Source organism: Impatiens glandulifera, chromosome 6 (genome assembly GCF_907164915.1).
Source record: "Impatiens glandulifera chromosome 6, dImpGla2.1, whole genome shotgun sequence".
NCBI classification, from domain to species: Eukaryota; Viridiplantae; Streptophyta; class Magnoliopsida; order Ericales; family Balsaminaceae; genus Impatiens; species Impatiens glandulifera.
In genome coordinates this window covers 29282584-29354672 of record NC_061867.1, presented here as the reverse complement: position 1 = coordinate 29354672, position 72089 = coordinate 29282584, and the positions used below count along the sequence as shown (strand labels likewise).

General features: G+C 33.9%; 2 protein-coding genes and 1 non-coding gene across 3 annotated transcripts; 2 read left to right on the top strand and 1 right to left on the bottom strand.

The window, feature by feature from the left end:
• The first annotated feature begins 30397 nt into the window (after nt 1-30397).
• On the top strand, nt 30398-31428 carry LOC124941766 (GTP-binding protein SAR1A-like). The gene is made up of 3 exons (XM_047482119.1): nt 30398-30598; nt 30704-30835; nt 30905-31428. Exons 1-3 carry the CDS (start codon nt 30470-30472, stop codon nt 31223-31225), a joined length of 582 nt encoding a protein of 193 aa, XP_047338075.1. The 5' UTR covers nt 30398-30469; the 3' UTR covers nt 31226-31428.
• Nucleotides 31429-40841: 9413 nt separating this feature from the next.
• Nucleotides 40842-44026, top strand: LOC124941655 (acetate--CoA ligase CCL3-like). Its single transcript, XM_047481998.1, has 3 exons — nt 40842-41104; nt 42259-42849; nt 42955-44026. Exons 1-3 carry the CDS (start codon nt 40895-40897, stop codon nt 43849-43851), a joined length of 1698 nt encoding a protein of 565 aa, XP_047337954.1. The 5' UTR covers nt 40842-40894; the 3' UTR covers nt 43852-44026.
• Nucleotides 44027-64130: 20104 nt separating this feature from the next.
• TRNAI-UAU lies at nt 64131-64204 on the bottom strand. The gene has a single exon. It is a non-coding gene; the product is annotated as a tRNA-Ile (tRNA).
• Nucleotides 64205-72089: the final 7885 nt, after the last annotated feature.

The following is a 72089-nucleotide window of genomic DNA, read 5'->3' as shown; positions in this document are numbered from 1 at the left end:
GTTCGATGATTTTAATATTGGTTTGCGTATCAAGCATCGTTTTAAAATAAAACATTATTTTAAAATATTTTGATAATACTTGACATGTTTAGAAATTAATTATATTCAAATTTTAATAATATGGGATTTATGATAATCAAATGACAATTTAATTTTTATGAAATTCTGGTTTAAATTAATTAAACATAATTAATTAAAAAAAGATTATTTATTTGAAGATAGAGTCGCCAATTGATTTTCAAAAAATCAATAAAAAGGTGTACGTGTACAAACGTATTTTTCACTAGAATTTCGTTTTGGTTCGAAGTTTATTGATACTCGGGAATGAGGTTTCGCGCACCATCCTTTATACCCGTTTTAAAAACGGTATTATTTATAAACCTTCTTTTGAAAATTGATTATATAATTGTAAGCATGAAAATCTGACTTACCCTATTTTCAAATATTATTATTATTTATAATTATATTAAAATAATATTTAGATTTTTATCTTCAAAATAATTTAAATAAGGAATTAAAACCTAATTAAGGGTTAAATATTATGATAATTAAACCCTAATTAAATAAATTATTCAAAATTCTTAAAATAATTTGAGAATAAAATATTGTATTTATTTTACCAAAACTAGACCAAAGAAGATGTTAAAAATGTTTAATTGTGATTTATTCATGATTTATGTTTAATTCATGACTTAAAGTAATTAAATAAAATACCCAAAAATACACAAAAAAAAATAAAATATGATCATAATTGTTATTATGATTCCATTTTTTTTATAAAATTTCTAGTGAAAAATTGGATTTAAAAGGGATTAAAAATCGATTTTTAATAACCTTTTAAATAAAAATAAAATTTGATAATCTTAGGTAACTGAAATTATTTTTAATCTTTGCAACAGGATTCTGGACCAACAGATGAGCTCCTACAAACCAGACGCTCCCACACAACCGGATGTAACGAAGTCACGTGCACGCGCCTACATTTGATCAACCGAGGGGACTAACTAACTCCGTTAGTCAATCCACTGACTGCCAACGGAACACAGGACGTCGTTAGCCGAAATGAAGCAAGAGATTCATTGTTGTACTTTGATCACCTTTTATATTGAATTGTAGCAACGATCGAATCTTTTTCTTAGATACATGTCAGCTTTCCGTTAGATGTACACCAGGTGTACATGAACGTAGATAAGAATATATTCGTTGGATCGTGGCGTACCGGATTGTACTATGGAATATTCGGTAGAACACGGTGTACTGGAAAGTACAATGCGGGCTAGGGAATAATCGAGTACGTGGCAGTTAAGCCTATAAGGTTGACCTAGTAGACGAATTATAACGAACGTTGTTGTTCGCTATGCTGATGAGAAATATAGATAAGTGGACGCTTCTTTAGACGGCTGCTGAAGCAAGGCATTGTGCACTTCTTCAGACTACTACTGAAGCAAGGTGTCTTCTCGCGCACTTCTTCAAACCAGAGCGTCTATTGAAGTGAGACATCTGCTTGCGCACTTCTTCAGACCAGAGCGTTTATTGAAGTGAGACGTCTTCTCGTGCACTTCTTCATACTAGAGTGTTTATTGAAGTGACACATCTGCTCGCGGACTTCTTCAGATCAGAGCTTCAGTTGAAGTGAGACGTCTGCTCGTGCACTTCTTCAGATTAGAGCGTCTGTTGAAGTGAGATATTTTCTCGCGCACTTCTTCATACTAGAGTGTCTGTTGAAGTGAGATGTCTTCTCGCGCACCTCTTCACACCAGAGCATCTGTTTAAGTGTGACGTCTCTTTTTAAAATTCTAATAGTGTGAGAACTAAGACTTCTATTATTATTTTTTTATTTTTACCGTTCTTTTGTTGTTTTGTATGACTTAAATACGCTATTGGAGATAGTTTCTTTGCATTGCATAGATTTTTTGGATGGCTTTAAATGTGCTATTGGAGATAAACGTCTTTGTAACCCTAGGGAAACCTACACGGGCGTGTAGATTGTGTGGCGTGGGCCCGTAATTGCTTGAGGTTCGATGATTTTAATATTGGTTTGCGTATCAAGCATCGTTTTAAAATAAAACATTATTTTAAAATATTTTGATAATACTTGACATGTTTAAAAATTAATTATATTCAAATTTTAATAATATGGGATTTATGATAATCAAATGACAATTTAATTTTTATGAAATTCTGGTTTAAATTAATTAAACATAATTAATTAAAAAAAGATTATCTATTTGAAGATAGAGTCGCCAATTGATTTTCAAAAAATCAATAAAAAGGTGTACGTGTACAAACGTATTTTTCACTAGAATTTCGTTTTGGTTCGAAGTTTATTGATACTCGGGAATGAGGTTTCGCGCACCATCCTTTATACCCGTTTTAAAAACGGTATTATTTATAAACCTTCTTTTGAAAATTGATTATATAATTGTAAGCATGAAAATCTGACTTACCCTATTTTCAAATATTATTATTATTTATAATTATATTAAAATAATATTTAGATTTTTATCTTCAAAATAATTTAAATAAGGAATTAAAACCTAATTAAGGGTTAAATATTATGATAATTAAACCCTAATTAAATAAATTATTCAAAATTCTTAAAATAATTTGAGAATAAAATATTGTATTTATTTTACCAAAACTAGACCAAAGAAGATGTTAAAAATGTTTAATTGTGATTTATTCATGATTTATGTTTAATTCATGACTTAAAGTAATTAAATAAAATACCCAAAAATACACAAAAAAAAATAAAATATGATCATAATTGTTATTATGATTCCATTTTTTTTATAAAATTTCTAGTGAAAAATTGGATTTAAAAGGGATTAAAAATCGATTTTTAATAACCTTTTAAATAAAAATAAAATTTGATAATCTTAGGTAACTGAAATTATTTTTAATCTTTGCAACAGGATTCTGGACCAACAGATGAGCTCCTACAAACCAGACGCTCCCACACAACCGGATGTAACGAAGTCACGTGCACGCGCCTACATTTGATCAACCGAGGGGACTAACTAACTCCGTTAGTCAATCCACTGACTGCCAACGGAACACAGGACGTCGTTAGCCGAAATGAAGCAAGAGATTCATTGTTGTACTTTGATCACCTTTTATATTGAATTGTAGCAACGATCGAATCTTTTTCTTAGATACATGTCAGCTTTCCGTTAGATGTACACCAGGTGTACATGAACGTAGATAAGAATATATTCGTTGGATCGTGGCGTACCGGATTGTACTATGGAATATTCGGTAGAACACGGTGTACTGGAAAGTACAATGCGGGCTAGGGAATAATCGAGTACGTGGCAGTTAAGCCTATAAGGTTGACCTAGTAGACGAATTATAACGAACGTTGTTGTTCGCTATGCTGATGAGAAATATAGATAAGTGGACGCTTCTTTAGACGGCTGCTGAAGCAAGGCATTGTGCACTTCTTCAGACTACTACTGAAGCAAGGTGTCTTCTCGCGCACTTCTTCAAACCAGAGCGTCTATTGAAGTGAGACATCTGCTTGCGCACTTCTTCAGACCAGAGCGTTTATTGAAGTGAGACGTCTTCTCGTGCACTTCTTCATACTAGAGTGTTTATTGAAGTGACACATCTGCTCGCGGACTTCTTCAGATCAGAGCTTCAGTTGAAGTGAGACGTCTGCTCGTGCACTTCTTCAGATTAGAGCGTCTGTTGAAGTGAGATATTTTCTCGCGCACTTCTTCATACTAGAGTGTCTGTTGAAGTGAGATGTCTTCTCGCGCACCTCTTCACACCAGAGCATCTGTTTAAGTGTGACGTCTCTTTTTAAAATTCTAATAGTGTGAGAACTAAGACTTCTATTATTATTTTTTTATTTTTACCGTTCTTTTGTTGTTTTGTATGACTTAAATACGCTATTGGAGATAGTTTCTTTGCATTGCATAGATTTTTTGGATGGCTTTAAATGTGCTATTGGAGATAAACGTCTTTGTAACCCTAGGGAAACCTACACGGGCGTGTAGATTGTGTGGCGTGGGCCCGTAATTGCTTGAGGTTCGATGATTTTAATATTGGTTTGCGTATCAAGCATCGTTTTAAAATAAAACATTATTTTAAAATATTTTGATAATACTTGACATGTTTAAAAATTAATTATATTCAAATTTTAATAATATGGGATTTATGATAATCAAATGACAATTTAATTTTTATGAAATTCTGGTTTAAATTAATTAAACATAATTAATTAAAAAAAGATTATCTATTTGAAGATAGAGTCGCCAATTGATTTTCAAAAAATCAATAAAAAAGTGTACGTGTACAAACGTATTTTTCACTAGAATTTCGTTTTGGTTCGAAGTTTATTGATACTCGGGAATGAGGTTTCGCGCATCATCCTTTATACCCGTTTTTAAAACGGTATTATTTATAAACCTTCTTTTGAAAATTGATTATATAATTGTAAGCATGAAAATCTGACTTACCCTATTTTCAAATATTATTATTATTTATAATTATATTAAAATAATATTTAGATTTTTATCTTCAAAATAATTAAAATAAGGAATTAAAACCTAATTAAGGGTTAAATATTATGATAATTAAACCCTAATTAAATAAATTATTCAAAATTCTTAAAATAATTTGAGAATAAAATATTGTATTTATTTTACCCAAACTAGACCAGAGAAGAAGTTAAAAATATTTAATTGTGATTTATTCATGATTTATGTTTAATTCATGACTTAAAGTAATTAAATAAAATACCCAAAAATACCCAAAAAAAATAAAATATGATCATAATTGTTATTATGATTCCAATTTTTTTTATAAAATTTCTAGTGAAAAAATGGATTTAAAAGGGATTAAAAATCGATTTTTAATAACCTTTTAAATAAAAATAAAATTTGATAATCTAAGGTAACTGAAATTATTTTTAATCTTTGCAACAGGATTCTTGACCAACAGATGAGCTCCTACAAACCAGACGCTCCCACACAGCCGGATGTAACGAAGTCACGTGCACACGCCCGCATTTGATCAACCGAGGGGACTAACTAACTCCGTTAGTCAATCCACTGACCGCCAACGGAACGCAGGACGTCGTTAGCCGAAATGAAGCAAGAGATTCATTGTTGTACTTTGATCACCTTTTATATTGAATTGTAGCAACGGTCGAGTCTTTTTCTTAGATACATGTCAGCTTTCCGTTAGATGTACACCAGGTGTACATGAACGTAGATAAGAATATATTCGTTGGATCGTGGCGTACCGGATTGTACTATGGAATATTCGGTAGAACGTGGTGTACTGGAAAGTACAATGCATGCTAGGGAATAATCGAGTACATGGCAGTTAAGCCTATAAGGTTGACCTAGTAGACGAATTATAATGAACGTTGTTGTTCGCTATGCTGATGAGAAATATAGATAAGTGGACGCTTCTTTAGACGGCTGCTGAAGCAAGGCGTTGCGCACTTCTTCAGACTACTACTGAAGCAAGGCGTCTTCTCGCTCACTTCTTCAAACCAGAGCGTCTATTGAAGTGAGACATCTGCTCGCGCACTTCTTCAGACCAGAGCGTCTGTTGAAGTGAGACGTCTTCTCGTGCACTTCTTCATACTAGAGTGTTTATTGAAGTCACAAATCTGTCCACGAACTTCTTCAGATCAGAGCTTCAGTTGAAGTGAGACGTCTGCTCGTGCACTTCTTCAGATTAGAGCGTCTGTTGAAGTGAGATATTTTCTCGCGCACTTCTTCATATTAGAGTGTCTGTTGAAGTGAGACGTCTTCTCGCGCACCTCTTCACACTAGAGCATCTGTTTAAGTGTGACGTCTCCTCGCGCATTTCTTCAGACCATAACATCTGTTTGAAGTGAGACTTCTGCTCGCGCACTTCTTCAGACCAGAGCGTCTGTTGAAGTGAGACGTCTGCTCGCACACCTCTCCAGACCAAAGCATCTATTGAAGTGAGATATATTCTTGCGCTTCTTTAGACTAACACGTCTGTTGAAGCAAGTCGTCTTCTCGTGCTTTTTTCAGAACAACACGTCTATTGAAGAAAGACGTCTTCTCATACTTCTTCAGACATACCTACGCATAGACAATTTACACAACTTAGTTTTGTTCACGAACACATCATTAGAACTATGTCGTATTGATTAAACTTATTCACCTAAGTTTATTTTAATCAATTAATTATTTCTCGTTTAATTAATTTTACTTTTTCTTTATTTAACTTAATCTAACAGTTTTTTAGATTTAACGTTGGAGAGTGGATCTCTTGGCTTAAAATTTATTTAGGAAGGCTATTTATAGCCTCTTGAAGTCGATTGATCCTTCAAAGTGGATTGAATCATCCAAAAACCATTATTGGTGTTTTGGCTATTCATCAACTAAGTGGCCATAAACTGGATGATTCATCCTTATTCTTGTAGGGAAAATGATCATTGTGGTAGGTAATCATTTCACCTTTCGAATCAGCCACAAAATGGACTTCGTCCATATCTTCTACGGCATCGCGATAAATAAGACAGTGGCGATCAAAACGATACTGTTTGGAGTGTAAACTCGGACACTAAGCATTCTGTACGCGTTCAGTCCATTTTGTCCATTCCGTTGTGTTCTAGATGATGGAACTAACGTATGCGTTAGCGGGTTCGCTGTTTCACAGGCACACGGTCCTTCGGTTACAACAGGCTACGTGGACGCTTGGGGGCGTTGAATGTAAATCCAGCACTCATCCAACGGACGCGATTTCGGCTGTAGGATACCTTATGGATTTCTGCTACACCTGATTAATAATTTTATTTATATTTTAAAACCTTAAGGTTTTTGAAATTGATTTTTTCTTTCACCCTTGTGGATTTAGTTTTGATCTTTTTAAATACACAAAATATTAAAATAAATATGGAAAATATTTTACCAATTTATTTTAATTTATTTTTGTATATTTTAGATTTAAATAAATAATTTTTAGATGTGAAATGGGTACCATATTTCATTCTAAATTATTCATTTTTGTCCCCTAGATTTTTCTAAAATTATTTGAATTAGTACAACATTTATCTCAAATAATATTTTTTTTTGTTTTGGCCTTTACCCCTAATTAATTAGATTAATTATCACAATAATTAATCCTAAGTAATTGTTATAATTGAGTTTTTGGCCATGGGTTAATTATTATGATTTTATATATTAGAAAATAAATCAAAATAATTATTTTAATATTATAAGTTAGGATGTAGATTTTTAGTTCTTATAGAGTGTCACCCTTAAATCGAGTTTGAATACAACAAACTTAGTTTTGAAAATGCTGATTTGAGGATGATATTTAACCCTAAGTTATCTTGTCCAATTTATAAGGAGGGAATAAGGAAAGAAGGAACCTATAGCATGCTATAGTTGGAGTGACATGTTGATGTTATATGTCTAATAGTTGTCGAGGTGCTTCCAAGTGTTGCATTAGGGATATTTATTTGGTGGTTATCCTAACAAGGATAACTTTTGGAGAATCCTGTTTTATAAATCTTAACAAAGTACACGTAAAATCCATGAGATAATGATAATCATAGATATAGAAATACCAACTCATATTGGGCATGATTATTCATGTTTTAGTCATATAAAAATGATTAAGATCATTTTTAAGAGATGTGCAGGGAACACGAAAATTTTAGCAACGTTTCATGTAGGTTAATAACAAGTAACATCTTTAGGGTGATCATAATATGATCACGAGACTATCAATAGATGAGTCTTGGTGACAACTAATAATCTTGCCTATAGGTTTTACTAACAAGTAATTCCTAGGGTGATCATGTATAAATGATTAGAGTACCATTGACGTATATGTTTGTTGTGGGAGTTAGAAAACTTTCCACGGGGTTACCAACAGGTAATGTATAAATATGATCGTGTATAAGTGATCATGATACTATCAATAGATAAATTTTTGTAAATTAGAAGGAGAATACCTATTGAAAAATAAGATTTTGTCATAATACCTATCGAGAGATAGGGTTTGCTTGAGTACCTATCAAGAGATAGGGTTTGGTTACCTATCGAGTGATAGGGTATTGTTTGAGGACCTATCGAGGGAAAGGGTTTTATAGGGATCGTGTACAAATAATTTTTGTGCTCGTTAATAAATAAGGTTTGGATACCTATCGAGAGATAGGGTTTACTTGAGTACCTATCAAGAGATAGGTTTTGGTTACCTATCGAGTGATGGGGTTTTGTTTGAGGACTTATCGAAGGAAAGGGTTTTGTAGGGATTATGTACGAATGATCGTTGTGCTCGTTAATAAATAAGGCTTGGATACCTATCGAGAAATAGGGTTTTGTGATACATATTTAAATAACAGGGTTTTGGTAGGGATATCTATCCAGGGGTAGGATTTAGTCATGGAGTCCTGTACAAACAATGTCTTGACCTATCAACAAATATGATTTAGCCACGAAGTCGTATACAAACGACGTCTCAACCTATCGACAGATAGGATTTTGTCACAGAGTCGTGTACGAACGACATCTCGACCTATCAACAGATATGGTTTAGTCACGGTGTCATATACGAACAACATCTCGACCCAACAACAAATAAGATTTAGTCACGGGATCATATACGAACGACGTCTCGACCTATCAAAATATAGAAATTTTTCACGGAGTCGTATACGAACGACGTCTCGATCTATCAACAAATAGGATTTAGTCATGGAGTCATTGATGAATGACATCTCGACATATCGACAAATAGGATTTAGTCACGGAGTCTTATACGAACGACGGTCTCGACCTATCAATATATAGGGATTAGTCACGGAGTTGTATATGAACGACCTCTCGACCTATAGAAAAATAGGGTTTAATCATGGAGTCGTAACAAACGACATCTCGACCTATCACAAAATAGGATTTAGTCATGGAGTTGTATACGAATGATGTCTCGACCTATCAACTGATAGTATTTTTTCACAAAGTCGTGTATGAATGACGTCTTGACCTATAAACATATAAGGTTTAGTCCTGGTGTCGTATACGAACGACGTCTCGACCTATCAACAAATAAGATTTAGTCATGGAGTCGTATACGAACGACATCTGGACTTATCAACAAATATGATCTAGTCACGGAGTCGTTGATGAATGACATCTCGACCTATCGACAAATAGGATTTACTCACAGAGTCGTATACGAACGACGTCTCGACCTATCAATATATAGGGGTTAGTCGTGGAGTCGTATATGAACGACATCTCGACCTATAGAAAAATAGGATTTAGTCATGGAGTCGTATAAGAACGATGTCTCGACCTATCACAAAATAGGATTTAGTCATGGAGTCGTATATGAATGATGTCTCGACCTATCGACTGATAGTATTTTTTCACGGAGTCGTGTATGAACGACGTCTTGACCTATAAACAGATAGGGTTTAGTCCCGGTGTTGTATACGAATGATGTCTCGACCTAAAACAAATATGATTTAGTCACGGAGTCATATACGAACGACATCTTGACCTATCAACAAATATGATATAGTCACTGAGTCGTATACGAACGACGTCTCGATCTATTAACAAAAAGGATTTATTCACGGAGTCGTGTACGAATGATGTCTCGACCTATCAACAAATAGGATTTAGTCATGAAGATGTATATGAACGACGTCTTGACCAATAAAAAGATAGGTTTTAGTGACGGAGTCTTGTAAGAACGACGTTTGGACCTATCGACAAATATGATTTAGTCACGGAGTCGTGTACGAACGACGTCTTGACCTATCAACAAATAGGATTTAACCACGGAGTCGTATACAAATGACCTCTCTACCTATCGACAAATAGGATTTTGTCACACAGTCATGTACGAACGACGTCCTTATCAACAAATAGAGTTTAGTCACGGTGTCGTATACGAACGACGACCTGACCTATCAACAAATAGGATTTAGTCACAGGGTCGTATACGAATGACGTCTCAATCTATCAACAAATAAGATTTAGTCACGGAGTCGTATACGAATGCCATCTCAACCTACCAACAAATAGAATTTAGTCATAGAGTCGTGTACGAACGACGTCTCGACCTATCGACAAATAAGATTTACTCACTTAGTCGTATAAGAACGACATCTCGACCAATCAACACATAGGATTTAGTCACGAAGTCGTATAGAACGACGTCTCGACCTATTAATATATAGGGTTTAGTCACTAAGTCGTATATGAACGACGTAACCTATCGACAATGTTCTTCTCTTTGGCTTGTAATGATGTGAAATAGTGATTCTTCTACAGATCTTATTTAGGTTGATTATCTTAGTTATCATCTTGTTGAAATAGTTAATTCTAACCATTTGTGTATGTCTAGTGTTTAGTTGGTTCTATTATATTATTTATAGTTCTTATAAATTAGGGTTGGTTATGAGAAACAATAGTGACGCTATTAATTCACCATTATTTGGTAGAGTCCTCATTGATAGTCCTACTCAGAAGGATGACTGGAATTTAGTTAGTGGGGAAGGGCACGTTGTCCGTTTAGTGGACGGATTACCTCAGGTTCTCTTAGGCGACCAAAGGAATGATGAATTCTCAAAAGGGCCAAGAGTAATCGAAGGGTCTCGTAAATTGACGGTCTTTAGTCGACTATCTCGGTTACCTCTTAGGGAACCTATCGTGTCTGGTTTTGGAGTGAATACGCGACAAGAAAAAAACTATAAATATTATTAGCGAGAGTGGAAGGAGTCAATACTTAGTGGGTCGTCCAATTCATCCAATCCAAAACTACTAGGTGAAGAAGATGTATGTTCACACCAATATAGTTCTTAACTGAACGCAGTCAGAGTCTCACATCGTCAATACATCATCATACTCAGTGCAGGCTAGATTAGGAAATCGCATTGTATGGTTGGACTCGACAAAAAAGTCAGTGGTCGGTGGTAAGTGTTTTGAATTTAAAACCTTATTAGATCGTCCTAAAGTTATTTCAGAATGTAAAATGGGGAGAGGATATCGATCGAAATGAATGAGAATAATTTGAAGTTGATATGTAAATCTCTCTAATCATCATCATGGAAGAAAGAGCGACTCAGATTCGGTCCTAATAATGGAGAATTTTGGTCGGGCTATAATTCACATGGAAGGTATATTTCTTTATGGTGTGAGTTCAAAACAATGTTTATAATGCCGACTACAAATTGTTTAATTTCATTGGCGGAGGAAGGACTTCGTCGACTTGTTAATGGTCGATCGATCGTCACTAAGAAATTAAAAGTTAAGAGTAGCATTTCTAATATTGTAGATTTGAATACACAAGTTTATGAAACGAAGCATGTAACTAAGAGGTTTGAACCATGTTCAACTCAGAATGGTATTTGGATTCGTTTGTTGAGAATGTCTACGTTGTTATAGAACTCTAATCTTCTCCGTAGAAAAGCGGATGATCATTGTGGGTTCATTGAATGTGATGAGAGTTATAAAAGCGAGAATGATGAAGGATGGGTTCTAATTCTTTTGGCCCCTATTGTGTCGAACATCATATATTCGGAAGTCCTTCTTATGGATAAAGGAACACATGCTTGTAAGCTTATGGTTTGACCAGAACGTTCTAATGAGGTTTTAATAACGATGGATATTAGTTCTTGTTTTAGTCATAACAATTATATCATTGTTGAACCTTTATCAACAACTCATCCTACAAGTCCGACAACATTAATAGCACGTGTTAAGGACATAGTGGTGACTCCTTTCTATGTGGATTGGATTAGTTTGGTTGGCCTCGCTAATATTGAATGGTTAACAATTGTGGAGGATAATAAGTGGGTATTGAGTCTTGATGTCTTATATACCACGGATGTCACATTATGTGTAGGAGAAAAGGTGGGTCATGAGGTTGGGTCCGAAGTTATTCCATCATTATATTTGACTCATCTTTCTCATGAATTTCTCGCCTAAAATAAGGGTCATGTCAAGGTTATAGTTTTTTCATCTAAGATGCACATGGTCGAGGCGAATATTGAGAATTTTTCTCCTCTTTTGCATGTGCCCGAAAATTTTAACCATGTTTCTTCCGTTGGTTCCCCTATGAAAAACGATTTACATTTGGTCTCATAAAAAGCTATGATGTCACACCCTAAAATGCATATTTGACCGAATGCCTTTGGTCCTGGCCAAGACCAAGCACTCTTGTGATTGGAAATTAGGACCGAGGCAAATATGAAACTTAGGACTGATGTTTTATGTGTTAAGATCGATGATTTATGTGTTTGTGCCGAGGAAATATGTGTTAGGTCCGAGAAATATGTGTCAGGGCCGATGAATATGTGTCGGGGCCAAGAAATATGGGTCAGGGCCGAATAATATGTATTAGGACAGAGTATATATGTGTTAGGACCGAGCATATATGTGTTAGAACCGATATATATGTGTTATGACCGTGAATATATGTGTTAGGACAGAGAAGACCGAGGGAAATATATGTCACGGCCGATAGGATCCGACCGAGAGGGTCCGACCGAGGGAGTCCGACCGAGACTTATACCATTGCTTTGCTTTGCCACCTCATGCTTAGACACATCATGTTTAGACACCTCATGCTTAAGTACACCTCATGCTTAAATACACCTCATTCTTAAATACACCTCATACTTAAATACACCACATGCTTAAGTACACCTCATGCTTAAGTACACCTCATGCTTAAGTACACCTCATGCTTAAATACACCTCATGCTTAAATACACCTCATGCTTAATACACCTCATGCTTAGTACACCTCATGCTTAATACACCTCATGCTTAATACACCTCATGCTTAGCCACCTCATGCTTCATCCATCCCATGCCATGACAAGTAGGTGACCCGCCCTCTTCATCACCTTTTTATTAATCACATGCTTATGACCAGCAGGTGACAAGTCCTCTACATTAGTAAGTATCTTCCCATGCTATGACCAGTCTATTACCAACACCTACCTCATTCTAGATATTCCCACACCTTGCAATCTTAATTAGCAAGATACCACCTCATGTTTCCATAACCGACCTTAGCTCTTTATATATATACATCACCATGGATTGATTAAATGATATCAATCCATCTTTCCTCTTCACTAACAAACATTAGATATCCGCCAGAAGCCTTGAAGAACAGCCACTCTTCATAGCAATATCAATCCTTAGCATCTTCAAAGTATAAGGCAAGAAAACCTTTCTATAGAACTCTTTAGAAACCCACACATGCTTATATAATTCATGTATATTCTATAAATTATGCATACTGTTTGTATAGCATGATTTCTTTGCATATTCATATCTTTAATGATGAACCAAGTATGAAGACAAACTGTTTTCCAAGGTACATCTATTTTCCAAAGGTTGATCTATTTTTTAAACAAGGGTCTGTTTTCTAAAAGAATGGCCTGTTTTACAAACAAGGGTCTGTTTTATAAACAAGGGTCTGTTTTCTAAACAAGAGTCTGTTTTTAAAAGAAGGATCTATTTCCCAAAGTAAGAAATGTTTTATTGAATTGAATCATTGTGAACAATGATGTATGAGTATTGACGAAATTGGAGGAGGACTATTCAGGATGAGCTCTGGTAGTCTGATTCCAAAATATGTGTTAAGGTTTCTATTGGGACTGGACTTCTGGGACGAGCTCTAGAAGATCCTACCCACACAGACAAGTGGCGAACCAGGTTGTGGGCATTAGGGATAGACTCCGAAGAGTGCATATCCAAATATGTGCTCAAACCGGATTTCTAACTTTCAGGATCAGCTCTGAATTGTAAAGGGCCAATATGTGCTCAAGATCTTACTGTATTTTCACAAATGATAATATACTTTACAAACCAGTAGGTGGATCCAAAGAAGCTTTTAAAATATCTTTTCACAATCTGTTTTATAACTTGCTGGGTCTTTAGGCTCACTATTCTTGTGTGGTGTAGGTACACAGCCATAGTCTTTTTATGTCAAGTAAAGGGAGGCTTGGAGTGGGGCAAGGTGCAGGGATGTGTGTGAAAGGAGGGACCAAGGCAGAAGACCGAGCCCTTTGTTGGGTCTTTTATTAAAAGTCTGTATTTTATAAGTAAAGGACCATGTCTTGATTTTATAAACCGAAATTTTATAGCACCATTTTTATACTTAACAAAACGCTTCCGCAATGTTTCTGTTTTTCCGCTTAAGTATGTACGTTTTAAAACGTCCCTCACTCGGTCTAAGTAGATTAGGAGTGAGGGGTGTCACATATGGTGCCCCCGATCTCACATCCAATGTCGAATATAATTGATAATTTAGAGCATGTTGAAAGGGTTGAGGATGAAATTTAGTCCCCTTTTCTAGTAAGGTTAATGGCACCCCAAGCAAATCTCTTCATTCCATGGTCAAGCCGATTGTGGTCATTCATGAGGTTTTTGAAGAAGAATTTGTTGAGTCTGAACCTAAGTACGATGTCGAAGAGGAGGTTTGCATAGAGTTCTCAATTCATAATATTACTTTGAATGAGAATAGATCAAGAGTGCAATAAGTTTTTAGGCGTGAGACTGATGTTTGACCGTAGATTCTTGAGATTCCCCCACTTCCATATTATCTTCAAAGTGAAATGATGAAGATTTTTCTGCCTAATGGTAATATTATTAATGGAAAAAGTGTTTCAAAGTTTAATAGAGCGTATCCTAATTAATTTATCTTGATGACTGGAAAAACTGTGGCGTGGAACATTTGTAGGATTAACGATAGTGCAAAACGAAAAATGATAAAGTTTTTATTTAGCACTATGAGTTGTGGTATTTATTGCTTCAGTGAGACTAAAATGCAACATATGAATCAATGGATTATTCGTGACCTATGTAATTAAAAACTGTGTGGATGGGAGTCTCTTAATTCTGTCGGGGAATTATGTGGGATTTTGGTAACTTGGAATGAGGATTTATTAGAAAAAATTGACATTAAAATAGGTCGATTTTTGGTTAGTATTCAGTTTCGTAATAGTGAGGATAATTTCCGTTGGGTGTTTTATGCGGTGTGTGGACATGTGGTTTCTAACCTTAAATCTATTATTTTTCAATGAGCTTGTGGAGTTGACAAGTATTTGGGATCTACCTATTATTTTTGTGGGGGATATGAATGAAGTTAGGATTCCTACCGGGAAAAAATGAGCACGTAGACTCACAATGCATATGCGTGAATTTTGTGAGACAATCGAAAATTTGGAGCTTGTTGACTTGCCTTTGGAAGGAGGGAAAATCACATTTATAAAAGGTGACGGACACAGTGAGAGTGAGCAATCCCGCATTGATAGATTTCTTGTCAATAACTCGATTTTTCGTGGTGTTTTTAATATATTTCAGAAGGTCTTACTGTGGAGTTGTTATGATCATCGTCCTATCCTTATTATGCGGAGGGAGGTGGTTCCAACTAATCGGCCTTTTAGATTTGAGAACAAGTGGTTGACTAGAGATGGTTTTATCTCGAAGGTGGAAGGGTGCTGGGCGAGTGAGGTCGTGTTTAGCTCCCTACCATCTAGGCTATTTTTTAAGCTTAAAAATCTACACAAGTTACTTAAAAGTTAGTTTGTGGGGGATCGTGCATTGTTTTTCTCCAGGGTTGAGGTTTTAAGTCGTGAAATTATAACAATTTATGGTGCATAGGAAGTTCACGATCTCTCTAATACGAAAATTTCTACACTAATTTCTTTAGTGAGTAAGTTTCTTGAACTATGTAAATATGAAGAAATTGGGGGCAAAACAACTGTTAGGATCTAATAAAATAATATAGTTTCTTGAAGTTCACCTATACAAACCAAGTCAAAACTCAGGACTTAACAGTTGCCTGTTCTGAACTCTTAGCGCTCACTCTATTAAACAAACAACTTTCTATTTAACTTACAACAACAATATGCTCTCAGCTTATACAATGTATGCCTTTACAGTTAGAGAGTGAGTAAGAATTTGAGCTCGTTGACTATGTAAATTCTTAGCTGTATAATATCACTTGTGAGAACCAAGAGAGTCACTATTGTGCGCTGAAAATCTTTTATAGTGAAGGGTAGCAACAGTCGACTCTAAATCTTGGATTTTGAAAAACCGGGAAAGATTTGGCGTACCTCAAATCCATATTTTCAATGATTCGCTGTCGTGGAGCTATAGTGATCCTCCGTTCATAAGTCTAGGGATTCGACGTTGTACTTTGATGTCCTTTGATATTGAGAAGTAGGCAACGGTCGAATCTGATAAGTAGATATGTGTCGACTTTCTAATGGTTGAGCACTTGGTGGTAGTTGTGATAAGCTGACTAGGAAGTCTTCTTATAATGAACTATGTTGTTCATTGTGTTGATGATCTATGCAGATAAGGAGAGCACTTCTTCAGACTACTACTGAAGCAAGGCGTCTGCTCGCGCTTCTTCAGACTGCTACTGAAGCAGGGCGTTTGCTCGCGCTTCTTCAGGCTGCTACTGAAACAAAGCGTTTGCTCGAGCTTCTTTAGACTGCTACTGAAGCAAGGCATCTGCTCGCATTTCTTCAGATTGCTGCTGAAGCAAGGCGTTTACTCGCGCTTCTTCACACTGTTGCTGAAGCAAGGTGTTTACTCGCGCTTCTTTAGACTACTATTGAAGCAAGGCGTCTGTTCGCGCTTCTTCAGACTGTTGTTGAAGCAAGGCATCTATTCTCGCTTATTCAGCTTAGGAAGTGTACTTCAATTGAGACGTCTTCTTGCGCTTTCTCAACTTGAGACGTCTGCTTCAATTGAAACGTCTTCTTGCGCTTCCTCAGCTTAGAACGTTTGCCCGAAGTGAGACGTCTGCTCGCGCTTCTTGAGCTGTACCTGCACAAGAAATATACACAACTTAGTTTTATTCACTTTATGAATTCATCATCAAAACTATGTCATATTTATCTAACTTAGTTTTACCTAAGTTCATTTTAATCAATTAATGCATTTAATCTTCATTAATTATTTCTTTAATTAATTCTTTATTTTTCTTCTTTTAACTTATTCTAAGAACAATGCAGTAGAGAGATTTGGTTGCGGGAAGGTAATAAAATCACTAAGTATTTCTATGGAATCTCTAAAGCACAAGCGATAAATAACGCTATTAAATCGATATTCATTGTCGATATCATACATGAGAACCAACCAACTATATCTAATAGTATTATTCAACTTTACAAAGATTTATTTCAATAACCATTTCGGGTTAGACCAAAGCTAAATGACATCAGTTTTTCATTTGTAAATGTAAATGAGAAATGCATATTGGAAGCTCTTTTCTCTATCGAGGAGGTGGAGGCAACAATAATAAATTTTGATAGTGATAAGTCCTTCGGGAGCGACGATTTTCATTTGGATTTTTTTTAAATGCTTGGGAGATCCTTAAGGTTGATATCATGTCGGCTATGAATCATTTCTATCAATTTTCATCTTTTGAAAAAAGTTGGAATTCTACGTTGATTGTCCTAATTCGTAAGGCAGTCGGAGATGTGGAGAATTTTTGACCCATCAGTTTGGTTACATCATTTTATAAGATAGTCTCTAAATGTTTGACAAATAGAATGCGTGGTGTTTTAGGGGTACAATTATCTCTAATAATAAGATGGCTTTCATCAAAGGCCGTCAAATTTTTTATGCGGCACTAATTGCCAATTAGTGTATTGATTCGGCTAACTCTAGTGGCCATAAATTTGTTTTTGTCAAACACGATATCGGGAAAGCATATGATCATGTTAACTAGGAGTTCTTTTTTGATATTATGGGTAGAATGGATATGGGAGAGAAATGGATTGAATTGATTAGATTTTGCGTATCGACGACGAAATTCTCTATTATTGTGAATGGGAGCTCTCATGGTCTCTTTGAGATTTCAAGGGGTTTAAGACAAGGAGACCCTCTTTCCCCTTTCTTATTTTCTATTTTTATGGAAGGTCTTTCTAGAATGATGTTGTTTGCCAAAAATGCGGGATTGTTTCATGGGGTGGAGTGTAGTTTGAGACTTCTATTCTCTATGTCTCAATTATTATTTTCAGATGATACTCTTTGCATGATTCAGGCTACTAAGAGCAATGTGAATCATCTTCGTGATATTCTCTAATTATTTGGAGCATGTTTGGGACTGCGTGTTAATTTGGGTAAGTTTAATATCTTCTTCTCTAATTCATTTTTTTCTAGTAGAAATATTAGATTGGCATGTATTATGGGATTTAAAATTAGGATTTTTCCGTCTACATATCTCGGGCTCCCTTTGGGGGCTAAAGCTAGTTCCAAAACTTCTTGAGACCCGATCATCAATAAAATGTAGAAGAAACTTCACATTTGGAAAAGTAAGATGATTTTTAAGGGAGGTTGTTTAGTCATTATCAAGAGCGCTCTTTCTTTAATACCAACTTATATGATGTCTCTATTTGTCCTCACAAAGTGTGTCGTCGTGAAAATAGAGAGAATTATGTGTAAATCCTTCTAGAGAGTGTTTAGGCCAAATTGATTAAATGAAAATATGGTCATGATAATTCTGGTTGGTTCACCAAGAATTTTTATAAATCTGTGGGATGTAATATTTTGGGTGGTATTTATGCCATGAGGAAGATTTATCAGGAGCATTCAATTTTTATTGTGGGTGATGGAAGTTCGATTAGTTTTTGGGACGACATTGTGCTGTGGTAAATGTTTGACAAAGATTTTCCCCAAGCTTGCTTCTATTTCTATTTGTAGAGATGCATTGGTCAAAGATATGTTTGACATTCGGCCTAGTGGTTTTTCTAACCGTATTAGGTATAGAATGTTGGGTCAAATTATTTTGACTAAGTGTTGAAATAATTTATCCCCTGATATTTTGATGATGAAATAATTTATAATTTTCAATACAGGTGTATTAAGACAGCATGTTATTAGACTTGGATCTAATGAGGGTCATTAGACCGATTTTGATCTCCATTCGCATAAAATTAGACGCAGGTCTAATGGAATTAGACGCACAGTTTAACTCAACGGAGTTAGACGGGCAGTCTAATAGTCTAAAGAAGTTAGACGTGTAAGTCTAATAGACGTGTAAAGAATTAGACGGGTAGTCTAATGAATACACTGAATTAGACGTGAGTCTAATAGAATTAGACGTACAGTCTAACTCATCGGAGTTAGACGTGTAAGTCTAATAGACGTGTAAAGAATTAGACGAGTAGTCTAATGAATACACAGAATTAGACGTGAGTCTAATAGAATTATACGTACAGTCTAACTCGTCGGAGTTAGACGTGTAAGTATAATAGACGTATAAAGAATTACACGGGTAGTCTAATAAATACGCGGAATTAGACGTGAGTCTAATAGAATTAGACGTGTAAGTCTAATAGACGTGTAAAGAATTAGACGAGTAGTCTAATGAATACGCGGAATTAGACGGGTTGTATAATTAGTGAAAGATAGACGTGAGTCTAACTCCTTCAGATTAGTCTGAAGTAGAACCGGAATTATACGTGGTAGTCTAACTCAGTGGAGTTAGACGTACCGGTCTAATGGTTATGTTATAATTAGACGGGTTGTCTAATTAATTGAAAGTTAGACGTTGGTCTAATTCCTTCAGATTAGTCTGAGGTAGAACCGGAATTAGACGTGGTAGTCTAACTTAGTGGAGTTAGACGTGCCGGTCTAATGGTTATTATAATTAGACGGGTTGTCTAATTAATTGAAAGTTAGACGTGGGTCTAACTCCTTCAGATTAGTCTGAGGTAGAACCGGAATTAGACGTGGTAATCTAACTCAGTGGAGTTAGACGTGCCGGTCTAATGATTATTATAATTAGACGAGTTGTCTAATTAATTGAAAGTTAGACGTGAGTCTAACTCCTTCAGACAAGTCTGAAGTAGAACCGGAATTAGACGTGTAGTCTAACTTATTGGAGTTAGACGTACCCGTCTAATGGTTATGTAAATTAGACGCGAGTCTAATTATATTAGACTAGGCGGTCTAATAGACGTTTTTCATTAGAAGGAGTTGACTTATTTCATTAGACTGATATTCCCAAATCCGTCTAACTGAAATACGTCTAATGCTCTGTTCAAGCAGTACGCTTGAATCTAGCATTTCTCCTACTTACGTGCTATCGTTTTACCCTAGTTCCGCTCCACTTTCCTGTGAAGATTAGTACAACAACTATATTCATCCAATCAAGGAATGCCACGTAAGAGAATTTTCCTCACATTACTCGTTTTGCAGGTACATCCCTGATGGAATATTCGGCGCACTACCAATTCAGTACGTCCACGATCCTTGTGCTCAGAACCTGTTGTGTACAATGGAGACTTTCCAATAGAAGGGCGCCACGTATCCTTCTTGAAGATTCGACCGTTAGCTCATGCTCAGTATTTAATCGATCCTTAGAGCAACAAACGAAGCACCGGAACTTGCCTTAACCAATCTTACGAACAAGCATTCTGATTTTGCAGAGAGAGACTACTCAATCATCTTGATTACTAAAGTTATTTTGTGAAGCTTCTTTCTGATTGTACTGTGTGTGAATCGAGAGAGAGAGCTAGAATCAAAACACCATTAGCTGAGTGATATTCTTCATCTTCTTGTAATTGAACAGAAAGTGTTCTGTTAAATAGTGAGCTAAGTGTGTGTGTAAACTGTATTTGATTCTCATCATATAGTGAATCCTTCCGGTAGTTGGAAGAAGGGGTGATGTAGGAGAGTTTCTCCGAACATCCATAAACAAACTGTTGTGTTCTTCTTTTCTGTCATCTTTTCATATTTCATCTTGTGCTTCAAACCCAAGTAAACAATTCCGCCTTGAATCTGTTTCAAGTGTTTACACAAGTTTGCGTAGAATAGAAAGAGATATTAATCCCTAACAGGATTTCTATCAAACTGTTTTTTATAAGCCTTCATCATTAGCCAGACCCCCGTCTCTACTGATAAAACCGATCCTATCAATTGGTATCAGAGCCCTGTTTCTATTCTCAAGACTTTCCTGAAATATGTCTAACATACCCAAAGATGTCAGTGCTACAGCCATTCCAACTTTCACTCGCGAAAACTATATTGTTTGAAAGAAAAGGGTTCGTGCTCATCTCTCTTCTCTTCATGATGACATGTGGAGTGTTGTCACAGAAGGTCCTATCAAGATTGATAAGGAGAAGGCCGACTAGACTGCTGATGAAAAGAGGCAAAACAACCTCAACAACATGGCTCTTGATGTTCTGTACAGATCCCTCGATGACAGTATATTCAACTACATCATCGAATGTGACACTGCCAAAGAGGTCTGGGACAGACTCACTCAACTGTGTGAGGGCAACGAGCAAACCAAGGAAAACAAGATCATGGTTGCCACTCAACAGTTCGACAACTTCAAAATGCGTCCTGGTGAAACAATGAATGATTTCGACACCAGATTCAGCAAGATCGTCTCCTCTATGTCCATCCTAGGCAAGACCTATAGCAACCGGGAGCTTGCTATCAAGGTTATGCGTGCTCTTCCAAGGGAATGGGACATAAAGACTATGGCGATGAGAGAATCCAAGGATCTAAACAAGATCTCTCTCTTTGATCTCTTCGCTGACCTCAAGGCCTATGAGTTCGAGCTGAACTGTAGGATGGAAGAAGATCAACCCTCGTCCGTTATTATTGCCAAGGCGTTGGTGACTGCTGAAGAGCCACCAACTGCTCCGGACGTGAAGATGGCAGCTCAGCAGCTGAGCAGCGATGCCATGTCTCTCTTTGTGAAGAAGTTTGGCGACTTCATGAAGAAGAGCAACTCTAACTCAAACTCTTCAAATTCTAATGATAATAGAAAATCTAAATCTAATGTTACTTGTTTTAACTGTGGTATTAAAGGTCATTATGCATCGGAATGCCGGAAGCCAAAGTGTGAAGATGCCAAGGAAGATGGAAAAGAGCTGAAGGCTCTTATGGCCGGTGACGGAAAGAACAAGGGAAGCAGTCGTGGCTCGTACTTCTCATCCAGTGAAAGCGATGAAGAAGACGTGGCTTGCTTCATGGCCAGAGAAGATGAGGAAGGAACTCAGGAAACTGAGGTGATGTAGGAGGATAGCAGGAAGGAAGCTAGAAGAGTACTCATCTGAGTACACAGCTTGGAAGATCAACAATGGCACTTGCCATTCTGGAAGAACAATTGTTTTTATCTGTTAAAAATATTTTTTGGTCTTTAGACCACAAAAATTGTTTATAAAACTCTTTTGTCCATACTCATTTTTTTGAGAAGGAAAATTTCTTTGGAATTAAAGATATTCTCTAGACGAATATCCTTAATCGGTCTAATTAGACAAGGCTGTCTAAAAGAAAAAGCATGTACTTAGACGTATTTTTATTCACAATCCATACATCTAAGTCTATATGTTGGGATTTTATATCCACGCAATTAGATGGACACGTCTAATAGACGTTAGACGTTTTTACGTCTTGAGCAAAAGGATGCTCACGTCTAATAAACACATGTCTAACACGTGGTGCTTATGCGGAATTAGACGTACACGTCTAATAAACATTAGACGGATTTGTTATAAACACGGAATTAGACGTATACGTCTAATACACTCATTCGTCTAATAGACGCTGTGTTATTTGTGAAGTAAGAAAAACGTCTAACTACTTGCCGATTAGACTGATCAGGGACAGCTGTCACACGCTGAGAGCTATCTACTTTTCCCGCTCAAAATATCGAACAGTCATCTCTTAATAACATAAAGACACGTGTCTATCAAGTTTAAAGAAAATGACTAATATACCCTCATTTTTAATGATTACTTCTTGAAAAATGACGTCTAACATTTATTAATGGGCCATACCCCTAGAATAGACGGTTATTCAGTATTTTCATCTTTCATTTATATAAGGATATTCCTGCATGATTTTGAAAACTTTCAATCTCTTGAAATTCCTAAGAACCCTAGTTTTCTTGCATTTCTCTCACTAAACTCTCTGAAATATCATATCGATTCATATTCTCTCAAAATGGTGAAGAAAATCACACTCGGCCACTGTACTTTGCAGGTGGACTTTCCATCGGTGTACTCCTTTGATCAGTCGGAAGAGGTGAAGATGTTCCAAACACTAGAATATTCTGGGTTAAGGAAGTATCTGGGCGGACCGTTCATCTTCTATGAAGATGAAGTTCGCAAGTTCTTCAAAACGGCGGTTATGGTGGATGATTCCATCGTAGCAACCGTTAATGGAAAGGAGATTTCTTTTGACGAAGCAGTGTATGCGGAGTTCTTTAAACTTCCAACGGAGGGTCATATGTTCGACCTGGTGCTCTCTTCTGAAGTCATGGAGGAAATGAAGACTTCCTTCTCTGCTGATGGTTCTAAAATCTATGTGAATGGATATAAGAAGGTATTCAAACCCCACTTTATTCTTCTGAATGACGTGGTGGCGAAGGCGCTGCAAGGGAAGTCCGGCTCGTTCAACCTCTACAGTCAAGACCGTTTTGACTATGTGTGCGCCATTTCCAAAGGAATCCAAGTGAACTAGGGTCATACCCTGTTCCAGAATCTGTGTTACTCCATCTGCCAGAGTAACAAGGAGAGTATCCCCTATGCGGCTCAACTGAGCCACCTGTTGAAGTTTCTGGGGGTTCCTGTCGGTGAACCGGCGCAGATTAACTCTGCAAAAGTTTTTACTGCATCTACGGTGGCCAGCACTCTGTTGAGGGTGAAGAACAATCTAGAATTTGCTTCTGGGGCCTCTAGTTTCCAGACTGGTGGAAGGCCTTCCACCCGATCAAAGCCCTCTACTTTTATTTTGTCAACAAGGGCAAAGAGAACCAGAACCGTGAATGAATCGGAGGCCAGTTCCTCCAACATGAAGAGTCCAAGTCAGAAGGACACGGAATCCGTCGATTCAAGGGTAAATCAAGGTCCAGGCGTACTTGCTGCAACCCCGATGACATCTCTATCTACTCCCTCAACCTTCTTAAGGAAACCTTCAAGGTCTTATGCCTCAAAGGAGAAGAAGACAAAGGCGCCCCGTGCGTCTAAATTTGCTAAGATAACGTCTTCTAAGTCTTTGGCTGCTGTGCCAAAATTTGTTGTTCCCGAAGTGGAACAAGCCGAATTTGTTTTCTCTCCCTTGAGAGAATCTGCTGAAGGGCCTGCTGTTGAGTCAGCCGGTCCAATTGTTGAATCTATTAACAGGGCAGAATCCCCTGTTACTCAATCTGATCAGGTAGCCGGCGGTGCTACAGAGTTGTCTATACTAGAACAAGGTGCTGTTTCTACCATTGTTGTTGGTGAACCCTCATTCATGCCTCCAAGGATTCCTTGGTAGTTGGAAAGATCGTTTGTAGAGACCTTCCTGCTGAGCTCTGTTTGAAACCTCAATCGGCCTTCGAAGTGTTGCGGGCCAGGAAAGGGACACAAGGAATCGTTATTGGTGAACCAAGACCTGTTCCAAAACCTGTAGAGGTTGTTGGAAAAGGTAAGTCTACTGCTCTTCAAGCCCCTGAGAGGGTGTCTGAAGCAAGAGGAATCGTTGATCTCATTTTGGATCAAGTAAAGGTTCTTTCATCTGAGAAATTAGAAATCTATGATTCCTGGCGTACTGAGAGGCTGTCCTCTAAATACAATGACTCTCTGTCCAATGCTGCCATAACGAAAGAATGGAAGAAGAGAGTGGCAAATGAGAAGAAGGTCCTGAAGTGGGCAAGAACTTCAGAGGTGGGTGAAGCATTGAACAAAAGAGAACTGGTGGAAGCTTGCATTCTTGGGAAAACCCTATTTCCAATCTATGAAGCCAGGAAAGCAAACTTCAACCCTGACGCAAAAGGAGCTGTTGTTAAAGCCAAAGTGCTGAAGAAGTTGAATGATATCATGGAAGGCTATGTCTCTTCCGCATCCAGATACATTCATGGCGCCGATTGCTCTAGCGCAGAACCGCTCAACGAAGAAGATGCCATGGATATTCCAAATGCCGATGAATCAGATGATGCTCTCCTGATCGAATTCGGGACCCTGTCTGCCGAAGAGAGACGCATTCAAGATCACCTTGTTCAAGAGCTTCCAAATGAAGATGAAACAATGGTGAATGATCAAGAGCCTGAACAAGCTCTTGAGAAAAATGTTGAAGAAGTAATCGTGGAAAGTGTAGCTGAGGAGGCTTCGAAAGCTCCTTCTGAAGAAGATGTGATTATAACCCCTGTTGCGAGAACAGAGGGTGTTCAAGAAAAACTGGCCGAGGCAACTCAGCCAGAGACTGCAAGAACTGAGGGGAACCCTCTAAAGAAAAAGGTGATGAAGAAAAAAGTTCCTCGTCTGAGGAGGAATAGGATGAGCAACCTAAGTTTGTTAAGACCTACTTATTTCCGAAAGGTGTCGTGGGAAGTGTTCACGAAAACATAACCACTCCCCGTCACTATTCTGGAAGTTTGCTCGAAAGATTTGAAAAAGCCCAAAGAGAAGTTGATGATGAAGAGGCACAAGAGAAAGCGGCTAAGGATGCTGAAGTTAATCAGCCTGAGCAATCCTTGCAGGTTCATACTAACTTTGAGCCTATTCAAAGTATGGTGGCTGAATCTGAAGAAGTGTCCTCTCACGAAGGTCCATCCGCTGGAGGAAATGAATTGTTAAGATCTATGAAATCTATGCTTTCCTCGATGCAGAAGACTATGTGTCAGTCAATGATCTCTAGGGAAGAGGAAAGAGCGAATTTAAGCAACATGTTCAAAATCCTAACTGAGCTGGATAAGACCCTGAAGATGAATACTTATGAGACTCATGTCTCAAATGTTAAGTTTTCAAAATTTCAACAGAAAAGCTTCAACCACCACACTGAACTATTTGACATTGAGAGGCACATCAATGACGAACGCCACAAGGAAACCTTGGATGAATTCGCTTTGGTGAAGAATCAGCTGGTAGAAATGAAGGGTTGCATGAACCGAAACGACAATGAACGACAAGCTTTTGCCAAGAACCTTGCCAAGAAGTTTCAAGCTAAGGAAGATGCTTTGGGAAATTATGAAAGTGCTCAACCTCGACCAGTTCAAGGGGAGTCTAGCAGGAGGAAAGATGGCATAGCAACCGGGATAAGATCCAGGCGGGCCCTTTGTTCTGATGACAATCCTAGGCCAACCAAGAGAGGCGGTGGTAGAAATGGTAGCGGCCGGAGTAGGTTGTCCAATATTGATCAAGGTGGATGTGGCAGTGTTGCTGAACGTGGAGGAAGATCAAATACAGGAGGTCGTGGAGGTCGCAGCTATCCTCATTTCATGAACATGCTTCCCGGGCAAGAAATGAGTCCAACCGATCCTCGAGTAAAAAGGGAAGAACAATGATCTCTCTTCTTTTACTCTATTTAACTTTACTGAACATGGTTTTTGATAAGCTTTTCGAATACTGGTTCTTTTGAATGGTTGGTGTAAGTGAACAAGTTGTTTGTTTATTTATTGGATGAATGCATGTCGTGTTATATGTATGCAGGTTTGCAATTTCTTCATCATCAAAAATAGGGAAATTGTTGGGTCAAATTATTTTGACTAAGTGTTGAAATAATTTATCCCCTGATATTTTGATGATGAAATAATTTATAAGTTTCAATATAGGTGTATTAAGACAGCATGTTATTAGACTTGGATCTAATGAGGGTCATTAGACCGATTTTGATCTCCATTCGCATAAAATTAGACGCAGGTCTAATGGAATTAGACGCACAGTCTAAGTCAACGGAGTTAGACGAGTAGTCTAATAGTCTAAAGGGGTTAGACGTGTAAGTCTAATAGACGTGTAAAGAATTAGACGGGTAGTCTAATGAATACACAGAATTAGACGTGAGTCTAATAGAATTAGACGTACAGTCTAACTCATCGGAGTTAGACGTGTAAGTCTAATAGACGTGTAAAGAATTAGACGGGTAGTCTAATGAATACACAAAATTAGACGTATAGTCTAACTCATCGGAGTTAGACGTGTAAGTCTAATAGACGTGTAAAGAATTAGACGGATAGTCTAATGAATACGCAGAATTAGACGTGAGTCTAATAGAATTAGAGGTACAGTCTAACTCATCGGAGTTAGACGTGTAAGTCTAATAGACGTGTAAAGAATTAGACGGGTAGTCTAATGAATACGCGGAATTAGACGGGTTGTCTAATTAGTGAAAGTTAGACGTGAGTCTAACTCCTTCAGATTAGTCTGAAGTAGAACCAAAATTAGACGTGGTAGTCTAACTCAGTGGAGTTAGACGTACCGGTCTAATGGTTATGTTATAATTAGACGGGTTGTCTAATTAATTGAAAGTTAGACGTGATTCTAACTCCTTCAGATTAGTCTGAGGTAGAACCGGAATTAGACGTGGTAGTCTAACTTAGTGGAGTTAGACGTGCCGGTCTAATGATTATTATAATTAGACGGGTTGTCTAATTAATTGAAAGTTAGACGTGGGTCTAACTCCTTCAGATTAGTCTGAGGTAGAACTGGAATTAGACGTGGTAGTCTAACTCAGTGGAGTTAGACGTGCCGGTCTAATGGTTATTATAATTAGACGGGTTGTCTAATTAATTGAAAGTTAGACGTGAGTCTAACTCTTTCAGACAAGTCTGAGGTAGAACCGGAATTAGACGTGTAGTCTAACTTAGTGGAGTTAGACGTACCCATCTAATGGTTATGTAAATTAGACGCGAGTCTAATTATATTAGACTAGGCGGTCTAATAGACGTTTTTCATTAGAAGGAGTTGACTTATTTCATTAGACTGATTTTCCCAAATCCGTCTAACTGAAATACGTCTAATGCTCTGTTCAAACAGTACGCTTGAATCTAACATTTCTCCTACCCACGTGCTATAGTTGTACGCTACTTCTGCTCCACTTTCCTGTGAAGATTAGTACAACAGCTATATTCATCCAATCAAGGAATGCCACGTAAGAGAATTTTCCTCACATTACCCGTTTTGCAGGTACATCCCTGATGGAATATTTGGCGCACTACCAGTTCAGTACGGCCACGATCCTTGTGCTCAGAACCTGCTGTGTACAATTAAGGCTTTCCAATAGAAGGGCGCCACATATCATTCTTGAAGATTCGACCGTTAGCTCCTGCTCAGTATTTAATCGATCCTTAGAGCAACGGACGAAGCATCGGATCTTGCCTTAACCAATCTTACGAACAAGCATTCTGATTTTGCAGAGAGAGACTACTCAATCATCTTGCTTACTGAAGTTATTTTGTGAAGCTTCTTTCTAATTGTACTGTGTATGAATCGAGAGAGAGAGCTAGAATCAAAACACCATTAGCTGAGTGATATTCTTCATCTTCTTGTAATTGAACAGAAAGTGTTCTGTTCAATAGTGAGCTAAGTGTGTGTGTAAACTGTATTTGATTCTCATCATATAGTGAATCCTTCCGGTGGTTGGAAGAAAGGGTGACGTAGGAGAGTTTCTCCGAACATCCATAAACAAACTGTTGTGTTCTTCTTTTCTGTCATCTTTTCATATTTCATCTTCTGCTTCAAACCCAAGTAAACAAATCCGCCTTGAATCTGTTTCAAGTGTTTACACAAGTTTGCGTAGAATAGAAAGAGATATTAATCCCTAACAGGATTTCTATCAAACCGTTTTTCATAAGCCTTCATCATTAGCCAGACTCCCGTCTCTACTGATAAAGTCGATCCTATCATAGAAGAAGATTGAACAGTGAAGAAAACATGTCCAATGATAGACTTTTTTCATGGTTAGAAATAAGGGTTAAATCCGACTTCTCATGATTCTATGCGGTGACGTGATTTGAATAACTTTAATGTGGGACATTGTTACACTTTGTTCAATAAAATTAGGTTGATTGATATTTGTTGAGAAAATTTATGGGAGTCTAAGTGTCTACCACGATCTCATTTTTTGGTTGGAGTATTATTCACGGTGGAATTCTCACTAACGATGTATGTATGAAAAAAAGGTATGATTATTGTGAGTCATTGTCGTATATGTTACAAAGAGGTTGAGACAACTTCTCATTACTTTTACATTGTCACGTGATTGCAAGTATATGGAGTCTTGTGTGATTTGATTGGAATACAATAGGTTATATATGCCAGAAACTGTAAGTGGCTATTGGAAGACATGGATTGGGGCGACTAAAAATGGAAACTTAGAAGATGAGTCTTTATCCCTATAATTTTTTATTGGAAAATTTGGTTGGAAAGAAATCGGTGAACTTTTAACAATGAAAGTAGGTCATTAAGGATTATTCGCAATGTCATTATCATGACGATGCCAGAGATTAGATCCGAAAAACCTATGGATTCGTGTAAAGATCTTATTGCGCTTTTTAAAGATATTTAAGTCAATTAATTATTCTAATATGGTATTCAATTTGTACATAACTTTTTTTTAATGTTATGCTTTTATCGTTGTACTTAAACGACTTTTTAAATAAATGGACCATTTTAAAAAAAATAATTAAGTGAAAGAAAAATATATATTATAAAATTATATATTAAGATTTTGGTAAATTTGGATTATTTAAATATCACAAATTAATTAAACACTATATTCATCTCTCCTTTATCCTATCACTTAATTTATTAATTAAAATATTTAAATATTATATATTTTAAATTATTATTATTTTATATTAACATCATTTAAATATTTTTATGAAAAAAATTCTAAATACTTAAAATTAATACCAATCATTTTTTTTACTCCTGATAAGGGCCTAGAAGTGTTTTTAAATTATTAAGTTTCTGTACTAAATTCATTAATAAATTATTAGATGTTAAGGTCTTTACAAAGAATATATATTCTGAGATGGTGTTCTCTCCCTTTTTTTTTTTTTTTTATATCTTTTCTATAAGATTGAATATAAAGGCATAAAATTAATTGATAAAAATATTGTGAAGATTCATTCACAATAAATTTCCTTAAAATTCACTTATAAATTCTGAACTTTGCTACATTATTGTAACATGTGTCTTAATTGAACTAAGCTTCTTGATTAGAAGATAGTTGTAATAATTTGTATGCATTAAAATTTTAAATAATTTAATTTATAATCTAATAAATCGTTAAAAAAATAATAAAAAATTCAAATAACGCAACATGAAACAAGGTCGACTCTACATAAAAATTACCATATTTTTGCCCTTCTTCATCTCAAACGGAACATAAGCCTTTCTTCTTTTTCTTTTTCTTTTCTTTTTTCCATTTAATTACTTGTTCACGGGTCTTCGTTTAATTGGTCATTCCGTTCCGATGACGTAAATCCATCAATAATCAAGAGCCACGTAGGATTTTCTTTCCTCACAACCGGCTACTACCAGTTACCGTCGTGCTTCCCGCCATCAACTTTTCTAGTCTTTTCCACGAGCAGCATGTACACACCGGTCAAAGCGGTTAATTATAAAATTTTATAGAAAATGAATTTATATTCTCCCTATATATTTTATTAGACCATCATCGTCTTCCCTCAGACAATAATATCCGGTAAACACAAAAGGTACTTTTCTGCGATATTTATTTGGAGGATAGTCTAATTTTGAATCATGTTCATAGTAGATTGGTTCTATGGAGTTCTAGCATCTCTTGGCCTTTGGCAGAAAGAGGCCAAGATCTTATTTTTAGGGCTCGATAATGCTGGAAAGACAACTCTGCTCCACATGTTGAAAGACGAGGTACTCTTTTGTTTCGCTCGCAGATTTAGTTGATTTGTTCATTGAATATATAGTATCGGATCGATTTTAAAAGAGTTATTATTTGTGGGTTTGTTTTTTTACCAGAGATTGGTACAACATCAACCGACTCAATATCCTACATCAGAGGAATTGAATATTGGACAAATTAAGTTCAAGGCATTTGACCTAGGAGGTCATCAGATAGCTCGAAGAGTCTGGAAGGATTATTATGCTAAGGTAAATTTCGGACTATAATTCTGATAAAATCGATGGATCTGATGAAATTGCTTAATAATCTGACTGTAGGTTGATGCTGTAGTTTATCTAGTGGATGCTTATGATAAAGAGAGGTTAGGGGAATCAAAAAAAGAGTTGGATGCTTTGCTTTCAGATGAAGATCTTAGAAATGTCCCATTTGTTGTGTTGGGAAATAAGATTGACATACCTTATGCTGCTTCAGAGGATGAACTTAGATACTATTTGGGTTTAAGTGGAGTTACAACAGGAAAGGGGAAGGTTGATCTGGAGGGGTCTAATGTACGACCCATTGAAGTGTTTATGTGTAGCATTGTGAGGAAGATGGGTTATGGAGATGGGTTTAAATGGTTGTCTCAATATATTAAGTAAGATTTATCTATAGTTGTTTTAGTGTATTGTTGTTTTCCTTGCTATTTCTTTGTGTACTTTGTTGAAGTTGTTGTTTAGAGAAATTAAAGGTTAAATATTGTATCATAGATCTTGTGGTATGATAATTTAACCCCAATGTAGTAACATATATCGATGCATATGTTATTTTTGAAATTTTGTTAAAATTGAGTGTTATATGAGTAGATCTCCACTACATGGTCCAATCTATATTTTTATTTTGGTCTACATTCAAATAGTGGATTTGAGAATGGGTGATTAGAAGAAGAGATATATGCATAACTATTTAATTGAAATTTGGAGAAGATTGGGATGGTAATTGAAATCTTCATCTCCAATTACTTGCCTCAATCATTCTAATATACTTTTTCTCTAAACATAATATGTTAAATATAGTACAAAACTTTGTTGTAAAGACCACACCACACTTTTGTATGTTAAAAAATGTATCAAGTTAACAAGCTAACAAGTCTTAAAAATTAAATGGATAAGCTTTCTCATTTTAAAACCTTAAAAGTTTGGTTCTGCATTGATGGTTGCTCGATTTTCTCTTCATCTCGAACTATTGTAGAATTTTTGTCGAAATTATGTAAGGTTTCAGAGTCAATAAGGTTTGATGTTGAGTTTTTCAATTGAGATCTATTCCCACATCTGGTAAATTTTCTTTTATTAAGTTCATATCTCTTTGTTCAAGCAATTTCTTCAATTTAGTCATCGGTTTTGTCTAACTATCCAATACTGTATATTGTTCACTTTATTTGTGTCCAAGCTAATGGTTATCCAACATTGTTCACTTTATTTGGGTCCAGGCTAATAGTCGTCTTTTGACCAGCAAAGAAAATTGTAACATCCTTGAATCAAAGTTCCTCTTCAAGTAAAACATTTGTTGTGTAGCCTTTCCTGTGCCCGTGATGATTTATCCATTGGGTGAGCTAAACACTACTACAATAAAGCTTTTATTTGCATTGATAATTGGTATTAACAAATGCATACACATGTGAAATGATGGTGTCTTTGGGCAATTGAATATGTGTTTTTCTTTTTGATTATTTTCTTTTGATCTATTTTTGTAGTTGAAAAACGCCCCAAACTTGATCACTGTTATTACGTGCTTACATTATGTTTGAATATGGTAAAACAATACGAAGATTTTGACACTCTTCAAAGGTCGGTAAATGAGATTAGAGAATAAAGTAGGGCTCGCTTCTAATCAACTTTAACTTATTAAGAGTCGTCAGAGAAAGAATGATAAAGCATCTGAATGACGCAACTTAAGAGATTACGAGTATTTTTTATGATTAGAGAATCTCCAACCGGCCTGGATACGCAAACGAAAACGCAAATTTTGCTCCAATAGGCCGGCAAACGCAACTGCATACTGGGGATTTCACTCTCCCTCTAAAAAAAGCATATATGCGTCATGACTGTTCATTATACCATTTTTTTGTCATGCAAATATTATAAGAATATTCTTTTGGGTTTGTAAATGTATTTATGGATTGAAGATGACTGTTTGATATCACGTTTACTGCATTTTGGATTTAAGAATGAATTTGTGGGTTAGAGATAGTCTTAGTTACACTTAGAAATTGTAACAGTGATATGTTACACGACTGTCTTTACTCTAAATTATTTACCATTTATAAAAATCTTTTATTTACCTTTAATTATAAGTTTTTCCGGAATCTATTATGCGTCTAAAAGATATGTTCTGATCCTAACATTCTTTTTGGTTTGGGATATTCTATTCCTAACATACATCTAAGTATATAGTCATGATACAACCAAAATAAATAGTGAAAAAGATAATATAACACACCATATAGCAAAATAAATTTTAAGAAAGTAACTGAAATTTCAATTCAAACGTTAATTCTGAAATAATCACATAATGGGGTTTTATTGTCTTTTTTATTTTTATTATTATTTATAAACCTTTATTTTGTTACAAAAATGGAAATGAGACATGAAATTGTGATCCAAACAAACATAACTTCATTTTTTTCTTTTCTTTTTTGTGGTTTGGTTTTTGGTCATCTTAGAGTCCTCCAAACAAGACCTTAGACTATTAAATAGAAAATTATCATCAAAGACAAAATCATAGATGAATGTGTTATCTATCGGCAGTTCAAGAAACAACTCATTTACAATTCAGATCAGTTCACAATTATCATTTAAAAATTATCTAACAAAATGACCAAAAACAGTTGGAAACTTTTCTAGTTTATCAAATAATTTACACTGTCTTAGACCATCTCCAACCCATAAACCCATTCTCAAACTCAAAATACAATAAACATCACATCAAACATTAATTCATCTCCAACCCAAAAACCCATTTCCAAACTCAAAAAAATATTCTTTTCTTACACTAACTTTTTAACCTTATTAACCTTATCTATATATTTATTAACTTTACATATTTAACCTCAATCTTTTCTCATTCATTTAATAAAATTAATTATATATCATAAATTCATACCAACAAATAATTCAATAATACATTTAAATAAACAAACATATTATATTAAAACAAATATTATTAATAAAAAAACATTAATGTATCAATTCAAGTATAATACAATTATAAAATTTTATTTATAAAATATAAAGTAAAAATATAAAATAAATTAAATAAAATATCAACTATAATACAATTTAATGATTTAATTAAAAAAATATTATAAGTTCTTATTTTAAAAGTAAAAAAAATAAGTTGAATGATCAATTTGTATTATAAATATTTACAGTTATATAAAAAATAATAATAATAAAATAGATTAGGGCCATTTTGAAAAAATGACCAAAAATTAGGGAGGAACAGTACCAACGCATATATGCGTTGGCCGTGGAGAGAGAATCAGTAAAACGCATTTTGCGTTCAAGTATGGGATCCGGTTAGAAAAAGAATGGGCACGCATAATGAGATTTGCGTGCCCGTTGGAGATGGTCTTAGCTCACAAACTGGAAATATTTTGTCTAATATGAGTTGTAGATAAATATGTTATTTATCACAGTTCAAGAATTAACTAATTTGGATAATATTAAGTTCATGATATTAGGTCAACGCAAGCTCAATTTGTTGACCAACCAAATTTGACCTTTTTTTGGAGTTTGAGACATAATCTTGCAGGCTTGGAAGCTCACATAAGCTGAATTGAGCAAATCCTTATAAGAAATCAATAGGAAAGAGAGAGATCTAAAATTATGTCTAAGTTTCAAAGCATTTGGAACTATACACAATCCCAATCAATCTTCACATTTCAGTTTTCCTAAGTTTTGTAAAAATTTAAACTCAATTTGTTTCATTTTGAAGCATATGAATTGATTAAAACATGAACCATAACCATTCCAGACCATGTATGCAAGCACAAGTCTAAATACTATAACTTAATAAACAATTTCGAAAATCACATTTCAAACAAATTCAAAATTTAAAAAAATTAAAAATAAACCATAAATTAAGCTATGGGTTGATTTCATCTATTCTAAAATCATTCTATATAACCTAAGGATCAACTAGAAACACCCTAGAAGTTCTAAGAATCGTCCAAGAACAAACACACAATTTCAAATAATTTTAAAATTTTAAAATTTATATGTTTCTGATGTAATTCCAATCAATTTTATAAATTTTAAATCAACCTATTATGTTATATAGAATAGATTCAAAACATATATTAACTCTAACAACTCCAATTACACAATTCAAAATTTTAAATTGCAATTGAATTTTTACAAAATTGAATGCTCTAACCTATGAATGATTGCATGCAAATGGCTCCTACAACTTCAAAGACTTTCTAGGGACAACTTACAAGCACTGGAATCAACTCAAACAAACTTGAGCAAAAAAAAAACAAAAATCCGAGCTAAAAAATGGTGAATCCTGATTCTCCTCACTTATAACCTATGAAAGATATTTAAACTTGTTTCTAACTTTGAGATTCTTTCATACGATATTTAAAATTTACCCGGGATAGAATGTTAATGATATCAAGTAAATAAACAAAAAGTACTTAGAACTGTCATTATTTCTCTCTAGTGACAGAAAACTATCAATAACAATCGTATTTTTCCATCATTATTGTCATTTGCATATAAAATATTTTGGACTACCTTCCCAGGTATGCTTGTACATAGATCTTCCCTTGAAATTGTGAGTGTTTGATTGGCGCTAAACTCTTCGTCCACAATCTCCTCTACTGGTCTGCTCGGCGCAGTCATCGATGATCAAAATGGTGGGAATGTCAGTTTTAAAAATGGATGGGTTCCAATAATGGAAGAAAGGAAATGTAAGTGTAAAAATGATTGGTAGATATCATGGATCCTGAAATTTCATTTGAATAAAAGTGTTAGTTTACTTGAAAAAATTATGAATAAAACGAATAAATAAAGATTGATTTTTGTGATTTTTAAGAGTTAGATAAACAAATATTATATTAATAGAAAAAAAATAAAAAAAATTAGAGATAATGTCATATTTTTTAAAATAATAATTTTTTCAGGGTGAGAATCGAGAGCATAGATCCGCCTTGGGTACATAATGTTTTTTTTGTAATTTGAAGGGAAAATGTTGTATATGAAAAGTTACTTGATAAGGATATAGGTTAATCAATAAAATGATGTAAACAATGATAATCTTTGTGGTTGAGACATTTGAATAAAAACTTTTGACGAGACAAATAAGCAAATGGTAAGCATTATTCTAGTAAGATATTTACTGAGTAAAAATTGTGACTCAATTTTATTTAGGAGAAAAATCTTGTGTTCAATTTGTACACTTATAAATGGGCACTAATCAAGTTACCATTGAAAAGTCTTATATTATCCTTTCCAGTCCGATTGAGAGACTTTGATTAAATTTGATAGGAATCTAGTTGTCACCTTATTAATGTTGTTATACCAGATAATTGAAATAGAGAAGGTAGAAAAAAAAATTAAAGTAGTTAATAAATGTTTATAAGAAAAAGAGAGAGAGTTAAAGCTAAAAAAAAAGCAAAAATAAAATAAAATTATGTGATGGTATTAATAATTAATATTTGATTGTATTTTTATAGAAAAAAAATAATAATAAACTTTAACGTTTGACTCTTAGATTTAAGGGTTGATGAAATGTATAAGTTTTTGAAAAAAAAGTTTTGGGTCAAAATTGTTTATAAACATGAAAATTTGATTTATCCTATTTTCAACTAATATTAAAATAATATTTTATTTTTTATATTTAAAATAACTCAAAGAAAGAATTAAAACCTAATTAAAGGTTAATTATTGTGATAAATAAATTTTAATTAAAGAAATTGTTCAAAATTTCAAAAATAATTTGAGGATAAAATATTATATTTATTTGATGTAAATTATAAAAAAAAAATGTTAAAAATATTTAATTGGGATTTAATAAAGAATTATGTTTAATTCATGACTTAAACCAGTTAAATAAAATAACCAAAAATACCGAAAAAAATAAATTATGATACTAATTTCTGTTATGATTCCAGAAATAGTTTTTGTAAAATTTTTGGTGAAGAAATGAATTTAAAAGATATTAAAAATTGATTTTAATAAGGCTTTTAAATAAAAATAAAATCTAATAATCCTGTGTAGAAAACTGCAGTAGGATTCTAGACCATCAGATGAGCGTCCAGATCTCATCCAACAGCCCAGAACGCGCCAGATCCTGCTACAACAAAACCAGCGCGCTCGCCCGCACCGATTCAACTAACGGGATGGACTAACCCCATTAGTCAATACCATTGACTGCGGATGGAACACGAACGTCGTTTGCCTAAACGACGTCGTTTCAAGTTTCTCCTATGCTGGGACGCGGGGCTCGCTAGAATCATGACCTCGCTGACGCGATTCTTCCATAAGCTCCATCTCATGCTACGGGCATCCTTATTGCTTCAAATTTCGGCCACGACTCCCCCTCATCAGCGCCTACATTTCCCCCTTATCCTCCAGCCTTATCCTGTCGTAGATAAGGTTTCCACAATTTAGGGATAAGATCGGAGAAGGGAAAATCCGACTTCTATTACCCCTCCCTAACCGCCTTAAAGGCACTATAAATACTCTTTACCCGTCCACTACATGATCATTAAAAAATCACCCAATTTCATCATCTGAATTCAAGCTTTGAAGATTTAGATGAACTGATTTTTTCAAAACATTTCCCGACAATCCAAGTCTTGATCCAGGCCCTTGAATAACTGCCAACACACCCTAGGAATGGTCTCCCGATGTTGGTATACATCCATATCATTTGTATCATGATCTGTGAATGTAAAATTTGAAAATTTTCAATTTTTTCTTATTTGATCGGATTTTATCTGTTATTGATCTTGACTGTGTGATTTCTTGTTGAGAACATTACACATATCTTACATGAACTTTTTGTTGAAAGAGAATCGATCAAATCAACTTAAATAAAAATTTAGAAAATTAAAATTTGAAAACTTGATTTATTTAAAATCCCATATTTTTTAGTTAAGCCGTTTTTTTTCCAATTAGTTGTTATACATGGTTGTTAACGTCTTAGAATGATTCTAAAGAAACTTTAATCATGTTTTGATCATATTTGATCAAACTGAAAATCTTAAAATTCAAACATAAAAATTGAATTTTTGAAGTTCTGTGTTCTTGATTTTAATCCGGATTTTTTGATCCAATTAGTTGTTATACATGTTTGTTAACATGTTAGGATGGATTCCAAGTAATTGTTTCATCACTTTGATCATGATTGATCAAATCTTGTTTTTGAATTTTTTTAGATTTTGATTCAATCTTCAAAAACTATTTTAATGATGTTATGATGTTCTTGTTTTGGTTTAGATCAACTACATTTATCATTTCAAAGCTAATAGAACAAAAATCAGACCTTAAATGGCTAATTTGAAAGATCCAAAAATTAGACCTAAAAATGGTGTTTTAAAATTGATTCTTATAAGGACTTCAAAATTGTGATTTATGTTAGGACTTTTGTTCTTCATGATCATATGAACTTACGATCCTAAAATTGTAGTTTATGGGTAATGATTTCATGATCCCAATAAAATTTATGGACTTCTAAAATTTTGGACCAAAACAAGAACACTCGGTCCTAAGGTTTTAGCCTAAGACCGTTGATCCTCAGTAATGTTCTTCAATAGGGAACGAGAAAACGAACCTCATGTCAAAACCCATAACCGAGAAAACTTATGTTCATTTATTTTATTTTTGGGTATTTTGGATATTTATTTAATTGTTTTAAGCTATAAATTATACATAATTTATGTTTAAAATTATAATTAAATAATTTTAACCCTTTTTGAGTTTAATTTGGGTAAAATAAATACAATATTTTAACCTCGAACTATTTTTAATTTTTCTAATTAGAGTTTAATTATAACAATAATTAGTCCTAATTTAATCTTAAACTCTTCTTCTTTAGATTATTTTAAATTAAAGAATTTAAAATATTATTTTAATATTATTATTAATTAATAATATTATTATAAATTGAGATATATTAATTTTTTTTACTTGTCCATTCAAATAAATATTATAAACTAAATCAAATTTCTAAACATTAAAATAAAATACATATTTTATAATTATAATTTTAATTATTCATTTAACTTTATGTTAAGTTTATGTAAGGTATATATATTTAAATTATTTAATTTAATATGTTTAATTTTAATTATATATATTATATTTATAAAATTAAGTAAAGATAAAATATGTGTTATTTTAATATTTATTTAGAATATTTTATTTTATTATATAATTTTTTAATTTTTTATTTTACTTATAATTGGGTATTATTAATTTTAATCATATAAATATTATTTTATTTTTATTTAATTAAGTATTATTAATTTTAATTATATATGTATTTTATATTTATAAAATTAAGTAATTTATAGTATGGAGTGTGGTATAATGAGTTATAATTAATAGGTTTGGTGAGAGATGAGTATTTTAGAAGAGTAATTAGAAAAGTGTGTATAGTGATAAAAAGGAAAACTAACTATATTGAGAAAAATGAAAAGTGAGTACATTGAAGGAAAAGAATGAATGTGAAGGTGGGTAACATATTTTTTATAAAATTATTTATTACTTAATTTTATAGATATAAAATATATAATTAAAATTAATTATATTTAATTAAGTAATTAAAATAAAATAAAATAAAATATTATATTATATATTAAAATAAAATATATTACATCAATATTAACCTAACACATTTATTTTTCCCTACTTAATTTTATAAATATAATATATATAATTATAATTAAAATTAAACATATAAATTAAATAATTCAAATAAATATACATTATATAATGTTAAAATAAAATACATAAAGAAAAATAATGTTGTATAAATAAAATTAAATTATAAAGATAAAATATAATTTTATTTTAATAATTTATGTAATATATTTTTTTTAGCTTTTATAATATTTAATTTAGATTGTATTTCAAGTTCTTAATTGAATAGTTTGAGATGGAATTATTAATTTTAATTATATATATTTTATATATAAAATTAAATAAAAATAAAAATAAATAATTCAAATAAATATATATTATATAACTGATTAAATATAATACATAAAGATATTATAAAGATAAAATATATTTTAAATTAACTTATAATATATTTTATTTGAGTGTACTAGTTTGTAATATATTTTTAAATTTTTTTAATTTAGATTATATCAAAATTTTTAATTAACTAGTTAAAAATTATATGTTTAATTTAATTATATATATTATATTATATTTGTAAATTAAGTAAAGATAAAAATATGTTTTATTTTAATATTTATATAATGTATTTTATTTTAATATATAATATTTTAATTTAATTTATTTTAATTATTATTAATTTAAATTAAGCAATTAATAAATTTATAAAATAAAAATATGTAATTAACGAATAATTTAATGATTTAATGTATTTTTATAAAGTATAAATATGATTGGTTATTGAATAAAAAGTTATATAAAAGATGGACAAACATTAAAAAAAACTCCAAAAGCTTGTTATTGTTATGTTTTAGGTTAATCAAATAACCTTAAAAATCATATCTTAAAATATTAAAATATTTTTATTTTGTTTATAATATAAGTATTTTACTAAAAATCATTCCACCTCCATAAAACCATTAATAATTATCATTTTTTACTTCTTAAGTTATTTCGGTTATCAATCTTAAGATTGATTTTCATTTAATTAATTTATAAGGAGAAAATATAATAATTTTTCATTAATATTATGTAAGTAATGATTATTTTTAAAAAAAAATTAGAGTGTATTGATATATAAATAAAATAAATAATAATAATAATTAAAAATAAAAAATATTTTATTATTTTTAATTAATAAATTAAGTGATATAATAAATTAAAAATAATTAAATAATATATATTTTTTAATTATTAAAATAAATTGAACCGAATAAAACCTAAATAATTCAACGCATACAAGTCTTACATAAAAATATACGGTGATAGATGGATAGGATGACAACGTATTTGGAAAAAAAAAATCTATATACGCAATCTTCATTTATTACAATTCTCGATACATATATATATTTAATTATCCATATAGCTCTGTCACTCTTGGAGATAGATATAGAGAGAGAACCGAACGGTTTAGCGATGGTGAGAGATATTGACGACCTACCGAAGAACGCCGCCAACTGCACCGCCCTCACTCCCCTTTTGTTCCTAGAAAGGGCGGCGTTGGTTCATCCAAATCGCAAATCGGTGATCCACGGAGAAAGAACCTACACTTGGCTCCAAACGCATCGCCGCTGCTGTCAATTGGCCTCTGCCCTTAACCGCCGCTCCGTCACCTTCGGTAGCACGGTAAATCTCTATGTCTCTCAGTATTCTGATTAAACATTGAAACCGATGATCGAAATCCAAAGATAATTTCCGATCACAAGGAAAATTGTGGACTGTATATATTGATGCTATAAAGATTTAATCAGTCATATAATTACTTCATTTTCCATTGAGATCGGAGAATTCAGTTCTGATATAATATGAATCATTTGTCACTGTAATAGAAGATTTCCAAATCTTCTTTTGTTATAGGGATGAATCGAAATCTCTGTTTTCCTGTCTTTATCTTCTATTCCAAATCTTCTTTTGATATAGGGATGAATCGAAATCTCTGTTTTCCTGTCTTTATCTTCTAGATTAGGTTAGGTTACTTTCTTTTGAATTTTAGCATGTGTTAATTTTTTTTTCTTTCTTTTTTTTTTAATAATTTTAAATTTTTATAAAAGAAAATGATCCTTCTTTTAAGGCTATATTTAATATTTTATTTATTGTTTAATTTATTAATTAATGTCTTGGCTCAAAAACACTCCATGCTACTAACTAAGTCAAAATACTCATTTTATTTGGCAAAATGATTAAAAAATGGCTTAGTTTCAATCTAACACCAACCAAAATTCGGTTAATTATTAACTGACTTTTTTTTTTCTACAAAAACTGAAAATTCATTTTTTTTTATAACCCCTTTAATGATGGAGTAAAAATGTTTTAAAAACTTTATATTTATCGAATAGCATATCTTATATCTCTATCCTTTATTATTAGAATGTTCATTTGTTTTATAACTAGTTCAAAGTTAGTTTTGTTGGTTTTACTCATTTAGATAATTGGATTATAAAGTCTTTGTTAGAGAAGAAGCATTAGTTCTTAAATTAGTAAAATGTTTTGATTTCAAATCTTTTTGATGTCAAGCCTGATATCATCAGGCAGGTGGAAACTCTAATTCAAAAGCTACCCATTTGTAAGTAAAATATTTTAATTTCAAGCCATTTATTAGTAAAACATTTTGATTTCAACCCATTTGTTAATTAAATAATTTGATTTCAACCCATTTGTCAATAACATATTTTGATTTCAACCCATTTGTTAATAAAATATTTTGATTTCACTCATTTTTAATAGTACTTTGAATTCCTGTAATTTGATGGAAACAAAACTCTTGATTGTACTAAAAACAGGTGGCTGTAATCGCTCCAAACATTCCTGCTCTATATGAAGCTCATTTTGGAATTCCAATGTCAGGAGCTGTGATTAACCCTGTTAATATTCGTCTGAACGCTTCGACCGTGGCTTTCCTTTTGGAGCATTCTTCTGCCGCGGTTATAATTGTGGATCAAGAATTTTTCTTATTAGCAGAGGAAGCCTTGAAAATCTGGTCTGAAAAAACTAAAACCAAATTCAACCCTCCTGTGTTAGTTGTCATAGCCGATGAAACCTGTGACCCAAAATCATTGAAATATGCACTGACAAAAGGAGCTATGGAATACGAACAGTTCTTGCAAACCGGTGAACCTGATTATCAATGGAAACCGCCACAAGACGAGTGGCAAAGCATCTCTTTGGGATACACTTCTGGCACCACGGCTAGCCCTAAGGGAGTCGTGTTGCATCATCGTGGTGCGTATCTAATGGCTCTAAGTTGCGCTCTTGTTTGGAAGATTGATGAAGGAGCGGTTTATCTATGGACTTTACCCATGTTCCATTGTAACGGTTGGTGTTTCCCTTGGACACTCGCTGCCCTCTGCGGAACCAATATATGTCTTCGCCAGGTAAATAATTGAACTGGTTTAATGTATGGTTATTTAGGTTTTCTAAACAAATTAACTCAAAAGATCTTGATTTCATAAAACAGCTAATAAGATATGTTCTTCTAGGTTTCTGCTAGAGCGATTTACAAAGCAATAGCAGAGTATGGTGTGACACATTTCTGCGCCGCCCCTGTCGTGCTAAACACGATTATAAATGCAGGGGAGGACGAAACCATCCTCCCGCTTCATCGAGTGGTCGATGTAATGACAGCTGGGGCGGCGCCACCTCCTCCTATTCTCTCCGCCATGTCAGAACTCGGTTTTCGTGTCACCCACACTTATGGACTATCCGAAACGTATGGACCCTCAACCGTTTGCGCGTGGAAGTCTGAATGGGACGAGCTCTCGTCGGAGAATCGAGCCAAGCTCCACTCCCGACAAGGCGTTCGTTATGTTGGCTTGGAAGGATTAGACGTTGTCGATACAGAGTCGATGAAGCCAGTGCCGTCGGATGGGAAAACGATTGGAGAGATTGTAATGCGCGGGAATGTTGTTATGAAGGGATATTTGAAAAATCCGAAAGCCAATGAGGAGAGTTTTGCGGGCGGGTGGTTTCATTCTGGCGATCTTGGAGTGAAACATAAGGATGGGTATATCGAAGTGAAGGATAGGTCAAAAGACATCATTATATCGGGTGGGGAGAATATAAGTAGCGTGGAGGTGGAGAATTTGTTGTATTTACATCCTAAGGTTATGGAGGCCTCTGTGGTGGCGAGAAAAGACGAGAGATGGGGAGAGTCGCCGTGTGCGTTTGTGACTTTGAAGAAAGGTGTGGATAATTCGAACGAGGGTCAATTGGCGGAGGACATAATTAAGTTTTGTCGTTCAAAAATGGCTGCTTATTGGGTTCCGAAATCGGTCTTTTTTGGTCCTTTGCCGAAGACCGCGACTGGGAAGGTGCAAAAACATGTGTTGAGGAAGAAGGTTGAAGAAATGGGAGCTTTGAAACAAAGCAAACTTTAAGGTTTCTATTTAGAAACAACACCAATCAAATAAGATAATATGCTTTTATTGAGAAACAATAACTATCAAATTCTCGGCATATTTGTGTAATAATACAATCCTAATTGGCAAAAGACCATCTTGAAAGGCCCATGTTTAACCCTTCTTTCTAATAGAGGCAATAAATTTGTTTTTACTTTAATGAATGGAAATTTGCATTATGCAATAAATGTGATGTTATAAGTCACAACATTACTAAATGTAAGTATTAAAATCACATTATTGTATGCTTAAATAATACTATCGATCCTCAACCTCCTTAAAAATAAATGGTAAAAACTAGTTTTCAGTCTTAAAACTTGAAAGTGTGCATAAATAAATTTGTTGGATTTATTAAAAAGAAGGAGACAATAATGACACAACAAGAGATTGAAAAGGTTTAATTATATGTGAACATTGACGAATGGGGTGGAACTTTTTATGGTGAATTACAATTAAAATTTGAAAAGAATATTAGTGATAAATCTAAGATTTTTATTTATTTATTTTTTTTTTTATTTTTTTTAAAGATTAAGGTTATTCAAATAAGTTAGATGGTGAAAAAAAAAAGATTTTTTATGACTTGTTACAATTGAATTTTGATTTAAACCAATTGGGCCTTTTTACTAAAAGTCCGAATTTAATCGTTAATCATTAATTTATTTGATTTGACATTTTGTTTTATAAATAGAGAAATGTTAATTTTATGTATAAAATTGAAGGGAAGTGTCAAATTTGTATATTAAGTTACAAAATTCTATATATATATATAAACTTGATAAAATTTGTCAAATTTATCCATTTAACAAGAAAAAAAATTAACCGTGTTAAATTTTGAAATTGTATAATAATAATAATTAATTTTTAATCTACATCATTTGTGAAGTATTAAATATATACGTTTTTAATACACATCAGCAAGTAGTGCAATGACCAACTAAATTGAGCACTTTGGTTAAAAAAAGAAACTCAAGGCCCAGAATCTAGATATTCAATTGGTGTTCTAGAGGATTGAGGACGGAGGACGATGAACTCTAGGTCGAAACAGGAGTAGAATTGGATTCTACCCGAAATTGACTTCCGATTGGAATCCCGCCGGTGAGAATTATCTCAACTTCTAACTTCCATCTCAACTTATCTATAAATAACCTTTACATGATAAAGAGACGGCCGAAAAGATTTTGTTTCTAACAGACCTATGAAACCCATTATGAACAGTTCTTGACAGAGAAAGTCTAAAATTCATTTTCTATTTTGTTCAATCCAACAACATTAATCTCCTCATCTGCGACATTCATCTTATCTTCGACGTGATCTACGCCGGAACAGTTTCGGGGTTTCCGGATTTCATAAGAATATCGAAATTATCAAAGGAGAAGAACAACATACGAATTGTCAGGGACAAATTTATGTAGGGGTTCGGGTGGGCTTTAGCCCACCCCAAAAAAAAAATACGGTTAAAATGTGACATTAGCCTCTAATTTTTTAAAAAAAAAACATCAAGGGTGTGTTTGATAGCCCTGGAATTGGCATTGGAATTGGAATTGGAGGGTCCAATTCCAATTCTTATGTTTGTTAGACACTTTAATATTAAGAATTAGAATTGGAATTAGAATTCCAATGGAATTCAATATAGTGTAATTTGATAGTTCTCAATTCCTATCTTTTTAGGTCAGAATTGTAATTCCAAATTAACACGTTTTTCATGTTTTTGACATGTTTAACACGTTTTTCACACATCAAACACGTTTTACACGTTTTTAACACGTTTTTTACACGTTTAACATATTTTCATATTTTGGCACGTTTAACACGTTTTTGGCACGTTTAATACGTTTTTGGCACGTTTAACACGTTTTTGACACATTTAACACGTTTTTCACGTTCTTGACACGTCTAACACGTCTAACACGTTTTTGACACGTTTAACATGATTTTCACGTTTTTAACACGTTTAACACGTTTTTGGCACGTTTAACACGTTTTTGTCACGTTTAACACGTTTTGACACATTTAACACGTTTTTCACGTCCTTGACATGTTTAACACGTTTTTGACACATTTAACACGTTTTTCACGTCTTTGACACGTTTAACACGTTTTTGACACGTTTAACATGATTTTCACGTTTTTAACACGTTTAACACGTTTTTGACACGTTTGACACGTTTTTTTTATGTTTTGGCACATTTTGCACGTTTTGGCACGTTTAACAAGTTTTTCACATATTTAACACGTTTTTGACGCGTTTAACACGTTTTCACGTTTTTGACACATGTAACATTTTTTTTACGTTTTTGACATGTTTAACGCGTTTTCACGTTTTTGACACATTTAACACGTTTTTTTTTACGTTTTTGACACGTTTACCACAATTTTGACACGTTTTACACGTTTTTCACGTTTTGGCATGTTTAACAAGTTTTTCACATATTTAACACGTTTTTGACACGTTTAACACGTTTTTGACACATTTAACACATTTTTCACGTTCTTGACACGTCTAACACGTTTTTGACACGTTTAACATGATTTTCACGTTTTTAACACGTTTAACACGTTTTTGGCACGTTTAACACGTTTTTGTCACGTTTAACACGTTTTGACACATTTAACACGTTTTTCACGTCCTTGACATGTTTAACACTTTTTTGACACATTTAACACGTTTTTCACGTCTTTGACACGTTTACCACGTTTTTGACACGTTTAACATGATTTTCACGTTTTTAACACGTTTAACACGTTTTTGACACGTTTGACACGTTTTTTTATGTTTTGGCACATTTTGCACGTTTTGGCACGTTTAACAAGTTTTTCACATTTTTAACACGTTTTTGACACGTTTAACACGTTTTCACGTTTTTGACACATGTAACACGTTTTTTTACGTTTTTGACATGTTTAACGTGTTTTCACGTTTTTGACACATTTAACACGTTTTTTTACGTTTTTGACACGTTTACCACAATTTTGACACGTTTTACACGTTTTTCATGTTTTGGCACGTTTAACAAGTTTTTCACATATTTAACACGTTTTTGACACGTTTAACACGTTTTCACGTTTTTGACACATTTAACACATTTTTTTTACGTTTTTGACACGTTTACCACATTTTTGACACGTTTTGGCACGTTTAACAAGTTTTTCACATGTTTAACACGTTTAACACGTTTTCACATTTTTTTACGTTTTTGACACGTTTAACATGTTTTCACGTTTTTAACACATTTAACACTTTTTTTACGTTTTTGACACGTTTGACACGTTTACCACATTTTTGACACATTTAACACGTTTTTCACGTTTTGACATGTTTAACACATTTTTCACATGTTTGGAACGTTTAACACGTTTTTGACACGTTTTCATGTTTTTAACACCTTTAAAACGTTTTTAACACGTTGACACGTTTCACATGTTTTTTACGTTTTTGACACGTTTGACACATTTTTAACACATTTAACACGTTTAACACGTTTTAACACGTTTTAACACGTTTAACATGTGAAAAACGTGAAAACGTGAAAAACGCGAAAAATGTGTTAAAACGTGTGATAAGCGTGAAAACGTGAAAAACGTGTGAAAAACGTGAAAAACGTGTGAAAACGTGTGAAAACGTGTGAAAAACATGTTAAAACGTGTTAAAACGTGTGAAAAACGTGGAAAACGTGAAAAACGTGAAAAACGTGTAAAACGTGTTAAAACGTGTGAAAAACGTGAAAAACGTGTGAAAAACGTGAAAAACGTGTTGTAATGTGTGAAAAACGTGAAAACGTATTAAAACGTGTAAAAAACGTGAAAACGTGTAAAAAACGTGTGAAAACGTGAAAAATGTGTGAAAAACGTGAAAAACATGTGAAAAACGTTTAAAAACGTGAAAAACGTGAAAAACGTGAAAACGTGTGATAATGTGTGAAAAACCTGAAAAACGTGTGAAAAACGTGAAAAACGTGTGAAAACGTGAAAAATGTGTGAAAACGTATTAAAACGTGAAAACGTGAAAAACGTGAAAAATATGAAAACGTGTAAAACGTGAAAAACGTGTTAAAACGTGTGAAAAACGTGAAAACGTGAAAAACGTGTGAAAACGTGAAAACGTGAAAAACGTGTGAATAATGTGTGAAAACGTGAAAACGTGTGAAAAACGTGAAAAACGTGTTGTAATGTGTGAAAAACGTGAAAACGTATTAAAACGTGTAAAAAACGTGAAAACGTGTGAAAACGTGTGAAAAACGTGAAAAACATGTGAAAAACGTGAAAAACATGTGAAAAACGTTTGAAAACGTGAAAAACGTGTGAAAAACGTGAAAACGTGTTAAAACGTGTGAAAAACGTGAAAATGTGTGAAAAATATGAAAAACGTGTTAAAACGTGAGAAAAACGTGTGAAAATGTGAAAAAATGTCAAAAACGTATTAAATGTGCCAAAACGTCAAAACATATTTTAAAAGTTAACATTTTGAACCGATATTTTATTTTACAAACATTGGAATTAGAATTGAATTACAATTCTATCATTTTCCCAAACATAGGAATTGGAATTGAATTACAATTCTATCATTTTTCCAAACATAGGAATTGAATTGTAATTCAATGCCAATTCTCATGGAATTGGAATTAGAATTCCAATGCCAATTCCAATTCCAATTCCCCATCATCAAACACACCCCAATAGAATTTAGTAGTTTGTTTATTTTATTATTAAAAAAATGGTAAAATTTACATTTATTTACCCGTTTTATCCAAAATTTTCTCGTTTTTTATTTTAGTCTACCCTAAATTTTTTTTAAGCCCACCCCACCATCGAATCTTGAGTCCGTCCCTACGAATTGTGATCTAATCCAGAAGGAGAACAACATACGAATTGTAATCTAATCGATATTATCTACCGTCACTCAAAGGATTTAAGATGAAGTAATGAATTGCGCTATAAAATTGACATTTTCCTTTTATAAATGAGATGAGAACTGTCATTTTTTAATAATACATCATCCTCTCTTTTTTCTGTTTTTCTATTATTTTCCGTCAGATTATTCATTTTCCCCAAATCATCTAAATTATTTCTCTCTTTCATTACATATACCGCTACAGATAACCACATCTTCATTGGCTTGTCCACTCACATTGGACCGATGACGTATTGTCTCATCCAGGGCCGGCCCTGAGGTAAGTCCGACAAGCCCTCAGGCTAGGAAAAAAAATCTCCAGGCAGCCATTTATTAAAAATAGTAAAGTTTTAATTAAATATATTATAATTTTGAACAAAAAATATTGTAGTATAGTGATTTTATATAAAAACTTAGAACCTTTATTTGACTATGGATTCAAACCTCACCAAAAACTATTTTTTAACTCGACCTAGGCAAACAAAAAATATCGAGCTTTTTTCTAAGGGACGACTGGGGCAGCCCAAAACTCGGGGCCGACTCTGAACTCTCATCTACCATCGTCTCACTAAACCAAACCCTAACTTCCCTTGCTGCGTAATTAGTGAAGTCGAAGCTTGAATCTGTCCATGTTCTGTTCGTTTGTTCACTTCATCCTGGCCATTAATTTTGACTGCAACGGAGTCCTCCTTCTGATCAGTCTGACCCATTTGATAAATCCTCCAAATTTCTTCAGGCGAGTGATAGTGAGGTTGATCATGGTAGTTTTAGTGATTTTTTTAAGTTTGTCCATACAAAATCAAACAAAGAAAGAATCAAAGAGGAGAAATGGAGAAAGAAGAAATGTTTGTTGAAGATTCAGAAAGCAAAAAAAGTAGAAAAATGGGTAAATTTAAGTGATGAGATCTTCTGCTACCAATTGTCGTGTTCCCCTGTTGCGGACCAATCAAATTGCAGGATTATTATTATATTAATAAATCAAGCTAGGTTGAAGAGAAGGGAGGGAGAATTCGGAACTCGGGTTTCATTCCGAGTTCACTCCAAACGGCGTTAACGGAATGTCTAGTTAACGTACGGAGCGAAGCTCCCTTCTCCCAACTTCCAGGTCAAAAGGAATCAAGATATATTGTTACCTGCGAAGCTAACTTCTCTCCAAGCGCCATGTAAGAAGGAATGGAGAGAAGCAGTAAGGAGCGAAGCATACGCCACCCAGACTCCCCGTTCAACGGAATGAAGATATGCATTTAGATCGACGGATACTTCGCTTCAAAGGTTTTTAATAACCCGACATTCATGTAACACCCCCAACACACCCATGAAAAGACCGTTTACCTATCATGTAAATACACTTACTCATGTATGGAAATACCAAAATAAACAAAAATAAAATATTTTTCAATTAAAAATTAAAATTTTTATTAAAAATAACATTCAGCGAAGCATACTTCGCTTCAATTATTTATTTTTATATTTAAAAAATTTTATTTACGAGGAGACGCTTTGCAGCGAAGAATACTTCGCTTCAATTACTTATCTTTTATTTATAAAATTTTGTAAATTTTATTTACGAGGAGACGCTTTACAGCGAAGCATACTTTGCTTCAATTATATTAATACAATGACGTACCCTGACGTTCATGTAAAACTGCCGACACACCCATGAAAAGACCGTTTACCTATCATGTAAATACACTTACTCATGTATGTAAATACCATAATGAACAAAAATAAAATATTTTTCAATTAAAAATTAAAAAATTTATTAAAAATAACATTCAGCGAAGCATACTTCGCTTCAATTACTTATTTTTATATTTAAAAAATTTTAAAAATTTATTTACGAGAAGACGCTTTGCAGCGAAGAATACTTCGCTTCAATTACTTATTTTTTTATTTATAAAATTTTGTAAATTTTATTTACGAGGAGACGTTTTGCAGCGAAGCATACTTCCTTTCAATTATTTTAATACACTGACGTACCTTGACGTTCATGTAAAACCCCCAACACACCCATGAAAAGACCGTTTACCTATCATGTAAATACACTTACTCACGTATGTAAATATCAAAATTAATAAAAATAAAATATTTTTAAATTAAAAATTAATAAATTGATGAATAGACGCTTCTTAGTGAAGCATTCTTCACTTCAATTACATATTTTTATATTTAAAAAATGTGAAAAATTTTATTTACGATGAGATGCTTTGCAGCGAAGAATTCTTCGCTTCAATTATGTTATATGTCTAGAGAATCTAGCGAAGAATACTGTGCTTAAGCGCCATGTAACGAATAGAATATTTTCGAGCAAAGACTCATTCGCCCAAGTCCCATGTAAAAAGGAATGAATAGACGCTTTTCGAGAGAAGAATTATTCGCACAGCCCAGGTGCCATGTAAAATGAAATGAATAGACGCTTTTTGAGAGAAGACTTCTTTGCCCAGGTGCATGGAAAGACGCTCTTCAATGAAGCATACTTCGCTTCAAGAGTTACTTGGCGATGCCTACTTCACTTTGATTAACAACTTTAATATATATAAACCCTAATATGATTATTTAAAACATTTCCGCCTGATTCATCTCTCTCTCTTCAAGCTTCTGCCTCCTTTCACGGCGATTCGCATCCGTCTCTCCGTCTACTAGACCAAAAGCAAGATCTTGACGTCTCGACAATGGTACGTACACCAAAATAGTAAACTTTTCATATTTAGTATTATGAAACCAATAAACCCTAGGATTATGTTATGGGAGGTCGTTATCTCGTTCATATTTAGGAAACCCTAATTCGAAAATGTCACGTTCAATAAAAATCCTTCGTATTTAGGAAAACGTACATATGGTTAGGGTTGTGTATATTATTTCCACGAAAACCTAGTATTTATTAACAAAGACTGTTTTTTTTCATGTGCAGGCACCCAACAACGCAATCGTCCAAAACACTTTTGGCAAAGACTGGATTTTATGCCCAAATCAATTAACAAGTGAAGATATAGTACTATTCTTGACCTATATCCATTTTGTTCATATTGTGTAAGTTTTCATTGTCATATTTGTCTAAGATAAATATTATTGTTCTTACTTACACAACAGTTGATGGTTCAATATGCTAACACCTGTGGTGCCACGGTGACAATGAGGTAGCGAGACGATGTAACTCACGTCATAGCTTCCACCAATGGTAATGGTGGATGTGGTCGAACTATCAAAGTATTGAAGACAATATTAAATGGGAAATGGGTCCTTACAATTGATTGTGAGACTCTGTTAGTCTTAACTCTTAACGCAATATTCATTTTCACATATATGAAACTAAATACCAATTGCTTTTGTAAAGGGATAAAATCATCAATGAGATTAAAATGTTACGATCATGAGGAACCGTACGAGGTGCATCAAGATAATCATGGGGTTGTGGGCGGTCCAAGAGCTGACAAAATGCGGTATTTGAACAATGTAAGTTTGGTCTGATTCCTCCTCTATATCTTCATTATCCTCCATGATAACTGAAAATGTTTTGTATTTTTTTCAGCTGCCGAAATTGTTTCACAGTTACACTTTTATTTTTGCATGGGATTTCATCCCGGCTTACAAACAGGATCCGATAGGGTTTGTAATTTCTGGAGGAGGTACGACTAAAGAAATGGAGAATCCATTTGTTGAGCCCAAGGACGACATAACTATAGTAGTATACGATGAGACGAGGCACGATGTTAATGAAGTCATTTGGATATTTGAGGCAGTGGATCCTTTGTCAGCATATTTTGATGAATATGGTGTTCCTCACATAAGCTTGCTTCAATCTATTGCTGCTTGTGATTTGAAGCCTTTGTTTACTTAGACTTATTTTATTGACAATGCTGAATATTTGCATTTCTAATGGAATTTGTTTTCTTTGTGATTTCAAATTTCATTTTTTGTTCTTAATAAGATTGTAGTAGTATTTAAATTATGAACAATGGAATGAGTTTGTAATATGAAAATTACCAAAAATGAAATATTTGAACATGATTAATCATGTAATTTTAAGTAAAGTATAAATTTGTATTAAATACATAGCAATCTATGCAGCCAATGCACCTAAAGTATTTACAAATCTCAATTAAATGTGATGTGCTATACATGTTTTTCAATTGTTAAATATTGTGAAGCAATCTTCGCTATCTGATCAAGCGCTTGACATGGATTAATATTAATTTATAATGTTATTCATTTAATTATTAAAATCCAAAATTATTTTTATCAAGTCACTTCACCCCACCTAACACCTATTTTTATTAAATGCTGCAATGCAGCCATGCCATGCCGACTAGCTTTGTACGATTTTCTCTCTCCGATCTGCGAAGAAGTATTCGACATTTTCTTCGCCGGAGATATACTTCACGATAATCAATCTATTTTCCTAAATTAAAATCTGGGAGTGACAATGGTACGTTTTTCAATATCATCTTCTTCTCAAGTTTTCTTTATAAATGTTTGTTTTTTGAATACTTGACTCGAAATGTTCTATTCTTGTTAATTATTAGGAGGGAATCCACATGAACGAGAATAATAATCATGATTTAAGGTATATTTTTGTGTTTCTTTTCTCTAATACTATAAGATGTTTTCATTCATATTGAAGTGAAACGCTCTTCACTTATATAATTTCTATAAATACTAATGTAGTGAAATACTCTTCACTTATATGATTGCTGTAAATACTATTGAAGTGAAGCTCTCTTCACTTATAGATTGTTGTAAATACTAGTGAAGTGAAGCGCTCTTCACTTATATGATTGTTGTGAATACTAGTGAAGTGAAACGCTCTTCACTTATAGGATTGTTGTGAATACTAGTGAAGTGAAACGCTCTTCATTTATAGGATTGCTGTGAATACTAGTGAAGTGAAGTGCTCTTCACTTATATTTCATTCATTTTACAAGCATCTTTATGTTTTGTTGAGACCAATATTTATTTTCTCCTTATTCTATAAATTACCAGCTGATCTGCTATTTGTCGGTGTCAATTGAATTTCGATGAAAACGGCCAACCTTTGGAGGACATCGCAACCAACTTGATTCCACATTTAGGTTGGGAATTTGAGAGTGAAGTAGATAGCTACGAATTCTATTTAGCATACGGTATAAGGCGCAGTTCAAAACATGTTGACAAAGATGGTAAAATACATGATAGAGTTTTTTGTTGTAGTACACAAGGTGAACGGGGAAAAGACAAACGAGATGTTTATGTGAAACGTAGCCGTTCTTTGACGAGGTTCGGTTGTGAAGCGAAATTGAGGATAAAAAGGGAAGAGAATTGAAAGTTTGAAGTGGTAAATTTTATTAGTGAGTATTATCATCCTCTTGCAAGTCCAAGAAAACTCACCTGTATAGATGCCATAGGAATATTTCTGCAGCTGCAGACTTACATATCGAGATTGCCACTCATGTGGGAATACGTCCAAAGGCATCCCATGCTCTAATGTCTAAACAAATCGATGGCAGGGAAAATCTTGGTTTTCTTCCTCAGGATTATAAAAATTACTTGCGAACGAAAAGAACTAGAGGCTGTAATTTTGGGGATACATGGGGTGTATTAGAGTATTTGCAGAAAAAAACAATCGAATGATCCAGGTTTTTATAATGCTTTTCAACTTGATGTGGACGATTTGATAACGAATATTTTTTGGTGTGATTCGAACATGCGATCTAATTATTCATACTTCGGAGACGTTAATTTTGACACGACCTACAAGAAGAATAAGGAAGGCCGTCTAGTTGTGCTTTCTGTAGGTGTGAATCATCACAAACAATGATAGAATCGGTTTTATCAATAGAGACGGGGGTCTGGCGATTGATGAAGGCTTATCAAAAAAACAGTTTAAAAGAAATCTTGTTAGGGATTTAATTCACTTTCTATTCTACGCAAACCCTTGTAAACACTTGAAATAGAATCAAGTGCGGAAATGTTTACTTAGGTTTGAAGCTTAGGAACAAGATTGAGAAGATGACAGAAAGGAACAACACAGTAGTTTGTTTATGGATGTTCGGAGCAAACTCTCCTACGTCACCCCTTCTTCCAACCATTGGAAGGATTTACTATAAAATGTTTTGAATCAAATACAGTTTGCACGAATAGCTCACTGTTGAACAGAACAGACTCTTTTCAACTTACAATATGATGAAGAATATCACTCAGCTAAAACGATGATTTGATTCTAACCCTCTCTTGATAAACACACAATAAAGCAAGAAATCAACTAACGGTTTCAATAATATGAGTATGAAAAAGATCAATTGATTGTTCGGCTTGTTCACTCAAAGTTCTGGTTGTTCGTTCGTTGTCCTTGAGACTCTTTAAGTAAGGATCGAGAACCAACTGTCGAATCTTTATAATAACACGTGGCGAGCTTCTATTGCAACACCTCCATAGTATACATCAGACTCTGAATACAAGGATCATGGCCGTACACAACAGGTAGTGCGCTGAATATTCTTCAGAAATGTATCTGCAAAATAAATAATGTGAAGGATATTCGCTTACGTGGCATTGGTTGATTGGTTGCAGCTGGCTGTCGTACTGATCTTCACTATAAAGTGGAGAAGGAGTAGCGTACAACTAGAGCACGTGGGTAGGAGGGTGCTAACTTCAAGCAACTGCTTAAGCAAGGCATTAGACATATTTCAATTAGACGACCTCATCTAATGAAATCAAACGTCCCCATCTAATAACAGGATCCATTAGACCACTTGGTCTAATGGGATTAGACTTCACGTCTAATTACAATCACTTCAGACTAATCTGAAGGAGTTAGACTCCACGTCTAACTTTCACCAGTTAGACTGTACGTCTAACTATCACATTCCATTAGACTGCACGTCTAACTCCACAATTAAGACTGCACGTCTAATTATGGTTCCACTTCAGACTAATCTGAAGGAGTTAGACTGCACGTCTAACCTTCACCAGTTAGACTGCACGTCTAAATCTTTCCATTAGACTGCACGTCTAATTACGGTTCCACTTTAGACTAATCTGAAGGAGTTAGACTGCACGTCTAACTCTTCCATTAGACTGCACGTCTAACCTTCACCAGTTAGACTGCACGTCAAATTACGAATCCCTTCAGACTAATCTGAAGGAGTTAGACTGCACGTCTAACTTTCTCCTTCCATTAGACTGCACGTCTAACTCCACGAGTTAGACTGCACGTCTAACATTCACTTTTTATTAGACTGCACGTCTAACTCCACGAGTTAGACTGCACATCTAATTACAGTAGTTAGACTGCACGTCTAACACCGCTTAGTTAGACTACACGTATAACTTTCACTAGTTAGACTGCACGTCTAACTCTCTCTAGTTAGACTGCATGTCTAACTCTCTCCAGTTAGACTGCACGTCTAACTTGGCTTAGTTAGACTATACGTCTAACTTCGCTAGTTAGATTGCACGTCTAACTTTGTGCATCTAAAGCCAAATCGGTCTAATGAACCTCATTAGAACCAAGTCTAATAAAACCTGATTTCGATACACCTGCATCAAAATCAATTAGGCGCATAGATAATTCATTCATCATCAAAATTACAATAGTCAAACTTATTTCAACACTTAGTCAAAATAATTTGACCCAACAACGTTGTTAATTTTGACACGACCTACATGAAGAATAAGGAAGGTCGTTCAGTTGCATTTTTTTGTAGGTGTGAATCATCACAAACAATCTATTATTTTTGGTGCAACTCTATTATACGATGAAACTGCTATGACTTTTGAATGATTTTTTGATACTTTTACCACAGATATGCGTGAGAAAAAACCGAAAACAATTCTTACAGATCAAGACGCGGCCATGGATAAGGCCTTAGCGTCTACATGGCCCGAAACAAATTATCGTGTATGTATTTAGCACATATTTCAAAATGCAGCCATGCATCTATGCTATGCGTTTCATAGTTTCATAGAATTTTCGAAGGATTTTTCTTCATGTATATATGATTTTGAAGAAGAGATAGAGTTTCTTAAAGCTTGGAATCAAATATTGACAAACTACGGGCTTGAAAACAACGACTGGTTGAAACATATATTTTACATTAGGCGAAAGTGGGCATTATTGTATGGACGACATATGTTTTATGCTGATATGACGACAACACAGAGAAATGAGAGCATCAACAGTGTGTTGAAAAGGTATTGCTCCTACAAACACAAGTTCTTAGAGTTTTTCAAACACTTTGAAAGACTAATTGATGAAATAAGATATGATGTGTGGAAGGCTGATTTCAAATCAATTACTAGCCAACCAAGTCTGAACTATCCAGTTTTGATCTTAAAGGATGCATGCAATGTTTACACTCCAGAGGTTTAAGTGCTTTTAACAACAATGGTTTATGTCGCATGATTGTGGTGTAGGAATGTTAGAGGATGTCGACACACACATAAAATATAATGTAACCCCCCACACTAGGAGATACTCTCATACAGTTACAGTTCATAAGAATGATGATAATATCGAGTGTTGCTGTTGTAAATTTGAATTTGGAGTGATTTTGTGTGCTCACATTCTAAAGATTTTCACGACGATTGACATGTTGAAGATTCCTCCTGCGTTGATATTAAATAGGTGGACAAGAACAACAAAAGATGGATTTTTGTAACGCATCCACTGGTGGACAATAGTAATGTTGATCCTAGTGAGCTTAAAAACATAAGATACATAGATTTTTGTGGCTTGTCCATGCATTTATTTACAAAGGCAACAGAAAGAGATGACACATATAGGCATGTGAAGGAAATTATGCTTAGCTAGTGTAAGTTTGTGGATAAAAACTTACAAGAGGATATAAATACGAAAACTCCACCAGTTGTATCATGTTCTGTCGAGGGTGCCCATGTTCGAGAGAAAGAAATCAAAACCAAGAAGACAACAAAGTCTGGTAAGAGAAGAAAATGTGGACTAAAGATGAATTCAAGAAAAAGAAAATCAATAAGAAAAACAACGAATCACCAATAAATCCAGTATGAATTTGCTGACTTAACTTCTTTAATAATAATTCGGTTATTACTCTTCATTTATTAACAACCTTTAAATTGTTATACCGTTCCAGCCATCAAATGCAATGCCAACAAAAACTACTCAATTCTCAACTCCTCAATAATGGGACGAAAGTTTTAGCATGGACGCCGATACTCCGTTCACTGTTCTTTTGTCATCTCAACTATCGAATTCCAATTTCATGTGAAAGCTAAATGTATTTGTATGTAAATTTGATTTGAAACCATGAAGAAGGTACAATGTATGCATGAGGGTTTATGTAAAAAATGACCAAATAAATAAAAACCTATTGAGCAGTTCATGTCAACCAGAAATGAAGCATTAATTTTTACATCTACATTTTACTATGTAAAGCCATAAACACTCTTAACGGAAAGTAGAGATAATGTATGGAGCGAAACAATCTTCGTCCAGGTGCAATGTAAAAATTATGGAAATACAATTTTCAGTGAAGCATGCTTCGCTTTAGTATCGAGCGAAACATTCTTCGTTCAGGTGCAATGTAAAAATTATGGAAATACAGTTTTCAATGAAGCAGGCTTCGCTTCTATATCGAGCAAAACATTCTTCGTCCAGGTGCAATGTAATAAGGAAGTGTGAGATACGGTATCGAGCGAAGATTCTTTCGCTTCAATTATTTTTGCTATACCTACATATTCATGTAACACATCCAACACATTCCTATGAAGACATTTTAACATGAATGTTACAGTCTTGAAAACAAATTAATTAACAAAAAACAAATTTCATTTAAAATAATCTGTATACATTTTCATTAATGTAAAAATGTCAAGTAAAATTATATGAAAATTTTAATTTCACAATCTGTATACATTTTCAAATTCATCCACTGAGCCATTTATTGTAGTCCTCGTAGACCTTGTTCCTTATTTTGTTGAGATCCGCCCAATGATATGCCAACTATATATCATCCTCAAGGTCTTTATTTGTGTGCGCACTGTTTTTTTAACGCCGAAGCCACTTCTCCAACCCTTGATTTGACCTTCATCTGAATCCATGTGTCTCATGCAAAAAACTCCATAATCATTGTAATTTTTGGCATACTTCCATGACAATTTCAAACATTTCATTTCCAAATTTCCATACATTATACCAAGAATGGGGTCTACGTCGTTCATATATTGTTTAATGTAGCCATCTTAGTACATAATGAACAACATGATGTAATGTAAATAAGAGCAAAAATTAATTGCGATTGAACATGTGGAAAATCGAATTTTAGTGTATTACCAAAATTAGAACATTCTTATATCTTCTCTCGAAGGGCGATTGCATAGGTGCCTCCCTATTGTCAATTTCTTGAATTTCCTTTTCTATGAAGTTTAGCAAACCAAGTAAAAATGGGAGTCATCAATGATTGAGAAAAACATCTGCAAATAGAATTAAAGCAAATAAGATTGGATAGAGGTGTACATGTTATTAAATGATATCACAACGAGAGATTTACTTACAACGTCCACATTCAAGAGGTCTAGTTTCAAAACGTTGAAATGTCGACCTTCACGACACAACCTCAAATCGAATTGCTCTTTCGAAGTAATCCCATTTGCAGAAAAATGTTGTTCACAGCATAGTCTCTATTATAACACGAATAACATAATTGATAAACAATAGTGTTAGTATAACTTACGGTGAGCATGGTTGTGAAGAAAATCTTATTGTGTGTACGTTTTAAATTTCTCCTACAAATGTCGTTTAACATATACGACTAAATATCAATAATCATACTGTCTACCTAGTGACATCTAACTTCGTCTCTGTTAGACTACACGTCTAACTACGTCTATTAAACTGCACATCTAACTATGTATCCGTTAGACTGTACGTCTAACTACGTATCTGTTAGACTCTATGTCTAACTACGTCTATTAGACTGCACGTCTAACTACGTTTGATAACCAATACTTATAATGAACCAAATTCAAGATAAGTCAAATTTAGAATGTTTTTATGCACCTGCACAAAAACAATTAGACGACTTAGTTTCCTTCTCTTTTAAGTTTTACACAATCTCATCATCAAAACATCGTTAGTCAAAATAATTTGACCCTTAGTCAAAATAATTTGACCCAACAAAATGGTTTCAATATCAATGATGATTTAAGTCATTTTAACTAGTCTGATTTCTATAAAGAAATCATTGACTACTCCCATTCATCTAATAATTTCCTAGTACGAACTTGATTTCCGCCTTTCATTGTTATACTACTATTTATGAGCTTCTGTCTTGTTTTCAGAGAAACTTATTTTTATCTTTTTTTATTTAACTCTAAAAAAATGATAACTTAGTATCATAATCAAATGGTAAATATATAAGACAATCTATATATACATATATATATATATACTATATTTCCTTAGTTAACAATCAACATATCAAATTCTTTATAATTAATTATTTAGAACAGAAATCACATGTTTGAACTATAATTAATTTTTTTTTATTAATAAATTATAACTATTAATTTTATCAAAATTAAAAGTTAACTTTTTAGTTACTTTTTTATTTTATTTTATATTATATTAATAATAATTTTAGTACCAACAAATCTTTAATTAAAAAGAAAACAAATTATTTTTTTTTATTTTAATTTTTTGATAAAATTTGTATGATGAATATACACCATTTTTCTGAGAATATTTATTTATATACAATAAAGACTTATCTTTATTAGTTGATTTTTCTATTCTTTCATGTGAATCATTTTCAACTCTTTTGTAACATCACAACTCGTATTTCTGAAATATCAAAGACAGAGATTTTCAATGGCGCAAGATAATATATAGCTTAACACAATTGAAACTATTTTAAGATTGTTATAACAAAAAGGAGAAAATTTAAGATGGTTAGATATCTTGTCTTTAAATTATAGAAATATATAAACAATACAATGTTAGTAATTAATCAAATGAAATGTATATGAAGAATGATATCACCGAATAAATGGTTGATTTGAGGCATGTGCTTAGCACATTTCCTTTAAAATAGTTTCATCATTTCCCGTTTGTACTAGAGCTTATCGTAGATGACTGTCTCTTAGGATAAAATGAATCTATTACTGATTCTACACTGGAATCATTATGCATCGAACTTGACCAACATACATGAACTATCACTAGGTTTCAACAAAAAATGTCAAATGAAGAACTCGAAGATCACTCATAAAATAAAGAGAGGACTTCTAGAATTCTAGGGTGAGAAAGGATAAGATGATGTATTTGTGAGAATTGGATAGAAAGGCTATTTATATTGTTGAAATAATAAAACCAACCATTAATCCTAGATCGAACGACTGACATTAATTGTCTCTTCATTGCCATTTGTATTTCTTCTTCATCAGAAAGACACGTTACATGACTTTTTTAAATTACTGATAAATTGATAGCAATAATCTCATGAAAGTTACAATACAATTAACAACATTGAATTAATTCAATTTGTTAATTTCTTCATAAATCATTAAATGTTAATTAAACAATTAACAAATAAATTATAAAATTTTAATTATTTGGATCAAATTTTATTTTAATTCACGTTTGAATTTTGTGTGAATTAAATTTGATTTTATCTACCCAAATTCTAATTACTATTCATTAATTGAATTTATGAAATTAGTTTAAAATTCTAACAAAATGTATTTTGTCGTTATCTCCTCATTAGACAAGATCTTGATTTCCTAATGTACATTTCATTTTGTTGGTATAATGAAAATAAATGGTCTAAATTATGCTAAAAAATAATTTCTTGTGTAATAACTAAACTTCATTGATAACTCATACAAAAAAAAAATTCTAAAATATCTCAATTATTTTGTCAAAAACTCATTTTCGCAAACTCAGAACCTTTGGCTCATAAGACCAACGCTCTAGACAATTGAGATATAAGACCATATCTATGTAGTTGAAGATAGGTATCAAATATTCGCTTTATTTCCTATGTCACAAATACAAAGATTTATCTATAAAATATTTTTTTTTGTTATTTCTCATAATGAACAATATCCTAATTGTCTCATGTAAATTGTCTTTCTATAGGTAAAACGAAACTAAATAGTCTAAAGGAGGTAAAAAATAATGTATTGTGTATATTACAATTTTCTCATCTCCATATTTCTTTTTTTGGGAAAACAGATTAGTGCCATTTCATTAAAAAAATTACAAAGATAGAAAAAATACAAAAGTTTAAGATCAAATCTAGACAATTTCTAAATTTGACAATGAAATAATTATTGAATTACATACAACAACAATAATCAATTAGCGCCTATAGCATTTTTACTTTTATTATATTTGTGACTTTCTCAAACTAAATATCCCATATCTGGTAGAGCTTTCTATTCTCTTCATTCATTTCGATTCATCTCCAGGATTTAATGAGTGCATTTCCATCTGAAGTTATATCTCTCCAAATATTTTCAGTAGTTCTACTTCATCCAATGTGAGTTCTTGAATTTCTTTATTTCCAGATATTGTAGATTACTGCTCCAAAGTAGTATTTGAACATACTTACATAGAAGGATATTTCTTTTGCTTTATTCTTCATCTACTCTTGTATTTTCTTTCCATATTCATGGAAAGTTGATGATGTTCATGTTTGCTGCATACCTCCTCCAGATTTGTATTACAAAAGAGTATTCCCAAATAAATGGTTTATACTTTCCTCAACTCCCGAACATAGGACATAGTTGATATCAGGAATGTTTATGTATTTTCGAATTCTGTCTTTTGTTGTCAACCTTTTCCTGTATACGAGCTAGAGAATAAATTGGTGAAGAGGAATAATCTTTGGAGACCATACCACATTATGCCAATTTATCTCCTATCCTCTTGTTCTAACCATTTCCCATGTCTTTCTTGTAATAAACTTCTCATTATTTTCTATGTTCTAATATATTTAATCATTTCTTTCATTGAGTTGCTTCTGCCTCATTAGGTTTAGGATTCTATCACCTTTTTGAATACGCCTCAAAAGTGAATCACATTTACCATCATTGACGTCTTTAAATGAGCACTTGATGTATTCTCTTTTAACTCTGTTTCTTTGTATTTCTTCTTTGAATATAATGGGAATATTATCTAGCTAGGGATCATGCCAAAATACTACCCCTCTTCTATTTCCAATTTTGGTTTTCACCATTTGAATGACATCGTTTCTTGTTTTTAGGATTTTCTTCAACGACCATGCCATTCTTTCATTGATGCTTCGTGTCCAGATACTCTTCTCTTCTTTCATAAATCTTGTATGCACCCATTTTACCAACAAGGAGTCCTCTTTTTGCTCCAACTCTCATAAGCTCCTAATGGTGAGGGCTTTGTTTCATTCAACACAACTTTTGTTTCCTAGTCCGCCTTCTTCTATGGGAGTGCAAACATCCTCCCATTTGACTTTTTTTCCTCCTCTGCCTTGTGTTCCCTAGATGTAATCTTTCATGATTCTATCTAGTTCAGTTATTACTTTCTTTGGGATGACTATTTGTTGTGCCTAGTAGCCAGTAATTCTAAAGATGACTCTTTTAACGAGCTCGATTCTACCTGTATAAGACAGATTTTTCTTAGCCCAACCCAAAATAGAATTTCTAACCTTTTCTACCAGTTTTCTGTAGTGATTATATCGGAGCTGTTTTGATGGCAGGAGTACTCCAAGGTATTTCACTAGTAATTCACCTTCCTTGATTCCAATAATATTGAATATGTTTTCTTTCCTTTCTTCATCAACTCCTCCATAGAAAGCCTGACTTTTGTCCTCATTGATATATAAACCTGTAATACTCGAAAAGATTGTTAGAGCTTCTTTGATTATACTAACAAATTCAATATCCGCATAAGCCACAAAAAATAGATCATCTGCAAAACCTATATGAGTTATTGCTTCTTCTTTATAGTACGAGTGAAATTTGAAATTATGACTTCTCATAAGCATTTTTAAAATGCAGTCAAGAATTTCCATTATTAAGACGAATAGGTAAGAAGATATAGGGTCTCCTTACCTTACTCCCTTATTGCATATTTCTATCAAATATGTGTGTCATTGATTAAGGCGCAAATACAATGATTTATTAGTAAAATGTATTTTTTCGTTATCTACCAAATCGAAAACTTCTTGATTGTCTTATGTAAATATTTTTTTTGTTGGTATAACGAAAATAAATTGTCTAAATGAGGCAAAAAAATAATGTTATGTGTATATTACAATTTTCTCATTTCCATATTTCATTGATTAAATCATAGACAAAAGTTTTCTAAAATATCTAAATTATTTCGTCTAAAACTCATTTCTGAGCAATGTTTGCAAAATATAATTGAAGATGCACAAAATGGTCTAGGTGAGGCTCGAACTCACAACCTTCGGCTCATAAGACCAACGCTCTAACCAACTGAGCTACAAGACCATTTCTATCTTGTTAAAGATAAGTATCAAATATTCGTGTCATTTCCTAAGTCACTAATACAAATATTTTTACATAAAAAATTTGTATATCCCACAATGATTAATATCCTAATTGTCTCATGTATATTATCTTTTTGTTGGTAAAACAAAACTACATGGTCTAAATGAGGCTAAAAAATAATGTATTGTGTATATTACAACTGTCTCATCTCTATATTTCATTGATTACTCATACGCAAAAAGTATCTAGAATGCCCATTTTTTTTTGTTTAAAACTCATTTCCCAACATATTTTGTAAAATAAATAATACACCAACCCCATTAAATAGGTACAAATGTAATGCTTAGTTCTTGTAAATCCATAATGTTTTTATCGTTTTCTTCTGAGTAGATAAGATCATATGCGGTAAAATGAAACTAAATGGTTTAAATGAGGCTAAAAAATAATATCCAGCGTATATTACATCTTTTTCATCTCTATATTTTATTGATTACTCATACACAAATTTTCAAGAATATCCCAAATAATTTGTTTGAAACTACTCATAAAACCAGCGCCCTAACAATCTGAACTACAATACCGTCTCTATGTTATTAAACATAGCTATCAAACATTTGTGTCACCAATACAAAGATTTCTTAGTAAAATGTATTTTGCCGTTATATACCAAATGAACAAATTTGATTGTCTTATGTAAATATTTTTTTGTTGGTATAACGAAATTAAATGGCCTAAATGAGACTAAAAAATAATGTCGTGTGTATATTACAAATTTCTCATTTTCATATTTCATTGATTAACTTGTACAAAAAAGTTTTCTAAAATATCCTAAATATTTCGTCTAAAACTTATTTTCGAGCAATGTTAACAAAATAGATAATAGAAAATGCACAAACACCTTTAAATAACATAAGTGTATGCTTAGTCCTTGTAAATAAATTATCGATAGATTCTAAACATCATATCATACACAAGAAACACTAGTAAAGAATATGGCAATAACGTCAGGATAATGTCATTATTGCTCATTTTACAGTAACTAAAGACTAATATTATCGATATTGGTCTCGTAGCTAAAATAATGAAACTTTACAAATATCTTTGCTATTAGGGTGTAGGAATAAAATACCATGACTAAAGAGTTGTTAGAGGAATAATGTATCGTCGCTAAAGGTAAAGTAAAAGAATTTAAAACATTACTAATTGATTTTTTACATTTTACAAAATCTATTAAAAACATGATTAAAAAATTTCAAATATCCCAAATAAGATGGTCTAAAAATGAAATTAGATGATTTTTATTACTAAAACAAACCTAACATTTCTATTATATAAAAATATTGTTTCTCAATGTTATTGTAACCCCCTAAAAAAATCTCTTGCGTGGGTCCAAATAAAAAGCTCGTGGTTCGAGAAGTTCAACATCGATTTGCGTGTCAGAAATTTCTTTTAAAATAAGACATTACTTTTTTTAAAAAGATGTCACTAATTCCTGACAACTTTTTGAAAATAATTAAAATTAATTAATTTAGGGGGTTCAATTTTAAATAATCCGGGGATTTATGATAATCATATCGCGGTTTGATTTCTAGAAAAATCCTTTAGTTTAAATTAATTTAACATAATTAATTTACAAGATTATTTATTTTAAAATAAAGTCGCCCATTGATTTTTTTGAAAATTAATAAAAGTTAGCATATGTATAGAAACGTATTGACTAGAGTTTTCTTTTAGTTCGTAATTTGGTGATACTTGGAAAAAGGTTTTCGCACTTTATCTTCCGTACCAGTTTTAAAAACGGTCTCTACTTATAAAGTTGACTTTTAAAAATCGGTTGTATAACGTTTTAATTTTAATCGATTATTCTTCTAGTCCTGGTCATGCTTTAAGGTTTTAGCGTTATTTAAAATATTGAAAAACAATATTAAAAATGCTGGTACCTATAGAAGATGATAACTCGGGTGGAAATACTTGAAGAATATCAGTCATTTTTAAAGGCATTAAGGTTTAGAAATAAACACCAAACTAGTCTTCGTCGAAATAATTTCGTTAAATTATCTCAAAAATATTTAAAATGCAATTGCTAAATTTTTGGAATTTTTAAAAATGATTTGGGACCCTAAAATTGCAAAAATAATTTTGCATTTGAAAACTGAAACCAAACAGATCTGGACCGGAGTCCTAGGACTGAAATAATTTTGCAGGTAAATTTCGAATCTATCTATGTATATGACAACATGACGTTGTTGATATATTCAAAACTATGGAGGAGTCTGGCCTTAAGAAGTTCCTCAGTGGTTTCTCTATGAAGAAGAAGTCCGAGACTTCTTTAGTTCTTGTAAAGTTGTTGAAGATTCCATTGAGGCGACGATGAACGACGTCCAAATATCCATCTCCGAAGTCATATTCGCCAAGTTCTTCAAACTTCCATCCAAGGGTCACACATTCGACGTTGTGATTCCGGGCGAGACTATTTCAGAAATGTAGACCCTCTTCTTGGACATCGGCGGTTTGGTAAATATCAACGGGAAGAAGAATGCTACAAAATACCCTTTTTACCTTCTAAACGATATTGTGGCGAAGTCGATTCATGGAAGGGAAGGGTTTCTCCATTGAGCAAGTAGAGTGTGGGATTTTTAGTCCAATTCGGCTAGCTCTTTGAGAATCTGCAAGTCCTGGTAGGCGAGGGTGCGACTATTAACCCCTGTTGAAGAATGACGTGCGTAACCATATAGAACTTCATTTCTCGGATGAAAATTGTCAAGGAATCAAAGTATGAGTCCTCAGCTCAACAGACAAGTGGTCAGTCGACCACTCGGTCCAAACGTCCTATGACATCCAGTCGTAAGACTCATGCGAAGAGGGCCAGGCCTTTAGTCATGGAGTCTGCCGCGAGCTCCAATAGCCAGAAGAGGGCACCCATTAAGGAATCTAGAGAAGTTGACTCCATTCCTAAAAGGGCGAGAATCGAGGAAACCCCTATCGTTGTCATTCCTCTGGCTTCGCTTTCGCCGTCATGTTCGGCCAATATTGTGGATAGCCCAAAGAAGAAGTAGGTTGTGACGTCTACCCCTAATGCTAATAAGACGGAAACCAACACGACTCATCAGAAGGAGGCGTCTAAAGTTGTTCAAACGACATCTAAGGTCTTCCCTCGTTTATTCGTGGTCGATGTTCTAGAATGTCAGCGTGAGATATTGTTGGAGTCGCTTGCCCGTGGGGGTGTTCAGACGACATTCAAGGTATCTCCATTTGTTCCTCTAGCCGAAGTTCCATTTATTGATATTCCCATAGTGAACAAGCTGTTGGACCAACTGCTGAGCCAGTTGGTCGACTTGTTGAGAATATTTAGGGGGGAGACATGACTGTCTTCTCTACTGAACTAGTGGGGGCCAAAGCTTCTAGGGCCATTGACGTCGCTATTCCTGAAGTAGAGCAGGAAGTTGTGCCTTTGGCAGATGATTCTGTTATTACTAATGAAGCACCCGTCCAAACAGTTGTTGTCCCTACTACTTCTGAGATTCCAGAGAATGTTATGTCTAAGAACATGTCTCCATTTACCTTGTTTAGGGCAACCCGAGGTTTCTTAGGGAATTTTCTTAAGAGAACTAGATCCGGTTCCTAAACCTATTGAAGTTCCAAGAAAAGGAAAATATGTGGATGAGTTCATTCCTAAACACTTATCTAAAGCAGATTAGATTCTCGACCTTATCATGGAGGATGTCGAGGTGAAAGCAGCTGAGAGGATAGAAGCTTTCGATACATGGATGAGACATATGTTCCACTCTCCATATGCCGAAATTATATCCAATAAAAACATAGCAAAGGAGTGGAAGGAGCTGTTGAAAACGGAGAGGTCAATCTTCTCCTTGAAAAAAATGAAAAATGTCAACGAAGCCCTTAAGATAAGAGAGCTCTTCGTGGCCAATGCGAAAGGGCATGCCCTTTATCCTCTTTTCTGTCAAAGGAAAACAAACTTCAATTCCTTTGACAAGACGGCTCAAGTGTAGGCAATGATCTTTAACTACCTTAGTTTGTTAATGGAGTCCTATTGCTCCACTTCCATTCGATTCGTTCATGGCACTGTGACATCTAAATCAAACACTTTTCGGAATAAACCATCGCGTGAATAGCTCAACTTCCTAGAAGATGATGAGCCTGTGATAAGCATTGATGAAATGTTGTCTCCTCAAGGCGAGCCTCGTCAGATCTTTAGAGTTGAGCAGATGCTCTCTAGAGATAAAGATCATGTGGCTCTTCACCTCATCGAACATGCTAAATCGTCCATTGAGGAAAGACAATTTCTTTCATGTCATTATGCCGTGATTCAGCAGAGTGTTCAATATCTAGGTTCAAGGATGGAAAATATTTAGAAGACTAATACAGCGAACTCAAAGGCAAATGTTTCGAACTCTAGGGAAAATACTACGAACTCCAAAGCAAATATTGCCTTAGCTTCTGCCAAAAAGTGCACCAATAAAGACTTGTTGAATACTGCTCATGATGTTAAGCTTCTCCACACTCAAGGTAAAGAATGCAATAATTCATCTTCACTCATATAGATGAATCTTCTAACAAAGTCGAGTCTCAGAACCTTGAGCGTCATAATGAGACAAGATCTGCGTTAGAATCCCTCACTCATCAAGTAATGGAAATAGCCACATCTCTTCAGGTTGTGGTATCTGAATGAATAGAGACTACTAACACAGTCGCTCAGTGCCTCCAAGCTGAAGAGGATGTTGCTACTGAAGCCGCTAAGGCAACTGATGATATTAAAAAGGGGGAAGAAAGTCATTTAGCTGTAATAAATCAAGGGGGAACAAGTAGTCACGGAACTCATTCCAAAAGGAAGCTTGCTCAAAGTGGTCGAGGTAGCTACCAATATAATTGCGGCGGTCGTAGAGGTGATCGTGGAGGCAAACGAGGAGATAGTCGAAGCCTCATAGAACGAGTACATGGCGACAGAGATCCCCAACGATGAATACTAAAGAACTAAAAGGGATGGATCTTAAACTTCGTCTATGTTATGTACTTTGTTTATGATTATAAAGAGATTGGTTGATTTTTGAGTTTGTGTTCTTAACTCGATTGTTTAACTTGATTTAAACTAAGTTTTAACATCATCAAAAAGGGGGAAATTGTTGAATTAAATTAAACAAAGAGAAAAGAAAAACTAATTAAGAAAGAAATAATTAATTAACTTAAGAGAATTTGTACACCATAATTTTGAGGATGTGGTTTGAATAAAACTAAGTTGGGTTATTTGTCATTGTGTACGTACAGATCTATAGAAGATTGTCTATTCGGACGTCGTATAACTTCTTTAGATGTGGTTTAAGGATTGTACGAGTAGACATCGTCTAATTACTTTAGACGTGGTCTAAGTAGTGCACGAGCAGACATCGTCTAACTCCTTTAGACGTGGTCTAAGGAGTGCACGAGTAGACGTCCTCTAAAGAAGAAGCGCAATTAGACGTCGTCTAACCTTCTTAGACGCAGTTTGAAGAAGAGTTAGACGTGGTCTGAAGAAGAAGCGCAGTTAGATGTTGTCTAACCTTCTTAGACGCGGTATAAAGAAGGAGCGCAATTAGACGTCGTATAACCTTCTTAGACGCGGTCTGAAGAAGAAGCACAGTTAGACATCGTCTAACCTTCTTAGACGCGGTCTGAATAAGAGTCATAGTTAGATGCCATCTAATTAATTTAGATGTGGTCTAAGTAATGTACGAGCAGATGTCGTCTAACACTTTTAGACGTGGTCTAAGGAGTGCGCAAGTAGACGTCGTCTAACCTTCTTATACGCGGTCTGAAGAAGAAGCACATTTAGACGTCGTCTTACCTTCTTAAACGCAGTCTGAAGAAGAAGCGTAGTTAGACGTCGTCTAACCTTCTTAGACGCGGTCTGAAGAAGAAGCGCAATTAGACGTCGTGTAACCTTCTTAGACGATGTCTGAAGAAGAAGCACAATTAGACGTCGGCTAACCTTCTTAGACGTGGTCTGAAGAAGATGCACAGTTAGACGTCGTCTAACCTTCTTCGACGCAGTCTGAAGAAGAAGTTTAGTTAGACGTTGTCTAACTTTCTTAGACGCGGTCTGAAGAAGAAGCGTAGTTAGACGTCATCTAACCTTCTTAGACGCGGTCTGAAGAAGAAGCACAGTTAGACGTCATCTAACCTTCTTAGACGCGGTCTAAAGGAGAAGTGCAGTTAGACATTGTCTGATTTCATCAGACGTCCGAAGGAGCGTCCAATTCTCTACTTAGATCGTCTACATTTCTCGTTTCCAACCGTCTGACAAGCCAACTGATCTCAATAAATGAAAGACTGCCACGTACGAGTGTATCATTCAAATTTCCCATGTTGTACCTTTCCAATACAACATAATATTAGAGGATATTCGGCGTACTATCAGTCTTCTATGGCCACGATCCCAATGCTCACAATCTGATGTACTATCGTACTATTGGTGTCCGTTCAACGGACACATGACACGTGTCCAAAAGGAAGATTTGATCATTGGTGCTTTTCAAGTATAAATACATACCCAAGAACAACAGATGAATCTCTCGATCATTATTAACTGGTTCATTAAGCTTCATGATCATTCCATCTTACTTCCACGCTTACTGAATTCTTACTTGTTGAAAGGTCTATACGATATAAGATTCATCAAGTGTTGTATTCACTTTCCTGTAATCATTCTTTAAATCATATATTGTTCTTTCTGTGTGAAATCTCAGTATTGTAAGTTGAACATAGGTTGTTCTGTTCAACACAAAGTTAACTAGAAGTTCAGAAGAAGGTAGTTGTTAAGCCTTGTGTTTTCTGACTGGGTTTGTGCAGTCGATGTACTAAATCAAAGTCTTCTAGTATATATCATTCATGTTGAGGAATAAGGGGTGACGTAGGAGTTTTATCTCCGAATATCCATAAAACTTCTTGTGTTCTTTACTTTATGTTGATTGCATTCATTTGTCTAACGCTTCAAATCCAACAAACTATTCTGCACTTGAACTTATTTAAGAGTTTGTGAAGATTTGTGAAGAATAAAAACATATTTTAACTTCTAACAGAGTTAAAATCAAATAGAAGTTTAAAAGTTGTTAACAATAGTCAGACCCCGTCTTTATTGTCAACACTGATCCTAACAGAAACCACTTTAAATCTTTGTCTGAAGTGCTAGGCAAATGCTCAAACTCCAATCAAATTATGCGTCTCTTCCAATAAGAACTGCAAAAATGATATTCAGCCATGGATGATCTACTACATGAATAACTAACAAATCGTTGTTGTATTTTCTCTTAACTAGAACAGTACAAATTATTGGTAATTGACTCTCGATTGTCATTAATTGAGCGATTGGAGCCGAGATTCGCACTAGAGTTTGATTAGGTCTAGGGTTATTACTATATTGGATCATAGGATCAAACAAACTTGGCGTTTCTCCTTGAATCATGATGATCAGATTAATCTTCTTTTCTCATCAATATGACGCTGATAGCATGTGCAAATAAAGCGGATAAAAGAGGCGGAGGTTGCAGCGGTGGTGATCGCGGAGGCCGAAGTAGTGGAAGTGATCGTGGAGGTCGAAGTACTGGAAGCGATCGTTGTGGGCGAAATGGTGGAAGTGGTCGTGGTGGACGCGGTCTTCCTCCGTTGCAAAACCTGTTAACTGGTGAAGATCTCAGCTATGAAGGATCACGCTTCCCAATTGATCCTCTAGTGAAAAGGGAAGGCCAATAATCTCTCCTCCTTAAACTATTCTTCTGTTAGTTTATGATTTTGGCTTTCTAAACATGATTTCTGAATATTGGTGGTTTTGAAAAGTTTTTATGTAAGATGGATGAACAAGTTTTATTTCTTATTTATATGATGAATGTGTAAT

What these genes read in the sequence shown, in the direction of transcription:
- LOC124941766 (XM_047482119.1), top strand. Translation starts at nt 30,470, where the DNA reads ATGTTCATAGTAGATTGGTTCTATGGAGTTCTAGCATCTCTTGGCCTT. An exon ending in TCCACATGTTGAAAGACGAG is followed by an intron (nt 30,599 to 30,703) that starts GTACTCTTTTGT and finishes TTTTTTTACCAG; the next exon opens with AGATTGGTACAACATCAACC. An exon ending in GGAAGGATTATTATGCTAAG is followed by an intron (nt 30,836 to 30,904) that starts GTAAATTTCGGA and finishes ATCTGACTGTAG; the next exon opens with GTTGATGCTGTAGTTTATCT.
- LOC124941655 (XM_047481998.1), top strand. Translation starts at nt 40,895, where the DNA reads ATGGTGAGAGATATTGACGACCTACCGAAGAACGCCGCCAACTGCACC. An exon ending in CCGTCACCTTCGGTAGCACG is followed by an intron (nt 41,105 to 42,258) that starts GTAAATCTCTAT and finishes TACTAAAAACAG; the next exon opens with GTGGCTGTAATCGCTCCAAA. An exon ending in CCAATATATGTCTTCGCCAG is followed by an intron (nt 42,850 to 42,954) that starts GTAAATAATTGA and finishes ATGTTCTTCTAG; the next exon opens with GTTTCTGCTAGAGCGATTTA.